Source organism: Stegodyphus dumicola, chromosome 11 (genome assembly GCF_044657685.1).
Source record: "Stegodyphus dumicola isolate Sdum_Otavi_A_Nest chromosome 11, ASM4465768v1".
Lineage (NCBI taxonomy): Eukaryota > Metazoa > Arthropoda > Arachnida > Araneae > Eresidae > Stegodyphus > Stegodyphus dumicola.
Window position 1 is genome coordinate 26090125 of NC_140778.1, and position 72089 is coordinate 26162213.

General features: G+C 32.9%; 2 protein-coding genes and 1 pseudogene across 2 annotated transcripts; 1 reads left to right on the top strand and 2 right to left on the bottom strand.

The window, feature by feature from the left end:
* Positions 1-37: 37 nt before the first annotated feature.
* On the top strand, positions 38-412 carry LOC118180290 (uncharacterized; annotated as a pseudogene).
* A 29355-nt stretch (positions 413-29767) lies between these two features.
* LOC118203931 (uncharacterized) lies at positions 29768-32123 on the bottom strand. Its single transcript, XM_035376244.2, has one exon. It carries the CDS (start codon positions 31257-31259, stop codon positions 30000-30002), a length of 1260 nt encoding a protein of 419 aa, XP_035232135.2. The 5' UTR covers positions 31260-32123; the 3' UTR covers positions 29768-29999.
* Positions 32124-49141: 17018 nt separating this feature from the next.
* LOC118205455 (uncharacterized) lies at positions 49142-54459 on the bottom strand. Its single transcript, XM_085826604.1, has one exon. The coding sequence runs from the start codon at positions 52976-52978 to the stop codon at positions 50903-50905; it is 2076 nt and encodes a 691-aa protein (XP_085682730.1). The 5' UTR covers positions 52979-54459; the 3' UTR covers positions 49142-50902.
* Positions 54460-72089: the final 17630 nt, after the last annotated feature.

A 72089-nucleotide genomic window follows, 5' to 3' on the forward strand; every position in this document is an offset into this window, starting at 1 on the left:
TACAAATACGGAACTCTAACGATTAACGCGAAGTCTGATGTACGTTGCAACTGCTACAAGACCTGATTTAGCTTATGCTATAAGTATTGTTTCTGAAAATCTTGAAAATCCCAGGGCCTCAGATTGGTGTGCTGTAAAGCGAATCTTTAAATATCTAAGAGGAACTGTAGATTTTGCCTTGTTATATCAAAAAAAGTGTCATCCCAATGAGCTTGAAGTGTACAGCGATGCTGATTATGCAGGTGATTTAAAGACAAGACGCCCAAGAACTAGAATGGTCTCTAAATTTTCATGTGAAGCCCTCTCGTGGATGAGTCAAAAGCAGAAGAGTGTGCTGTTATCTACTACAGAGGCCGAATATGTTGCTGCGAGTGAGAGTGCTAAAGAACTAATTGAAACATCTGCTCAGTGACATAACAAATCTCGAAACTCCCTCTCTTATGGTAGATAATGCTAGTGCTGTGAAACTCGCCAAGAATCCTGAATACCATAAACGGTCCAAGCACATAGATGTCCGTTATCACTTTGGGCGAGAAAAATTCATTGATGGTGAACTGTTCATCAAGCATGTTCCTGGTAAAATGCAATTAGCTGACATCATGAATAAACCATTGCTTAGAGTTAAGTTCAAAGAACTGTGTACCTTGTTAGGACTGTTTAATAGTCTTGTTAATGAATGTTAATTTAATCTTAAATAAGTTGTGGTTTGTGGAGGAAGTATTGTAGAAACTACTCAACTTTGTATCAGGCAAGAGACAACTCAAATCTTATGTTGACTGTAGCATGCAGTTACGTTACTTGCTCTTAATTGTACTTCATTAATTGCTTTTCATTTTAGCCCATAGAGAGTATTATAGATAACCTCATCAAACATTCCAAACAGGATAACCGGCTTCACAAAGTTCAGTTTTGATTTCGTCAATAATGGGAAAATAAATTCGAAATCTTTCAGTTTTTTTGTTATTAATTAATTAATCATTGAATGAAGTCCAATTAAAAAAAAAAAAAAAAAAAAGCAAGCTTTGAAAAGACAAAAACCAAACGATTTAACGCGAAGAATAAAAAATGGTGAATCTTCAGTGAAGCTTTTACTCAGAGATAGTTCAGTATCTGATGTAGGGGCGTAGCTAGTTACCAGCACCCGGCGAGAACCGAAGAATTTGCGCCCCTTTCTGTGTGCCAAGAATTAAAAACATTTTGTTAAAAAATTTTGTAGCATCAATTTGGCTCCCCTTGGATGCTGCGCCCGGAAACAGATGTTCCCTCTTGCCCCATCCTAGCTACGCCACTGATCTGGCGTTTAGTTTATAGAGAGTATTCTAATGTCTAGGGACCGATAGTTCATGATAAGACTTTAATATGATATCACGATATCAAAATCGGAATGAATATCGATTTTCATACTGCACGCTTTATGATCAAAACCGATATTACCTCAAATTATGATAGCTGATTAAAATGTTATCATGACCCAAATGAGCATCGTTCCGGACTGCAATACGCTGTATAAACTTGGCAACAAAAAAGTGAATCATATATGGGGAAAAGCTTCTTTGAAAACTTTGTTTTTAATTATTATTTGTGTTAGTTATTGGTACTTTTGTCTGTTAAAAAAACCGTGTTTTACTTTTCGTTTTTGGTAATCGGATTTTTTTCGTCAAAGCAGGTCTCTACTACTAAGATGGCACCAAAGAAGAAGAAAAGAAACATGCATATCCTGACCTTTACTTTTACAACATATTATTTTAGTAACCACTTTCATTGTAAATCCAATAGCTTTCTGTAAATGGAACTTTCCCGTCTCATATCGAAAGAATATAGTTCTGACTATCCAGTAACGTGTTTCCATTTGCTTGGAAGTGCGTATTATTAAGAAATGTGAAATGAATGGTTACAGTGCGAACGGAGTGTATGTTATGTACGATATTACGTGAAAAGGTTTTAAAAAAAGAAAAGCAGTATGCTTCCAAAATGGTAGTTATCAAGTAGTTAAGGATTTGTCCTACTTATGACGTGCATTTTGGAAGACAAAACGTTTCGTGTTTAGCACATTAATATACGGAGAAAACTCGAAAGAATATTTCTATTTCATTCGTAGAGTTTACTATTTTCAAAAGGTATAAAGATTATTATTTATTTTCTGTGAGAAAGATATCTCTCATAGCAAACCTCAGATATTTTAATGTCACTTCTTTAATTTAAAGATGACTATGTCAATGTTTAAAGTGATATCGTTGTAAACAATTTTTGTTATAATTACCCTAGAGAGGTAAGAGTACAGGACGAAACCTGAAAGATCATCTGTCTATAATGAGAATAGGAGCTCTCGTACTTATTATTAGCCACGTTTCTCACGCGCATCATCCTTTAATTACATAAAAATAGAATTTACATGGTAGAACTAATTTTAATTTGAAATAAGAAATTCACGTCCGAAAAGCTATTTAAACAAGATTAATTTCATGTACTCAGAAGATGCATTTTAGAGAGAACTGGTGTCAGTATGCCTGCGTTTGCATTCAGTCGAGACCATAATAACTCCTGGAATTTAACGAATCAAAGTATTATAATGTTAAATTCGGGGTAAATTCTTTCGTTTCTTTTATATTTCTTTAAATGAAGCATAAATATTTGCAAATTCGCTCGTTTTATTAAGGAACGAAGCTCTCATTCGAATACTTTACAGACTACACCTACTTGAATAACTAAATATCACCTTCTCCGAAACGAACATTTCAAAACGGTCTGCAGATCGAATTTATGGAAGCTCTCCGTATGTTTCATTTCGACCTAAAAACAACTTAATTATCACTTAATATCCGTTGTGCTCCTTCACAGTTTCCGCTTCTTCTTTCACAAACTCTCCGATGTTTAACAAACATGTTTATGAACTTTGGCTTCCGCTAGATGGCACCACATGGTTAGAACTTTGTAAGTTACCTTGCTCTTGTCTTTCGCTCGACGACATGTTCATGCTTAGCGGAACGGCATGTTCATGCTTAGCGGATTCTGAGCGCGTATCAGTCTAGAGTTTTAATGCCTGTAAAACTAACATTGGAGAGCTTAAAAATAAATGTTCTGCAGCCGCTAGTTAAACTTCCTCATGATGTCGTAAACTGTATTTCACTAAGGCACCTCCCACCATTAAGGAGACACGCCTTCTCTAAAATTTAATAGGAATTTACGTAAGCTTTTGAGATTCAGTTTTTTGGAAGCTTAAGTTTTTTCTGCTTGACCTTGACTTACTAATAAGTTATTAACGGAAAAGTGGACGTGATAAGAACCATGGAAGATTTTAAAATGCTACATAAAAATGTCATTAAGTTACTTTTGAACAAAAAAACAGACGAATCAGTTTAGTGCAGTTTTGAAAATTTAGTATGTTTGTGTCATTATCTGTTGAGAAACTGGCTGATCCAGTGTCTTGTTCGGTTGAGACATTTCCGCACTATTTTTGCATTTTTCATGATTTGCACATTGGGATCCCAATGCTGGATACATTTCATTCACATGCTTATTGTTTTAACTAGCGGCCTCTGAGCGCGTATCAGAGTATCTAGAGTTTTTACGCCTGTAAAATCAACATGGAAAACGCAAAAATAAATGTCTTGCAGCCGCTATTTAAATTTCCCCAGGATGTGGTAAACGGTGTTTCAGTAAAGTACCTCCCACGATTAAGAAGCCACGCCTTTTCTAGAATTAAAGAGCAATTTAAGATTCAGTGGACGCTTCGAAGATTTCCTTTTCAGCGCAACTCTGACAATAGATGGCGACTCCTATGCAGTCATTCTCTCAATACTTCAGAAGATTACTATATGCAAGATCTGCTTAATACGACGTTAAAACTTAAGAAATGAAGCACTTTTCAATGATCTTCCTCCTGATTACCCAGGAGTTTTTCTCCATATGCTCATCCCAAGTAAGGACCCGTGAAAGACCGTTCTGGGTGTCTTCGTCAATAATACGAATACGTAGACCATGCGAATATATTGACGAAGATGCCATAAAAGAACATAAGATTTGCATTATCGTTGATATCTGTGCTTTCATCTATTTGCAAGGAGAAAAAACTTGCTCTTTTTTACTTGAGCAACTAGTTTTTCTTCTAAATGTTTCGCGCAATCATCAATTCTCTGTTTAACCGTATTATTTGATAATGGTATCGCCGAAAAAAAACATTTTCCCCTTCTTCTACATAAATTATTTGTGACAATTTTCAAAGCGGGAAGTATTAATTTTTCTCCAGCACTATGAGGATACCCAGTTTCAGCTATTAATTTGGAAATTTCAAAAAAAAAAAGGTGTCAAAGTGAGTTTTTTATTTGATTGGTGAGGTAAGAGTGTATGTTTCACTTTTTTTTAGTAGCAATCAATTCATTTTTCTTATCAGTAAAAAAAAGTTAAATGGGTTATGAGAGTACTGAGAATGGAGTGTGTTTAAATGTCCCCCCCCCCCGGTGGTCGACGTAGAGAACTCTGCGAAGCTACTGGCTAGGATCTGTACCTAGGCAGTCTCGGCCACGGGGGTATAAAATTTATGAACTTGGTGGTTCTGAAGGCTCTGGGAAAGGTCACGTATTGGCCGGCCCCGGAGTCTGGCACGTCCTAGCGCGGCGTGGTTCTAGTAACCCGGGGGTCTCCCCCGGGGTCGCTGGGTAATGTCCCGCTGCGACGGGCTCGCCCAAGCGACTGGTAGGAGCATTAGACGACCGGTGCTGCCTGGGGCCTGACCCCAGGTGGTGCGCTGCTCTTCTGGAGGGTAATAGTGGAGGTTCAACCTCCACGACGTGCCCAAAGGGAGAGTGGACCTGTAGTGGGCTTAGTTCCCGGAACAGGGCAGCCAAAATCCTATAGTGTGTTTAAATGTCGTTTCAACTTTGACGGTTTGATACTTTCATTTGAAAGTTGCTCATTGCAAGTAACATATAGCGGCAAATTATTTTGACTGCCGCCGGCAATGAACCCGAAACGTAAAATTTGGTCAAAATAGTTGCGAGTTCAAGCAGCTTTACGCTTGTTATTTTGACACTGTATATCTGATTTAGGTGCTTCAGACACAGTTTCTTCACGATCATGATGTTCAGCTTTGATCGTTGCTTGGTTGATCATCATGATTTAAATCTGTGGTTTTCTTGATTAACCATTTATCCATTTTTAAAAAAGGTTGAAAGCTTTAATAAAAATAATTTGTTTATTAATGATTTAAAAGAAAAAGTATTTTTATTACTTACCAATATGAAGTTGCTATTAATAATAAGTAATAATAACTATTGTCCAATAAAATAGGTAACAAAAATTCAAACATAACCTTGTTTTGATACACGTGAGTTTACGGTGCATGTACCGGAGAAGGCACTGAATGATAAATCGAAATCAGCCAATCAGATCATCCGAATTTAAATGGTCTGGTAGGAAACGGTGGTAAAGGGTTGCCACCTGCAGTACTTGAAAAAGTTTCGAAAAATATTAAATTTAGAGCAAAATGTTATATTTTTTTGTGTTTTTACAATTTTTGCCACGACCCAGCTGAATTTTTTTGCGAACCGGTGTCGGGTCACGGCCCACACTTTGGGAAACGCTGTTATAGTGCACAGTCAAAAGTCTTTAATCCGGACGTCCATAATCCGAACCTCAAAGCTACAAACTTTCTGCGCATGCGTAAACGCATAATGCGTTTACACATGACCATAATACGTTTATGCATGTGTGTTTAATGTATAACGGACAGTATAAGCTAAGCTAAAATTATCTATTTCAGTTAATGTAGCAGATTGCGTTGTTCCTTAATCTTCTAATTGGATACGGCTTATTATTTTTTGCAGACTGTTAGAGAAATTTTATAAAAGTAAGCTAGAACTTTCGATTATGTCAAAAAGAATTTCCGATTCTGGAGCTGCCAAAGGATCTACAAAGCAAAAGCATGTTTCGATGTCAATCAAAGAAAAAGTGGAATTGATATAAAAAATGGATAAAGGCATATCCTTTGATTCTCTAATCATTCCGAAATATGTTTATCAATTTCACGCTGCTCTGCGAGGGGGCGGCGTAAGTCGCGGCACGCAATGAACTGGAAGTTGATCTGTCAGCACTATCCTTATCTTCAGGGCATATGTTTTTATTTTATTCGGCTTATAATTCATTACTAAATGTAGTATTTCATCTCGATGTACTCCGTCTTTGATATGATTTAAATCAAATTCCTCCTCATTATAAATATCACAAATACACATCAAATAGTTTTCTGGTTGCAATTTTATAATTTCGATTATGCGTAATGTATGCTTTACGCATGTGCGCGTTGAAAGATATGTTTAATAAAGTAAACAAATAAATATAAAGCGTTTTTTTTTTTTCCAATTTTGATACCCTTTAGATCATAATTGCTCTTTATTTCATAAATTACGGTTTCATATTTTTAATTTTATAATTTCTGCATGCCATCGTACCAGATTTAAACTGATGATCTATATCCGGAATCGGCGAGTCCGAATTAAAGGCTTTTGACTGTATGTGTATTTTTTTTTTTTTTTTTTTTTTTTTGACAAACCCAGTATTCCTGGCTTGTGCAACAACAGCTCAAAATTGTTTTTTAAAAAAAGCTATTGTGATTGTGAAAGCGCAAAAGCGAGGGCCACTAATATTTTTAATGAATTTGGAAAATTAGAAACATATCTTAGGCATTGTAAGGTTTTACTTTATTTTTCTAACAATTATTTTTGTTTCAAGACAGCCCTTTCCTGTACGCTTTAATTCTTCTACTGCATTTCCCTGCCAGAATAAGTTTTTAGCATTACCCTTTATGCAAATAAGTCCTGAGTAACTTTAGCTGAGTTCTTAGTTACTTCAGTGAGAGAGAGTGTTCTGCCTTTTGGCCATGTTAGCACCATTAGTTAAAGCTTGCTACTTCTACGGCGGTATTTATTACGTGCTTGTTTACTTACACTGGTGATTCATAGTTATGGGCCAATACGAGTTTTATTCTGTGCAACTTTGACTAATCAAATGTATTTAGCATTAGTTAGTTTTATATTCAGAAGTCTTATAAGATCTGTCTTGACTTATGCATCAGAGACTTTGGCATTGACTTTATGTGATGAGGAAGCTCTCGGAATTTGAGCGAAAGATCTTGTGTTGCATTCTTGGTGGGGTCCAAGTGAATGGATCGTGGCGAAGAAGATCTAATTCAGAACTCTATAAAATTTACAAACAACTTGTTATTGTAAAATTCGTCAAATTACAGAGACTTAAATGGGCTGGCCATCTTGCTAAAATGAATGAAGATCATTGCTGTAAGAACATCTTTCTGGCAAAGGCCATGGGAAATACACCTCGGGGCAGACCTCCGCTAAGATGGATTGATTGTGTCGAAAAAGATCTTAATTTAAAGGTTAAAAACTGGAAAAGAGTTGCCAAGAGTAGAGATGCCTAGAGAAGGCCAGTGCCAACCCAGAGCTGTCGAGTCATTGAAGAAGAAAAAGCTTTATATTTTCTATTTTGAGTTAAAGCAAGGAGGTTAGAATACATGGAGATGGCGTCTCTGCTATTGCAGTAGGAAGAAACTGAAGCCAGGGGAAGGAAATAAGCCACGCCAAGTGAGGGCAAGGAAACGAATACCTCACTAAGCGAAGTGAGGTAAAACGCCAGTTGGTTTCAAGTTCTCAGTGTGTTTTCTGAGTTTGTATGCGTAGATGTGAAAGGCCTAAAAGGCACTGAATTGTTACAGCGAAATAATGTCTACATTTCCGACTTCTTGTCTATGTAAAAAAATGTTTTAGAACGTGCATAAAAAAGTAGAATAATCGAAATGTGTGTTTTAATGGCCTTCAAGAAAGAGTTTGAGTATTTTCTTTGTGTAAAGTACACGAAGAAACATATATAGTTCTCAGATTTACCTTTTCATAATAATAATAAAAGTGATATTCGTAATTAACTTATATGTGATGGCAAAACGATAAGTAAACAAGGGGAGGGGGCGTGGGTAGCTCTCCATGGGAAAAAAAAAACAGTTTGTTTTAATGTCTGATCATAATTACATTACAGGTCTTACCTTTTATGAGTTTAACTACATTTTATTTTGTGCTCAAGTAAATATATAATAACTGAACTTGATTTTTAGTCATATTTGTTGTGTGAGTTTTAAAATAACAACGTAAAATTTACATATTTCTATCATAATTACAGGATACAATTACATAATGTAGAAATTATAGCAATTACATAATGTAGAAATAAAATGAAATGGCGAGAAAAGTAAAGAGGGCGTGAAGAATCTGCGACTACCGGAAACAAAATTGGGTGTGGTTAGAGTACGTCAATCTTTCTAAGCCACGACTACTAAGGGCATGCTTCCCCCCTTTTTTGGCTTCACTTGGACTGTGTGGAGGGCATCTCCAATGAGTTCTAACCTCCTTGAGTTAACCTGGCATTACACGCGCGAGAAAAACGAACGGCATTACACGCGCTGGGTGTGTCATACCCAGGGTGGTTTCTTCCTATTTTCTACTATAAAATTTACACAAAACATAAAACAGAAGAAAAAGATAAAAGTCGGAACAGTTTTAAACATATATTTAAAATATTACTTACAATTATTCTGTACATTTCCTGCAAATACATCCATGTGTTCCATACACACATGTTTTTGACATTTTTCACAAATATATTTTGTTTTTCTGTTGTTCTCTTGAGATCCACATTCAGCACATCTTTTAATTATTACTTTTGCCTTCTTAGCAGATAGTTGAGAGTCCTCATTCCTTACCAGTTTTTACTTTCAATCTTTGCGGGAGAATTGTTTGCTGGCTTCTCATCTTTTTATAGTCTTCGATTAGTTTAAATCCCAAACATTTCAGAAAAAAACGTCGTGTTCGATTCTGAATCGGTGGTTCCTTAGTGGATAGCAAAATAACGCGTGCATTTATAGCAGCTACATTCAACATTGCATAAAATATCGTCATAGGCCATCGATTTGTTTTTTTAGTTGTTGAATATGTTGCAGCCATTTCGTCGACGACATCGACAGCTCCTTTCGTTATATTATAGAAAGTTATTATTTCGGGTTTCTTTGATTCTCCAGTAGTGATGTCTATTGCAATATCCCGAAATGCATTGTTGACAGCAGAAGAACATTTTTACTCTTCTTTGGTACATACGAAACAATAGTCGTTTCTTTCTGAAATCCAAACATGGAAGAGTAAACGTCCTTTTTTTTTTTTTTTTTTTTTTTTTTTTTTTTTTTGTACTCAAGAATATTGGAGGAATTTCTTTCTTAGTTTTCTCAATGTTCCAACAATTGTTATATATATATTTTTTTTTTCAAAAGTTCTTGTGAAAGTGGATAAGAAGTGTACCAGTTATCCACTGTTAGATTTCTTCCTGAATTATACAGAGGCTCCATCAATCTTTTTACGACACTACTGGGAGAATTATCTACTTGAAATGGACCTTTCGGCTGTTTACCGGCATATATTTCCATTTTCCAAGTATAGAACACTCTCGAATCGACGAGCGCAAAAGCTTTTATTCCATACTTCGATGGTTTCTTTGGCATGTATTGGCGAAATGGACATCGCACTCTAAAAGATTCTAATTTCTCGTCTATGGTTATGTACTCTCTAACGTTGTACGATTTTTGGCAGTTTTCTACAAAATTTTCGAACAATTCACGTATCAGGGCCAATTTGTCTAATTCTTTTCTGCTCTGGCGAGTTTCTATATCATCAAATCGGATGCATCTCAATAAAAAATTAAAACGTGTTGATGACATGGTTGTACGGAATATTTCTATTCCAGTGCCGTCTGTTGCCCAAAGATCTCGTATGTACACATGTGATGATTTATGCAAACCAATGAGATAAAGCAATCCAATAAATGCTTTAATTTCAGCCTCATTAGTTTCTTTTGCCTCTCTTTCCCATGAAAAACGCTCTCGAATCGATTTTATAAAACTGTTAGTCCAATGCACTAAGTTCTTTATCATATCAGAAGATATAAGGAGGTTCCAAGCATCCACAAGAGAAGAGAAAGTTCATCTTCCTGTTTTTATAGCAGAATGTACTAGAAATAAAGAAGGTAAAAGAATATATGACCTAAAGAAACTCAGAGGTCTGGATGTCTTCATCGAGCCTTTTAAAGCTCGCCCTGGACCCGTGCAGTGCCATAAGTGCCAAAGGTACGGGCACACACGGGACAAATGTCACTATAAACCTCGCTGTTTAAAATGTGCAGAGCCTCATGAAACATTCACTTGTAAACAAACAAAAAATGACAACAAACTCCCTGTCCGTGCCCTCTGTGGGCAAAATCACGTTTCTTCCTTCAAAGGTTGCAGTAAACATCCTTATAATGTTCAGAAGCAAATCGAAGAATCTAAAGCTTTCAAAGAAGAAAAGAAAAAAGAACAATTTAAATTTAACAAAAAGGATTTTCCTTCACTCCCTGAGAACAAACCAAAAAATGCATGGAATACTTCCAAGGAAAATGAAAACACTAGTAAAACAGAAGACACAAACTCAAACCCACTTAGCATTTTTGACTGGATAAAAATCCAATTCACTCAAGTTAAAGAATTCTTTCAGAAATTTAAAACAGCAAAAACAATATTAGACAAACTAGAGGTCGGTATGGCGGCCTTCGAATATTTCTCAAATCTAAACTATGAATTTTAATCAAACTCATAGTCAAATAAATTTTATCTCAGCTACAAATAGCTTCTTAAAGATTTGTTACTATAATGCAAACGGCATCAGATACCAACAAGTGGAAAGTTCAAATTTTCTTACTAGACATAACATTGATGTTATGCTAGTAAATGAAACCCATCTCCGCTCTTGCGACAAATTTAAAATACAAGGCTACCGCATCTACAGAAAAGACAGAAGACATAATAGAGGGGGAGGAAACGCAATTCTCATTAAAAACCATATCAAAACAGCCAAATATGATTTAAATCCCGCTTGTACTATAGAAAATGCTGCAGTACTTATCTATAGTGGTTTTAGAGAACCTTTTCTTTTTATCTCCGTATACAATCCCCCCTCCAGCACTCTTGATCTCAATAATCTGAAACTACTTACTGAAAATAACTACCCCACCTTAATAGCAGGTGATTTAAATGCTAAACATTCCTCTTGGAACTGTAGAGTCACAAATAGAAATGGAGAAAATATAAGCAACTTCATCCACAATAGTAACATCAATCTCATTGCTCCAAATCACCCAACGCACTATACGCACAACGGACTAGGGGATATTTTAGATATAGTTTTGATGAAAAACCTTCCTAATATTCCTAATCTTGATGTTCTCCCAGAACTTTCGTCTGACCATCTCCCTATAGTCTTCAACTTCTATGGATTTTATCCCCCTCTCCCTAAAGCTCATACAAAAGTTAATTGGTATATGGTTACCGAACAGCTAAATTCTGTTAACAGCAGAGCCACACTTCGTTACGACTGCGATATTGAGCTGGAAATCACCAGATTAAACTCCAAAATTCAAAACGCTATCAATAATGCTACCTATACAGTCAAGAATAAAATCCCTATGACATCCCAGAAGAAATTAAATCCCTTATACAAGAAAGAAATAGACTTAGAAAAAGATGGCATATTACTCACAATCCTACTGAAAAACGTCATATTAATTATTTAAACAGAAAAATAAAAGAAGACATCGCCACCCATCGATCAAATTCGTGGGATAATTTCGTAGAAAACATGGATCTTTACCCAAACTCTGTTTGGAAAGTAGCTAAATCACTCAGAAATCTTTCACCCAATCAAATTCACCCCCTGTATCACATGGGCAAAATTCACCACTCCGAAGACTCCATAGCTGAAATTCATGCAAAAGAATTAGAAAACATTTTTAAACAACATGAAAATAAAAATTCTGATCACGAAAAAGATATTAATTACTCTGTCAATAGCATCCTCAACAGTCCCAGCATTAATTTTTTTATGCCTGCATCTCCAAACGAAGTTCAGCAAATTATTAAAAAATTAAAGAAGCGCAAAGCTAAAGGATATGACATGATTTCTAATGAAGCGTTGCAAGCTTTACCTAGAAGATGCATAGTCTTAATTACAAATATTTTTAATGCTTGTATTAGACTCAGCTACTTTCCATCGCAGTGGAAACATTCGATCATTGTTACGATCCTGAAACCAGGAAAAGATCCAAAGCTAGCAAATAATTACAGACCCATCAGTCTTCTGCCAGCGCTTGGAAAAGTTTTCGAACGAGTACTTAGTGCTCGGCTCACCAATCATCTAGAACACCTTAATCTAATAGACAAGCATCAATTTGGATTCCGCAAAGGCCACAATACCACACATCAAATATTAAATTTAGTTGAATTTATTGCCCAAGAATTTACAAAAAAGAACGGAGTAGCGGCATGCTTCCTCGATTTCGAAAAAGCTTTCGATCGAGTGTGGCATGCTGGCTTACTTCATAAGCTATCTAACTTCCTTTTACCAAACAGCTTTATTAAGCTTATGCATTCTTATTTTAAACATCGTACTTTTCAAGTGCGCTGTGGTGAAGCAATCTCTTCAAAAAAAGTGATTTACAGTGGAGTAGCTCAAGGCAGTGTTTTAGGACCGAAGCTTTTTACAATATTCATAAATGATATGCCTCTACCTTTTCATTCTAATATACTCAAATATGCCGACGACACAGTCATCCTCACCAGTTCACGAAGTCCAAATAATGCTTTAGAGAAACTTCAGCTCCAAGTCAACATTATTAACAAATTTTGTCAAGACTGGAAAATCAAACTAAATACTGATAAATGCTGCGTAGTTCTCTTTCGCAGATACAGAAAAAATATCCCAGTGAATATAAATATCCGACTCAATAACCAAGATATTCCTGTTGCCAACTTCTATAAATATTTAGGTGTCTATATTGACAAAACCCTAAATTTCAAAGATCATATTCAATATGTTACAAATAAGGCTAACGCTGCTTTCATTGCTCTCTACTCATTAATTGGAAGAAACTCTAAGTTAAGCCTCCGTACCAAGAAAAATATCTACATCTCACTTATTCGACCAATAATCCTCTATGCAGTTCCAGCCTGGGCTACTGCCCGAAAAATAGACAGACAAAAATTAAATGTACTCCAAAACAAAATCTTACGTAGCATAGTGAACGCACCCTGGTTCGTGCGAAATTCTCAAATTCACAAAGACCTGGATATCAATCCAATTCACGACCAAATCCTAATTTCTGCACACAACTTCTTTGAAGATATGAGAAATTCTCCCTATGAAGCTATTAAATCGCTTACAGACTATGACCCTACTATTGAGAACGTAGTGAAAAGACCTCGAACGATCCACAATTCTAAGTGGTGGTAGTGTATATAATGTTAAAAAAAAAAAAAAAAAAAAAAAAAAAAAAATTACTATTTCTTTGCAGTTACTATTCAAGAAAGATGAACTTTGCAAAATTAGGACTTTATTTTTCATCGATGAATTCTTCGTTTTACTACTTATTTAACCAAGATGTTTCCTTTTTTTTTTAATATTTCGTATCGTGTGTTTTAAAATCAAAGTTCGTGGTAACACCAAGTGCTTACTCTCACTCATTAGCCCTAGTGAGCTACATGACCTCATTTTCACCTTTTACAGTTTCCTATTCATTTAATGATTATATCGCAAGTTTAGAAGATTTTCAAGTGTTTCAAAAGACATAAGACTCTTAAATTCACAAATAGATGTTGCTTTTACTATGTTCGAACTTTATTTATTGCCAAAAACTACAAAACTTCATTTTTCGAACTCTGACTCCTCGACCAATCTAAATGCCGGACGCTGATCACGTGCTCCTGCTCTTCTTGACTCACGCAGAAGCTTAGAATTTCATTTCGCTTCTCGCCACCATTTACGTATATAATCACCCATGCTATGCCATGATATGCAACTTAGCAAAACTTATTTTATGAGTTCTCTCATTTATTGATCTCGCCTTCGGGCGCGGTGTATTTTAAATACACCTCTTAAATTTTTAACTTTATGGCCTATGGTAAAATGATAATATACTGGTAAGAGCTCCTAGTAGCTAAAGCCAGCAGTAAAGATATGATCCAAGATCCACAAGAGAAGTTACATTCTTTGAAACGGGTGTATTTCCTGGGAGTTTTGATATTATATTTTTCGCAGAAATTCTAACGTTAGCTTTGAATTTCTCTTTATTCCACTTCGTTATGTTATCTCTTCCGATAAAATAATTATCTTCACTTGAATTTGAAACATCGTTTTCAGAATCAGATTTAATTTCTGTTGAAGAATCATGATCACTACAATATTCTTCGTCATCTGGCTCTTCATTACCTGAAAAATCACTATCTTCCTCTATATTTTCTTCATCAGAAGAAACAGTATCCAGTAAATTTTTCAAATACCGTATTTCTTCGTCATAAGTGCGGTAACGCGCCATAACTAAAGAACGATTTAGGTACGTCTGCCTGTACTGAGAACAGTTACAGAAATGCTCGCTCTGGGTGTGAGATACCCAAGCCCCGCGATTTAAGGAGATCTATTTTTAGAATTCTTTCGCCGATTCTCCCCTTCCAAGGTTATGACCTTTGAGGCAGCTACATGAAGACTCGTCCATTTTTGAAAAAAAGATGGGAAGAAAAAGTGCCAAATAGGAGTCACTGGGTGTGAGACACCCAGCGCGATCAAACCCGGGTTAAAGCCCAAGTAAAGGCTTCTTGTATGCGTAAGAAGGACCATCTCTAAATCTATTTTGAGTTAGATAAAAGGGTATTTCAACCCTTCTCTGGAATTGTTACTTACACACAAAAACTCTGCGAATAGTCGCTGCATAGTTCTTTAGTATTCTGGGATTCAAATGAGCTCTATTTTAGCAACGATATTATAGCACGATAGTAAATTTATGCCTAAAAAGCCAAAATATAGGTTTTACAATTACTGACGGTATTAATAACAGTATAGTCTTATAATAGTTTGCAGCACTTTATCACAGATGTTGCATTTGCATTAAGCTATGTGAAAATTTTGGTGGAGCAGAAACATTTACTTGGATAAATAACAAGGAATTAAAATGGTCAAAAATTAAAGCTTCCTGTGAAAAAAATTAATGAAACTGTTGGAAATAATGGAATAAATAATAGATCAACTTTGCAACAGTGATTGCAAGAGCGGAATTAAGAAAAACATGAGTTTTGAAAAAAAAAAAAAAAATGGATGCGACTTTTCAGTCTGTTTAATTAAAGAAGACAAAATACTTCATTGTCCAGTCTTACTCAAAATTACACAATACATTTTCAGCATGCCAGCACTAGTCAAAAAAAGTCTTCTTAATAATGTGTATCATATGGTCTGAAGAAAGGGGTTATATATTTGAATCAACCATAAATGCTTTATTAAGCAGCAAAATTACAATGGAATTACATTGCAATGAATTTCCCCATGCTATTAAATTTAATAAAGAAATTTTAAAAGGAAGTTCACATTAATAATTTTCCAATAATAAGGCAAGTTCAGTTCAGTTATTAAAAATCGCTTTTAACTCATTTTTTGTTAACAACCTCCTTATTTAGCTTCTTCAGCTATAGGAAATTTTTCTAATTTACTTTATTTTCTCGAACATTTCTTGGCTTGAGGAAAAAAATATTTTAGGAAGCCTACTTATAGCATAATATAGTAAGAGCCCAAGAATTAAATAAATGAGAGACTTATAACACTATTATAGAGTTTGTTATATTATTAGCACATTATCGCCACATAGTGTGATTTAGCACCAAAAATGGATGTGATGTCTCAACACAAGCATACGAATTTAATGTGGGTATTACATAAACACATTTTATTCTTGATAAGCTAGTTTAATTTTTTAAGGGGGGATATGAGTTCTGTTTTTACACCACATTTTGAGAAAATGATTAATATTTGGAGCCTCCTTTCATGAGACGGCATGCAGTTGGGTAGTGTCTAAGTTTTAAGGATCCAATTATCAACAGAAGACACAACGTGAGACTTTGAAAGTAGATGAACAATTGTAATGCAACGTGAAAACGATAAGCAATTTAAGTTTTTATACCTTATATGCATAATTTGCATCTATTTATATAAATTATCATCTATACTATTAAAATTCTGCCAGAATGGCTGGTGCAAGCTTCCTAATATGTCTGTGAACGAAATCTTATATAATTTAACCTTCCAGCACGCACACTACGTGCAAAGTTTATAACAAATTCCGTTTTTAATGCACATTTTTTGCATATGACTGCTGAGACGTCTAAAGGTGATTTCTACTCCCTCCTTTGAACCCTTCCCTACATCATGAAATGTGCCAACAGGAAGTCATATGCCTTTCCCCCCCCTTAACTGGGCTTTTGTGCTACATGGCAGCTTCTTCGTAAAACTTACGACACGCACATGGTCATGGGTGAAAATTCGAAAAATATTTTTTCTCAAGTATTTTATAATTTTTTGTTACTAATTGGTGTGTATTATTTTAATTTGTGTAAATTCTACTCTATAGTTTTTATATTGGTTTTTATAGCAAAAACAATTTGCGCAACCAGCTGATTTTGCTCGCACTCTTGCAGAAATATCTGATGAAGAAAATAAGAAAATATTTGGATGTGATAAAAATAGCAATTAAAGGGAAGAAAATATCAAAATAAATAATATCAGCAGTGACTCTTAACAATATTTCGGATGATGATGATGATAATAATAATGATATAGAAAAAAGGAATGATGATGATATGTTCTATGTTGGTAAGAATAAATATTCTAAGTGGTGAAAACAGAAGTATTCAAACTGCTCAAAGACAAAAAAGATGACTATTGTGAAAGTGTTACCTGGCTTAAAACACCATGCCAAGGATATAGAGGATGAAACAGGATCATTTTTGAAAATAATTAATATAAATATGTTTGATGAAATTTTGGAATGTACAATATAAGTTTTCTAAAAGGCAAATACTCGACAGAGACTGCACTGTTACCTAAAGGCAGCTAGCACAGCACCATACTAAAGGATCTTCCTGAAGAATTTATTATTCTTATGAAAGAGCATCTTCATTGGCGTGCCAAAATCCAAAGACTACCTTCCATTTCAACATTTCTAAGTTGCAATTATGCTACTCCTAATGATGAAGTGCCAGAGCAATACTCATCGAAATGACAACATGCAGTTTGTGCTGTCAGAGGAAAAAAAAAAAAAAATCGTCTGCATCTATGAAATGCAAGACTTGCCTTACATACAAGTGCAAACATCATTCTATTACCGAAATTACTTGCATGGAATGCAATGTGAACTTCCAGCACTGAAGAATCTTTAAAATTCTGTTTTTCTATTTTTACTCTACTGTATTCTATTTTTATTATTACTATTCTTTATTTTATTTTATTTCTATTTTTTATAAATAAATAAAAATATTAAAATTAAAATTAGTTTTTGTAACTACTAAGAAGTAAATTTCCTTTCAGAAGTAAGTAATGCTAATCTTAGGTTCTTTTCCTACCAAGGTGAGTGTAATTTCCTTTTTTATTTGTCTATACTTGCTTTTAATGAGTATTAAAACTAGCTTGGATTTTAAAATATAGTTATTAAATACAAAATTTTAAGTTTTCTATAATGAAATACATCATTGCCTTTCCACCTGACTAATATAAGCATTTAAAAATAATTTACTGTCATTTCAATGGTACATCATATGTATTTTGCGATAATAAGCTTAATATTTTATATCTTAACAAATTCATTATCAATATTCACTCATTTCTATCACCTTTTTCATGCCAAAAATGGTAAAATAACAGACGTCGTAAAAAATGCGATGTGGGCATGCTGGAAGATTAAAATTTAGGCATTTGATATTTGAGTTGGTAACAAATAAGGCAAGCATTTTTATAAATTGGCAATTTCTTCCATTGGCTTTTCGACCCAAAATTCTAATTTCTATCTGAAATTTTGGAGTATTTGGAATTCGAGATTTCCCGAGTTTTCTGGATAGTTGAGCTTTTACTGTACATATATTGTTTAATACATCATGTAATTTTTTTTAAATAAATAAAATCTGTATTTTAAGTTACTCAAGTATGTGCATGTGTCTATATTTACATATGTTAATTTATATATATATATATATAGAGAGAGAGAGAGAGAGAGAGAGAGTAAATACTGATTAAGCATAAATTAACAGTAAAGAGGCAAAAAACATTTCTTTAGCAAACAGAGAAAAAAATTCATACAAATTATAATTTTTAAAAATACTATAGTTAAATGTAATGTCTCTGTAAATTGAAATTGTATTAAGTTAAAAACAACTGCGTAATTAGTATATACATATATGTCATATTTCAGCAACTGAGCACACACATAAAGCTTGGCAAAGAAATGATGACATAAAAGATGTTAGCTGTTTTGGTTCTACATCTTTATTCAATTCAAATGGCAAATCTTTATTCTTTTAGCTTCTTCAAGATTACATATGCAATAGAAATTTAGACTAAATACACAGTAAATTTAATAATTTTACTAGTAATCCAGTAATTTTACTCCGTCATGCTATTCAAACAAAGAAAGATGGGAAGAGTGGCAGCAAAGGGTCTTACAGCAGCAGGTGGAGAAAAGCAATCTCACGAAAAATGGCATGAACTCTTCATTTATAGTAGCGATTACGTAACATGCCAGAATGTTCTCGAAAGTACTGGTCTAGGGGGAAGATCCTGAAATAAGAAATAGTGGAAAGTTAATTAGAGGTTGCCTGCTTGAAAAAGGTAACTAAAACTGGTATTAACCGATCATAGCTTAGAATGCACTCTGCACATACAAGATATAAATGCTGAGTCACGAGTACTACGCTTCCCTTTTTTCCTGACTTCTGCCATGCAAACAGCTCTCTGCCGCCTATGCTTCCCTACCTGAAATGACGTCGTAGCTTTTTATCTGTGTATATAAAAGTTATTTGTATTCAATTATGATCAAAGAGTAAGCTTTCTGCCAAAGAAATAATTATTGATGTGCTTAGAAATAAAGAGAGTGATTCGCCAAAATTAGTTTTGTCAATGTCTTATTCCTGTCTTCTACCCAGCCATGCCTACAGCCAGAAGTTAATAGTACTGTATTAATGATGGCACACATGGTGATATTGCATATATACACATAGTTAATACTGTTTGCCAACATCTTCAAACTATCAGTATTTATGGTAAATAAATACTGATAGTTTGATGTAATTAGAAAAGATCACCAAATTGTATCAAAAAAGTAACTTTGGGTTTACTGCCGCAGAAAATCCATTTGCGACACTGAACTTTTTCTTCATCAAGCTTGCCAACGGGAATGATTTAATGGTATATGTTTACATCTGCAGATGATACATGATATTAAAGATATACAAACAAAAGTCTTTAATCAGGACTCGTCGGGACTTCGGCAATTCTGGATTATAGATCATCAGTTTAAATCTGGTAAGATGGCATGCAGAAATTACAAAATTAAAAATATGAAACTGTAATTTATGAAATAAAGAGCATTTATGATCTAAAGGGTATCAAAATTTACAAAAAAAAGCTTAATATTTATTTGTTTACTTTATTAAACATTTCTTTCAATAAGCATACATTACGCATAGTTGAAATTAGAAAATTGCAACCAGAAAACTATTTGATGTGTATTCGTGATACTTATAATGAATTTGATTTAAATCATATTAAAGACAGAGTACATCGAGATGAAATACTACATTTAGTAAGGAATTATAAGCCGAATAAAATAAAAACATCTGCCCTGAAGATAAGGATAGTGCTGACAGATCAACTTCCAGTTCATTGCACGCTGCGACATTTCCCCCTCCCTGCAGAGCAGCGTGAAATTGATAAACAGATTTCGGAATGGTTAGATAAACAAAGGATATGCCTTTATCCATTTTTTACAGCAATTCCACTTTTTGTTTGATGGACATCGGAACATGCTTTTGCTTTGTAGATTCGGTTGATCTTTGAATTATGGTAACTTGGCGATTTTTTGGCGAAAATTTGGCGACCAACTCTGCTACAGCAACCCTCTATTTTTTTTTTTTTTTTCCTGCCGCCATTTTGTCTTCATGAAGTAAAGACATGTTTCTTTTCTTTTTATTTACTCAACACTTTTTCCAACAATCTACTAGCCAAATTACACTTATACTAGAAATTTTATTTAACAAAACTGCTTAATCATGACAAATATTCACTGCAAAATTGGGAAAAAGTGCACAATCGCAAACTCCTTGCACGATTTTCACAATAACACATACACATAAACCATGTACACATCGACTTATTTTTACTTAAAAAAACATCCCAGAATTGCACAAAAATGGCATAGCGCACACTCTTCACTATATCCATGTACACTGCTTTTTTTCTCATAAATTAGAAAAATTTCACGAAAATGCATGACAATTTTCTGAATCTTTAAACCTGGTAAAAAGAACATATATGAAATTACCTTATCGCAAAAAAGTATATACCCTTTCCAAATATGAACAGTTCCACATATAAAATAAATAAAATATTCAAAAACGTTTTCCTCTAAATTATCTATTATATTATAAACATCACCAATGAATTCATACCGCAAACATTACAAATACCTAGTGTCAAATATTTAAATTATTTCCATGCACGTTTACTTCAACTGAAACGTGTACCAAATTCCTACAAACATAAAATTCACAAAAGAACTATCATTTAATTCAAATATCACTAAACCATGTACACGTCGACTTATTTTTACTTAAAAAAACATCCCAGAATTGCACAAAAATGGCATAGCGCACACTCTTCACTATATCCATGTACACTGCTTTTTTCTCATAAATTAGAAAAATTTCACGAAAATGCATGACAATTTTCTGAATCTTTAAACCCGGTAAAAAGAACATATATGAAATTACCTTATCACGAAAAAGTATATACCCTTTCCAAATATGAACATTTTCATGTATAAAATAAATAAAATATCCAAAAAATTTTACCTCTAAATTATCTATTACAGTCAAAAGTCGTTAATCCGGACTCGTCGGGACTTCGGCGATTCCAGATTATCGATTTTTCCGGATTATAGATCATCAGTTTAAATCTCGTAAGATGGCATGCAGAAATTCTAAAATTAAAAATATGAAACCATAATTTATGAAATAAAGAATAATTATGATCTAAAGGGTATCAAAATTTGCAAAAAGAAAAAGCTTAATATTTACTTGTTTACTTTATTAAACATTTCTTTCAATGTAAGTTGAGTTTTGCTTCGTTTCATGTGATAATACTTTCTCTTTAATTCTATTAAACAGACATAATTTCTTGTTCAGTTACAAAGTTCTGCTGTTCAAGTCCTATAATTGCTGTGTCGAGAACACCGACTAATTTGTCAAACGAAATTTTTTCGTTATCAATAACCTCTGTTACTTTCTTCGCTATCGGAAGCGAATTATAATGAGGAGGAACTTGTTTTAAATCATATCAAAGACGGAGCATATCGAGATGAAATACTACATTTGGTAAGGAATTATAAGCCAAATAAAATAAAAACATCTGCGTTGAAGATAAGGATAGTGCTGACAGATGAACTTCCAATTCATTACGCGCCCGCCACAGCGTTCCCCCCGCCGAGCAGCGTGAAATTGATAAACAGATTTCGGATTTCAAAACATACTTTCGCTTTAGATCCTTTACATATTAACCAATATATATCGAAATTCTATTTGATATAATCGAAAGTTTAAGCTTACTTTTATAAAATTGCTCTTACAGTCTGCAAAAAATAATAAGCCGGATCCAATTCGAAAATTAAGGAACAACGCAATCATCAACATTAACTGAAATAGACAATTAGATAATTTTAGCTTATACGTCCATTATACATAAAACGTGCACGTGAAAACGTATTCTGCACTTGCGCACACTCATATGCGCAGTCGTAAAAGGTCTTACGCGCATGCGTAAACGCCTATGCGCATGTGTCAACGCGGTGCATGCGCAGAAAGTTTTTAGTTTTGAGGTCCGGATTATAGATCATTCCGAATTATGGGTGTCCGAATTAACGACTTTTGACTGTATATTATAAACGTCACCAACGAATTCATACCGCGAACATTACAAATACTTAGTGTCAAATATTTAAATTATTTCCATGCACGTTTACTTCAACTAAAACGTGTACCAAATTCCTACAAACATAAAATTCACAAAATAACTATCATTTAATTAAAATATCACTAAACCATGTATATGTCGACTTATTTTTACTGAAAAAAACATCCCAGAATTGCACAAAAATGGCATTGCGCACACAATTCACTATATCCATGTACACTGCTTTTTTCTCATAAATTAGAAATATTTCACGAAAATGCATGAAAATACTCAATGTATACTACTCAAACATATTCCAAAATACTACAAACATATAACGCACAAAATCACGATCATTAAATTAAAATATAATTAAATTAAAAAACACTACTTAAAATATAAATAAGTACATACATTAAATTAATAAAAATGAGATTACAATCCTAATTACTTTAAACTAAATCATTGCTAATAACAATTTTCAAATAATACCATTTTAATTTATTTACTCCTTACATTTAGAACAATGCATAAAAATAATATCCTCAAATGATTAAAAATACTAACTTACCTAATCTTCTTCAGAATCTTCATTACGTCGCTGCAGTACTACTGCTAATTTCTAAATCCTAAATCCAGTAGTCAACTCGAAGTCTATTCACCAAGTAATAAGAAATTAATAAAATTTCACCTATACTCAAACTACTTTCAGCAAACCACGTACCCTTCCTTACACTCCTTTTCACAAAATGTCCATTTTCACCATATATCTTGCACCGCCATTTAAACTTGTAATATCCTTCCTTTCACACAATCTCAGCTTATTATTATTATCAGATAAACGCATTAAAAATTTAGAATTCACTTTACATAGCGCCATGCAATCCGAAAATTAATCAACACTATTTTACACAACACACAATGAAGCTTTTCCAAATTAACCGATTAAATTATCCAAATTAAACCTTTTCCGATTAAAGAACTGTAATTCGTCCATTAATGTCACGTTTCACACAACTCAGAATATAGCTAAATACGAAATTTCCAGATTTCCCCCCTTTTCTGATTAAACAACTGTAATTCGTCCATTAATGTCACATGACATATCTCATGATCTCTCATTTCCCTCACACAAAATAATGCGTAATCGGAACTGAGTGCTTCTCACATTATTACCAGATAGTAACCTTTATTGCCTCCAAAATGTCGCCAAACTACCAATTACCATATTCCAAAGATCAGCTGTAGATTCTTTGGTAGCTCCAGAATCGGAAATTCTATTTGACATAATCGAAAGTTCAAGCTTACTTTTATAAAATTGCTCTAACAGTCTGCAAAAAATAATAAGCCGGATCTAATTCGAAGATTAAGGAACAACGCAATCTGCAACATTAACTGAATTAGATAACTTTAGCTTAGCTTATACTGTCCGTTATACATTAAATGCTCATGCGTAAATATTATGTGCATGCGTAAAGGTATTATGCGAATGCGTTAACGCATTATGCATTGACGCATGCGCAGAAAGTTTGTAGTTTTGAGGTCTGGATTATAGATCATTCTGGATTATGGACGTCCGGATTAAAGACTTTTGACTGTATATGTCAAATTTTAGCTTGTTAAATATGCTATTTAGAACACAACATGATATCAAGCATATGTAGATCAAATTTAGCTACAAATTAGCTAATTAAACATACTATTAAGTATATGTAAGTAAAATTAGCTGGTTAAACATGATACTCATATTATTTAAAATCAAGAAAAGCATGGTATTAAGCATATGTAAGTAAACATTAGCAAGCTAAACATGTTGAGTAAAATTAAATTCAAGCTAGTACAAAAAACATATGAAACATGTGTAAATAAAAACTAGCATAAAAATTAATTTTAATATCATTGTTTTAATAGATTTCTAGTTAATTCTATAACTATGAAAGTGATGGAAAACCTATATTTATATGCAGGAATACCTTGTTTCTTTTTCATTAGATTTGTATGAGCCTGAAAAAGGCATTTTTTGTCCCCAATCACTACACCATTGAGGAAATTTCCATAGACATACTACAGTCAAAAGTCGTTAATCCGGACTCTTCGGGACTTCGGCGATTCCGGATTATCGATTTTTCTGGATTATAGATCATCAGTTTAAATCTGGTAAGATGTCATACAGAAATTATAAAATTAAAAATATGAAACCGTAATTTATGAAATAAAGAACAATTATGATCTAAAGGGTATCAAAATTTACAAAAAAAAGCTTAATATTTATTTGTTTACTTTATTAAACATTTCTTTCAATGTAAGTTGTTTAAGTTGCTTCGTTTTATGTGATAATACTTAATTCTATAAACAGACATAATTTCTTCTTCACTTACAAAGTTCCGCTGTTCAAGTCCTATAATTGCTGTGTCGAGAATACCGACTAATTTGTCAATCGAAATTTTTTCGTTTTCAATAACCTCTGTGTTACTTTCTTCACTATCGGAAGCGAATTATAATGACAAAGAATTTGATTTAAATCATATCAAAGACGGAGAACATCGAGATGAAATACTACATTTAGTAAGGAATTATAAGCCAAATAAAATAAAAACATCTGCCCTGAAAATAAGGATAGTGCTGATAGATCAACTTCCAATTCATTGCGTGCCGCAACGTCCCCCCCCTCTTGCCGCAGAGCAGCGTGAAATTGATAAACAGATTTCGGAATGGTTAGAAAAACGAAGGATATGCTTTTATCCATTTTTTGCAGCAATTCCACTTTTTGTTTAATGGACTTCAAAACATACTTTCGCTTTGTAGATCCTTTACATATTAGTAAATATATATCGGAAATTCTATTTGACATAAACGAAAGTTAAAGCTTACTTTTTTAAAATTGCTGTAACAGTCTGCAAAAAATAATAAGCCGGATCCAATTTGAAGATTAAGGAACAACGCAATCTGCAACATTAACTGAATTAGATAATTTTAGTTTAGCTTAGACCGTCCGTTATACATTAAACGCGCATGCGTAAACATATGTGCACACGCATATTTGCAGCCATAAAGGTCTTACGCGCATGCGTCAACGCGACGCATGCACAGAAAGTTTGTAGCTTTGAGGTCCGGATTATGGGTGTCCGAATTAACGACTTTTGACTGTACTATATAATGAAACAATATTTAACTGAATTTTAAATTTCTGTTAATGTATCTTAAGGCATAATGGATCACTTCACACTAAAATTGATATTTGAGTAGTTGATCAGATAGATTTCCCTTATGAAGAGCACTTTTTTGTAATTTTGCTTTCAAGGAGCACCGTCAGATTCTATAGACTGAGTATTCTATAGATATACACGTCGCTGGATTAACAAAATTTGTGGAATGATTAACTGTCTGGTGCATATAACACCCTGTACCATAAATATGCCTACTATTCATCAGTCATAATAGTCAGTCCCTCTACCATATGCTTTTTAATGTGCGGTATCAGTCTCAGCTGATATGTTGTTTGCCAGACATATTTCCAGAATTTCGTTTGTCATTGAAACATTCCAGTTAGATCCAAATACTCTTCCTATGTTGCACTTTCTTTTTCTTGTTTTAGTCTCATGATTTTTTACAATGAAGCCAACAATGCCTATTTCCATGACTGGATTCCATGTATCAGTTGTCTGTAATACAAATGTCAGTCATTGAAAGTTCGGTTTTAGTGAGCCAAGTGTTTTTCTACTGAGACACTAGTTTCTCTTTTCCTTAGGCACGAGTCTGATGGCAACAAAACATGCACAATCCATTCCCTATTGTATTGTGTCATAATTTCATGTTATTTATGCCCCTCAGAAAATTTTTTTGATGAAGGCAATGTTCCTTCTGAGGTGCACCATTCCAGACAGTTATCCCTCTCTCTGACAACTCCCTTAACTGAATGAAAATGATTCTATCTATTCATTGCCAAAACATTCAGAAAAGACAGTGTGGAAATTAGACAAAATAGCAATTAATAAATGAAGAATAAATTATAGTATATGCAAAGACAAACAATAAATGCGATGCTACAAAGAGCAATGCTGCAAACAGTAATGTAAGGAACTAAAAACATGCTTCCTCTGAACAAGCGAATTCATAGGAGCTGGCTTCAAACTGTTATTGCCATTTTTAGCAGTGTGCTTCAGTAATTTTAACTGATGAGGAATACATTTCTATGACTAATCACATAGCTGTGAATGCATTGTGTATTATACCGAGAAAGTACAAAGTATAACACAAAACACACATACAAGTTACAGCATGCACATGGTTATAAAACATTGCTCCTTATCATAGTGGCCCCCAATCTTATTCGGTGACCTTAGGATTACGCTAGGATCCCAGCTATGATTTTCGCGAATTCAAGAATCACAAACGTAAAAATAAACGACATAGTACATAATAAAAATAATACATATTCTTTCCTCAGAGTATCTGGTATATAAATATAGGCCTAACCAACCCCGCAGTTTCGCGTGGTTTATGGTTTTCACAAAAATAAAGGTGTTTCAGTGAAATTTGGTTTTGCAACTTACAATTGATATGATTACCTAAAGAACTATTTGCACATGGTTGCTAGAGTTTGGAGTTAGTGACTTTTACTGATATGATTGCGGTAATATGCAAGTACCAAATATTTTTAATAATCAATATGACAAGGCCTATGTTTCTGAAATTGCTTTTAGCAGTTCATCAAAAACATCATTTTTTCCTATGTACCCACGCAAATTTTGTTAGATATGGTTCGAAGTGATCCCCAGCCGTGTCCCATCATTTTTACTATGACACTTTGCTAAAAACCTGTCATTCGGTCTACAAAATTGAACTTATGGTTCACATTGAAGTGACTGTAACCAGCTTCTACAAATTGCTCAGATTTATATCCCTTCCAGCAGTATGAACATATTGTTGATCCAGCTCACACATTTTTTGCCATCTTCCTCTCCAAAAGTGTATTTATTCAAGATTTAAATTACAAAGCACTTGTCACCTTTGCCCAATAATCCATTATTGTGGTTCTTACTTCGAATGAATAAATTTTCATCGATTTCAACTATTTTATTGGGATCGCCTACTCGCCCACTGAATCTCCGCATCAGATGTAGAGTAAATCATCACACTTACCACACGTAATTGTTCAAACCATTTGCAGAATTTTCATACAATATTAAGCTGTTTCTCACACAATTTTATGGATGTCAGCTCCTCCGGACAAAAATATATAAATCTAATAGCACTGATGAACGATATTCTACAACTATTGAATACTCTTCCAATATGGAGGCCTTTCCACTTTTTAACATTGAACCTCCAATTGATTTTGTCATCAACATAAAATTTCATACCGTGGCCATTTTCACATATACATTTGCCAGGCTAAGACCTTTTTCTTGAAAAAAATGATACGGCATCCATCTCTAGATTCGATAAATTAAAAACATTTAATTGCATATTCATAAAAAAGCAAGGAATGTTTTTAAAAACCAATGCAAATTCGAAAACCTTAAAGAAAAATAATGTTAATATAGGAACACGTGGTGAGATATCTGGGTTGCTTAGCAATTCAATCTGGCAGCCACTATAATATGTACCACTTAAGTATTTAATACTGCTTTGTAATTTTAGTTGCACAGCTACTTCAAGGTGGTAATATGCAAGTGATATGGACAGTACATTTTAGCAAGTGACTGATGTAAAACCTAGGATAGTGAACAATTCGGTTCTAATGGAGAAAAGTCTACCCTTTGATTTGCACTGTTTTTCTGGTACACCAAAACGACTCTGTTTTCCCAATGCTATGGCAGCTATCTACAAATCACGTATTTTGAATTATTGAAATTTTAATTGCCCTCAGGTTTTTGTTAACTGCTTGGTCCTAATTAATCACTATCCTATCACTTTCATAAAGATATATGACTGGTTAAATAAAAATAATTTTTTTATAGTTTAGAATGAAAGAGTAGGAAAGCTATAATTGATTGGTGTATGAACGAAGATTTAATTAGTTCTCAGTTGTTTGTCAAGTTTGTACCAAAGATATGTGTCTGATCAAACTTAAGAATGAATTGGATGGCTATGAGAGGGGTTGTTACCACAACAATGCTCGAAATTGGCACTCAACCAAGACTATTGAGAGGAAGAGAAATCATCCGCAAGCGTCAGATGACAATTTTCATTCCTATTTTCTGTAATTTATGTGATATATTCAGCATCGGTATCACAAAAAGAAGGATCAATTCTGGGACTACATGATTTGCATTATGTATGTGCAACAGTTATCTGGCACTGACAGCGAGATGTAACGGATCAGGTGATTATTTTTGTTGATACTGTTTAAACCACTTATTATGGCGGTGGCAATAACTGTACCAAGATTGTCAACCTTTCCTGAAACAGGGCCAGGGAGAGCTTTTTGATCATGATGTCACCCGACAGATCCGGCATGTGCATCACTGATGGTCTGACCAATTAAAGAAAGCTGGTGATGACAAAGATCAGAGCCAGAGGCTGCTGCTTTTAACATATTTCAACATTTTATTTTGATGCTGTTCTAATGCAAGTTGTGCGATTTCTGTTCTCTGCAGTTTTATGATAAAATTTCCATTACCTGAGATGGCTTCGAGTTTAAATCAAGTGAGTACTTGTACAATGACATACTTTACTACTGATCAGCGGAGTGTAAGGAAATGTGCCTGGTTTAGCCAGAGCCATTTCAGCATATGGGACATTTTAAGGATTACGAGGTATTGGTTTGGATCCTTCCAAACAAAATCGCATGGCTATTTATTAGATGAGGATGTGTTTTGTACTTTTTTAAAGGATATTACCACCATCTACACACCAACAAGAAAAGATTAGGGTAAGTCAAAAATTTGTAGATTTTATTCAGTTTATATTTCTTATGTGATTGCATAGTCCAATGTCTTTCGGAGAATTATATCTATAATAGACAATGCACGAAATGCACTAAACTTCGTGATATTTGAAATTGTGGCAAACAGTGGGGTAAACATTTTCAGCCTTGGTTTGGATGGCAGCCATTTTGGAAACTGCTTTACGAGACCGTAAAAATCGCCAAAAATATCAAGGGGCACCCGACTGTAAACTTTTACCAAAAGGTAGAATTAAGGAAAATCACCATGAAAACCATTTGCATGGAGGCAATAGGAACTAAATACACCTTATTTGGTGAAGAAATTTTTGTTTTGGCTCATAGACAATACAACCTGCATGTCAGTAGTAGCTGTTGAACATTAGTCAGTAGTAGCCATTTGAAACTCTTCTTACTGTACACAAAACCTATATAAGGAAGTGAAAAATGCCAAAATGCAATGCTAAAGAGGATGTCATAAATAACACAATATGAAAAATTCAATTTTAGCAGGACGAAAAAATGAAAAACTTTTGACGGCATCTAATGTGGAATCGGCTTATCAGTGTAAAAAATTAGTTTATTAAGCATTACAATGAGATGGTAAACTACATACCTCACATAACACAGCTTCTTTGGTGCAAGTCTATAGGGTACACGTAAGTAAATATTTATTAAACTAACATTTCTTCAAAAGATAAAAGGCTTTTCTATGCATGGTTAACATAAAACACTTATTTGAACAGAATTTATAAGATATACATGCTCATAAAAACAATACAGATTTTATTACATGTATAAAACATAAGATTTCACTCCTGTATGCATAAGCATATGCCATTTTTTGTTTTTCATCTAAATGACTTCTTACATACCTTACCCACATGACTCATAAATTATTACATACTTTTATACTTGTTTCAGTGATCCTTTATTCTATATGATCTCTTACACACCTCACATATGAGGTTTAGGTGGTGTGTCAATAAGCACATGCTCGTTTAAAACAGCCATTTCGTTAAATGACTTGTTGCATACCCTACACAAAAGTGAGGCTTCTCTCTTGTATGGACGTGCACATGCCTGTTTAACTGACCTTTTTGTCTAAATGACTTGTTACATACATCACACATGTAAGGTTTCTCTCCTGTGTGAATAAGCATATGATTCTTTAAATAACTCTTTTCTCTAAATGACTTGTTGCATAGTTCACATGCATGGTGTTTCTCCCCTGTATGAATACGCATATGACTCATTAAAATACGATTTTCTCTAAATGACTTATTGCATACCTCACATATATGAGATTTCTCTCCTGTATGAATTTGCATATGCTTGTGCAAGTGATCCTTTCTTCTAAATAACTTCTTACATAACTCACACAAATGAGGTTTCACTCCTCTGTGAATAAGCATATGACTGTTTAAGTCACCTTTTAATCTGAATGAAATGTTACATATCTCGCACAAGTAAGGTTTCTCTCCTGTATGAACAAGTAGGTGCAACTTTAGATAACTCTTTAGTGTGAATGTCTTGTTACATACCTCACAGACATGAGGTTTCTCGCCTGTATGAATATGCATATGCTTCTTTAAATTACTCTTTTCTCTAAATGATTTGTTGCATACCTCACACACAAGAGATTTCTCTCCTGTGTGAATAAGGACATGCTTATTTAAATGACATTTCTGTCTAAATGATTTGCTACATATCTCACATACGTAATGATTCACTCCGGTATGAATATGCATATGTTTGACTAAATCACCTTTTAGTCTGAATGACTTGCTACATACCTCGCACACATGAGGTTTCTCACCTGTGTGAATACGCATATGCTCCTTTAAAACACCCGTTACTCTAAATGATTTGTTACATATCTCACACACGTGAGGTTTCTCTTCAATGTGAATAAGCATATGATTGTTTAAGTGACTTTTTCTTCTAAATCGCATGTTACATACCTCACACATATGAGGCTTTTCTCCTGTGTGAATAAACATATGCTTTTTTAAATTACCTATATGCGTAAATGATCTGTTACATACCTCACACACATGAGGTTTCTCTCCCGTGTGAATAAGCATATGCTTATTTAAATCACCTTTTAGCCTGAATGAATTGTTACACACCTCACACACATGAGGTTTCTTTCCAGTGTGAATATGCATATGCGTGTTTAAATAACATTTTTGTGTAAATGACTTGTTACAGACATTACATATATGTGGTTTCTCTACTGTGGGATTAGGCATTTGCATGTTTCAATTCTGTTTCAGTCTTAAATAATTTGTCAGCAATTGCACACAGGGGTTTCTATATTGTGTGATCTTTAGTACACTTTTGAAATACTCCTTTTTTTAAATAACTTGTTACATACTTTCTAGGTACACACTTAGTCCCTCATACAGCTAAGTACAGTATGACCTTGATGTCACAACTCCGTGTATACCTTACACTTAAGGTCATGCTCTTTAATACATGAAAAAATGGTTTGGTAAACTAAATTTTTACCAAAGTATTTCTTGGATGCTTCACAGTGGTTCTCTGTGTCTTCGCAAATATACAGCTGATTATTTTCATTAAAATATTAATGAATACTATAGGTGAGCCTAATCTCTTCCGTGATATAAAACACTGCCATGATTTCATAAACCATTTCATAAAAGGTACTGTTACATATCGAACAAATATGATTTTGTTTGTCCGAGTATATATACATCTTTATTCATGAATTTTACGCAACTATATCATATATGCTACATTACGATAACATGAAATTCTGAGTTTATGAAGCCCTTTCAAACTCCTTTAAGAATGTCAAATGGCTGAACAGATTTCACGCTCATCTTTGCTACACAGAATGAAAGGTCCGTATTAATCTGGAATACAAACTACTGTTTCCTTGCTTCGAAATATTACTTTCGTTAGAACCGTTCAAAACTACCGCAGTGTGGTAACAGTGCAGGAAATGCTGTGATTAGTACTGCGTTGCCAAATAGAAATCGCACTTCTAGGCAAAGTTTCAGTAAAGATACTGGTCGTTCTTTCAGTTCAGTTCAGTTATCTGATTTAAACAGCATTTAGTCGCTCCCACAGCATTTAGCACAAGGCACCTCCTTGATTTAGCAGCCCACTGCTTTAACTGTCTGTCGTGGTATTGCCCTAAGAAATGAAAAATGAGAATAAGGCGGTAACCGCCGCGCCTCTATAGGCGGAGCTAAAATAGTACATGAATACCACAATGAAATTTAGAATTTAGAAGTGCATACAAGAAGTGCATAGAATTTAGAAGGCAACAAAATATGAAAATATATTAAGTTATGTAGTAAACTAGTGATGAACAATCATAATTAAATCACTAATACTTTGAATTTCATAATTTAAATCAAATGGCACTTGCCAGGCTGAATTGCAATGAGTTCTACCCAGTGGGTGTGGCTTGACACGCCGTAAGTCTATATAGAATGCTACCTATTTATATGAGAATAAACATTTGTCTTCATTTAGATCGCGATATTAGTTTAATTATTCCAATCTAGATAACCTGTTTCAAAACTTGATAATTATTAATATTTCCAATATTTCTCATTGTACGCGTAAGCTGGTGACCACCCACGTGACAGGCTCCTGCCAATCATCTCCCTTACTCCACCTACATTTCCCAAAATTTGACAAGTTTCGCCTAGTTGGCGCGGCGTAAATCGCCTTAATTAAAAACTTAAGTACCAACGCCTTAGGGCAATTTACCAACAGAGACGGTTAAAGTAGCGGTTGGCTACTAATTGCCGCCTAGCCATTGACTCGATTTCGATTTCGATATGAGAATAATAGATGGAGAGATATAGTTCGTGAATTTAAATTTGCCAAGTACGTTGGCCTTTTAGATATAATACGGCCAAGTGGGTAAAACAAGAAGTATAATGAAGCATGAAAGTAAAAGGGTGCATAAATTGAGAATAGCATTTGAAGAATAGAAGTATTTACGCAGGAAAAGCAGTCGATGTTTATCAGAAGGAAAAGGCAAGATCAACCTAGCCAAGGATGAAGGACACAAGGTTTTAAAAATGACGTTTGAATATTACTCAGTACAAAACACCTGTATATTAAAGAGTGATAACAACTGAAAAATAAAGGAAAATTATTGTTGTAGCCAGCCAGCGTATGTATGTAGAAGTGTTTATTTTGAACAAAGGTAATATTTGTACCACATTGCTAAATGTAAGGAAATGGCACTAGCTAACCCTAACCGAATCCTATTCAGTTATCGAAAGAGGCTGACAACTTTTTATCACGGAATTTTTGCTGAAATCTATGTGGTCAAGGCAAAAGCAAACGATTGTGCTTGCCAACTTACTTGTATTGAATGCAATGCATATACTCATGAATATACTTGTACATGCATAGATGCAAGTATAAAATGGAATATGTGTAAGCATTTCCAATCTGTCAGTACAGAAAAAATGAAAAATTTGATGAGTATTGAGCATAATGATTAAGTAAGTGATTTATCTATTGATCATGATGTGGCAAGCTCATTAAGCAGGATATAATCTCATCAGAATTTTAAAAAAAATACATCTAGCACTTCCAAAATTCTGATGGAAAATGTTAGAATTCTATTCTATTCATCATCTGTTTAGGCGGGATATTGCTGTTGTAACGCAATGTTTCCGGCTCTTGACACTTAAGCCCAAAGAGCGAATGACGGTGAAAAGTCGGTGGGTGGGCGGAGTCAGGAGGTGGAAAGAGGGAGGTGACAGCAGGACATCACAAGTGGAGGAGGAGCTTCAGAGCTGGAGATGAAGCACATCAGCAAGTCAGATCCATAAGGTGGCGCCATCCACCGGTGCCATTAGATACTAAATGTTAGAATTACGGTAGTCTGAACGTATTCGGCCTGTCGGCCTTTACTCGAAAAATTAGTATCCCTACTGGGCAGTCTTAGTGAAAATCTTAAACAGTACAATTTGTAAGTCTGTCCTTGGCGAAGGAAATTGCCTTTGAAGCGTCTGGCATAACGGACTTATCTACAAGCTAGCTTCCCTTAATCTCCCCAGGGAAACGATTTTGATTCTTCACTCCTTTCTAAGTGATCGATCCTTCTGTGTCAGGCAGGGCGATGTTTATTCTGAAAACATATTAATTAAAGCTGGCGTCCCCCAGGGAAGCATCCTTGGGCCTATCCTCTATCTTATGTATGTTAAGGACTTCCCTATGATTGAAAATACAAACTGCATCACCGCCTGCTACGTGGACGCCGCCGCCATTCTTTCTAGTTCACTTAATCCCCGACATGCCATCATCAGAATATAAAACCACACACACGAGATAGAGGAATGGTGTCGCAAATGGAGGACGTCCATTAATGCCACAAAATCTAAATTATTACTGATAGGACGGCATAGAAGAAAAAACACATGCAGAGCTGACCCTCTTTAATGAAACGGTGCCCAAAATCAGAGAGGCTACATACTTGGGAGGTCGTTTTAACGACTCGCTTACATGGGGTCCTCACATTTCCATGACCATCGGGAAAGCCATAGGTGTCTCTAGGAAGCTCCGAAACTTTCTTGATGCCTCTTAACCACTGGATCTTGCTCGCAAGAAGCACATTTACACATCAATATTAAGACTCATCCTTACATATGCCTCCCTTGCATGGTGCTCTGTTCCCCCTTCCGTATTAAATAAATTGCAGGTTTTCCAAAACAACTACTTACGAAAAATCACAGGAAATACTCCTAACTTCCGAAGCACTGTATGCTATGTCTTCCCTAACGAAGGTTATTTGAGGTGCCTGTAATAGCGGGATATAATTCCTGCTGAAACAGGCATATCAAAAGTATCAAAGTATCAAAGGTGAAGCAATAGATGACGGCGAGACTTAGTGAGATTAAATACAACACCTAGTGCATTCTGTTTGATTGAACATATAGAGTAGTCAGGTGAAAAATGACTTCCAATATCATTAAAAATTGTCCGAGTAATAAAGTTTTTGTATTTTTCGTAAGATAAATGTTCATAGCTCATGGAAAAATGCCAAAATTTTAAAAAAGATGAAGTAGAATTAATGAAAAAAAATTGTGGGCGGGACTTAGCCTTGATCAATGCTATGATGTCTAATAGTCATCTGACGAAAACACATTCTGAGTAACTTGAGCAAAGATTATTTACAATATGATACGATTTCAATAACACTTGAACTTCTGGGATAAATATTAGCAATTTGCGCTAAAAAGATTTAGCAAAAATTATTTACAACATGTTACGAGTTCTAATTAAACTTGATCTTCTGCGATAGATAACAGGATAAATAACGAAATTTCTTAAGTAAATATATACAAATGCGTACATAGATGTTTGACTACTTCCAATTATTATTATAGAAAATTGTCCTAGGACGTTTGAAGGGCTGGTTAATGCGGTGATCGTAATTTCTTAGATATCTAATGACATTGTGCTGATGATTATCACATTGGAGAATTTCTTCGTTGATGGTGTTATTCTTGAAACTTTTTCTTATGATGGTGTTCCTGATGAACCATTGAGAGTCTGACATAATTCATAAGTGAATATTTTGTTGGCTTTGTAATTTGGATCTGTGGGTATTGACGGTAGCAGCCAAAGCTGGAACTGCATATAGAACTATTGGAAGAATGGAATGCAAATAAATGATTCTTTTGGTAGCATATTGGAGTTGCGATTTTCTCCCTAATAGAGGATAAAGCGCCATAAATGCTTTTTGAGCTTACTCTTTCACATAGTCTGTATGTTGACGGAAGGTTAATTTCTTATCAAGGAAAACTCCTAGATATTTAACATGAGGTTCTCTTCTAATGATGTCGTTACCGATTTTAATAGCCTTGAAATTTCCTCTGAGAGTTTTTTTGCTGAAAGAACGACTGTTGATTTTTCAGTATTGATTTTTATTTTCCATTTTGTAAACCAGCTTATTAATTTGTCGGTGTATTCTTGCAATTTAATTAAGGTCATGAGGCGATTCATAGATTTGCATAGAACGGCTGTGTTTCATAACATGCAGTGCTATGTTAGAATAAACTTTTTATGTATGACATGTTTGATAAAAAGTGATGGTGAGTATCACGCAATAAAAAGACTATTTGCTACAATGTAACTGAGACTAGATGCAGTGCACGCTCAGAATTTATTTTTTATACAAAAAGGAGAAAAAAAAATAATGTGTAAACTCGGAGAGGAAGAATTTCGTATTACTCTGTTAGGGTTACTAAATCTTGATTAGTCGAACAGTAAACTCAGATACAAGACCAGCAGCACAGTCTAGAAGACTGAACTTCTAGATTTTTTAGTAATATATTATTTCTGCCCACATGTAATATTTGTCTGAATAATCCAGTAACTTCCTTTATAGATTTATGGCTATATAGTACTTGCAATAATTTGCAATTCAAATTTTTTACAATGACTAGTAATAAATGTTGCAAAAGAAAGTCTAGTAATAAAGTGTCTAACCGATACATTTCATCATTGTATTATTTTATTTAAAATTACCAATTCATAATGGTATTGGATCATTAAATACAATATACAGTACAAAGTCTGTAATTCGGACGTCCATTATCCGGAATTATCTATAATCTGGACCTCAAAGCCACAAACTTTTTTTTGCATGCTTTATGCATGTGCGTTTAATGCTATGCATGTGCATTTAATGTTTACGCATGTGCGTTTAGCACAAAAAATGAAGTAACTTAAACAAATTACATTGAAAGAAATGTTTAATAAAGTAAACATATAAATATTAAGCTTTTTTTGTAAATTTTGATACCCTTTACATCATAATTGCTCTTTATTTCATAAATTACAGTTTCATATTTTTAATTGTATAATTTCTGCATGCCATCTTACCTGATTTAAATTGATGATCTATAATCCGGAAAAACCCTTAATCCGGAATCACCGAAGTCCTAACAAGTCCGGATTACGGACTTTGTACTGTAATAATTTTGGGTACTCTTCTGTTATCAGGTATGGATCCAGGTATGTATGTATGCACATGTCTATACGCATATATATAAGTATGTATACACATATATATAAGTATGTATACGCATATATATAAGTATGTATATGCATATATATGTATGTATACGCATATATATATACATACATATAACATACACATACACACATTTCTGAATCCGATCTCTATAACAGAAGAGTACCTAATTTTCTAAATTGATTATACTAATTATTTTTGTCGATTAATAATTATCTCGCAGGAAAGCTGCAAGCAATTAATAAAGCATTGAATTTAGAACGTACGAATGGCTAACAATAATGAAATCCTAAAAATTTCTCAATTTTATGTAGTAATTAGAGATGCAACAAATATTAAATTGCCCAGATACCAATATTCAGCTTGAAATGAAGTTGGATATTTATCTATCCAGTTGCTGCATATGAATATTATTTTAGTCAAATTATATACAGTCAAAAGTCGTTAATCCGGACTCGTCGGGACTTCGGCGATTCCGGATTAGAGATCATCAGTTTAAATCTTGTAAGATGGCACGCAGAAATTCTAAAATTAAAAATATGAAATCGTAATTCATGAAATAAAGAACAATTATGATCTAAAGGGTATCAAAATTTAGAAGAAAAAAAAAAGCTTAATATTTATTTGCTTACTTTATTAAACATTTCTTTCAATGTAAGTTGTTTAAGTTGCTTTGTTTTATGTGATAATACTTTCTCTTTAATTCTATAAACAGACATAATTTCTTGTTCAGTTACAAAGTTCCGCTGTTCAAGTCCTGTAATTGCTGTGCCGAGAATACCGACTAACTTGTCAATCGAAATTTTTTTGTTCTCACTAACCTCTCTGTCACTTTCTTCATGTCTTTATCCATTTTTTGCAGCAATTCCACCTTTTGTTTGATAGACATCGAAACATACTTTCGTTTTGTAGATCCTTTGGGAGCTCCAACATCGGAAATTCTATTTGACATAATCGAAAGTTCAAGTTTACTTTTATAAAATTGCTCATACAGTCTGCAAAAAATAATAAACCGGATCCAATTCGAAGATTAAGAAACAACGCAATCATCAACATTAACTGAAATATTAGATAATTAGATAATTTTAGCTTATACCGTCCGTTGTACATAAAACGTGCACGCGAAAAATATTCTGCACTTGCGCACACGCATATGAGCAGTCGTACAGGTCTTATGCGCACGCGTAAACGCCTATGCGCATGTGTCAACGTGGTGCATGCGCAGAAAGTTTTTAGCTTTGAGGTCCGGATTATAGATCATTCCGGATTATGGGTGTCCGAATTAGCGACTTTTGACTGTATAAACAAATATTCAAAACCAGACTCTCTATATAAATAGCAGTAAAAAATTAATACAAAATGTGCTAGAATTTTCATCCAGGTGAAAATACTAAATTTGGTACTACAGTCAAAAGTCGTTAATCCGGACTCGTCGGGACTTCGGCGATTCTGGATTATCGATTTTTTCGGATTATAGATCATCAGTTTAAATCTCGTAAGATGGCATGCAGAAATTCTAAAATTAAAAATATGAAATTTTAATTTCTGAAATAAAGAACAATTGTAATCTAAAGGGTATCAAAATTTACAAAAAAAAAAAAAAAAAAAAGCTTAATATTTATTTGTTTATTTTATTAAACATTTCTTTCAATGTAAGTTGTTTTAAGTTGCTTCGTTTTATGTGATAATACTTTCTCTTTAATTCTATAAACAGACACAATTTCTTGTTGTACAAAGTTCCGCTGTTCAAGTCCCGTTAATTGTTGCGCCGAGAATACAGACTAACTTGTCAATTGAAATTTTTTCGTTTTTACTAACCTCTGTGTCACATTCTTCATGTCTTTATCCATTTTTTGCAGCAATTCCACTTTTTGTTTGATGGACATCGAAACATACTTTTGTTTTTTACGATCCTTTGGGAGCTCCAGAATCGCAAATTCTATTTGACATAATCGAAAGTTCAAGTTTACTTTTATAAAATTGCTCTTACAGTCTGCAAAAAATAATAAGCCGGATCCAATTCGAAGATTAAGGAACAACGCTATCATCAACATTAACTGAAATAGATAAATAGATAATTTTAGATTATACCGTCCCTTATACATAAAACACGTACGTGAAAACGTATTCTGCGCTTGCGCACACGCATATGCACAGTGGTAAAAGGTCTTACGTGCACCTGTAAACGCCTATGCGCATGCGTCAACGTGGCGCATGCGCAGAAAATTTGTAGCTTTGAGGTCCGGATTATAGATCATTCCGGATTATGGGTGTCCGAATTAACGACTTTTGACTCTATTCAGTTTCGAGGGCCGTAAAAAATATCCAAACTATTGTTGATGCCAAAGCTGCCAAAAATAATTGCGGCAAGAAAGGAAGTATAACTACCTAAGATTGATGTTTTAATTTAGATGAAAGGTTAACTTCATATAATACTTTTTTATTATTATAATTTATATGAAAAAGGCTAAACATGAATGAATAGAAGCATAAGAGTAAATAAGTATTTCAGATCAATATTATAATTTATATAAAATTGCTAAACATAACTGAATGGATGCCTGCATCGCTATTTCGCTACCGACTTATCGCTAAAGCATAATTTCATCTCGTTTGTTGTTCAAACATAATTTTTTATAATTAATGATGCTTTTTCTTTGAAAATATTCTCAGTAAAGTGCAGAATCGCTCACTTATTTGTTTGCCGCTTTTTACAAGGGTAAAAACAAATGGATTTTTGTCAATTTTTTTTTACTTTCTAAGTGAAAATAGGTCAATGTGCACATGGATACTGAGTATGTGTAATTCTTAAAAACGCGTCAAGCAGTGGGTGATTCTGCACTTTACCCAAAATTCTATTGCCGACTTTTCATCACGGGCAATTCCCAAATTGTTAAATCCATAGGATACCAAAAAAGGATTTTAAATCAAAAAGGATTTAAAAATTAAACTAGTATTTCAATTGTGTCTTAAGAAATATAGAACTATATAAACTTACGCAATCTGAAATCAACGCGTACGCTAGATTTGGCGAGCTGTTAAATGGGCGCGTTTGCTAGATTTAGCGCTTTTGCGCATACATTTTCGCCGCAATTTTTTTTACGGTCCTCGAAACCGAATAGTACCCTAAATTTTAATTATGTATATCTAATCTAATATTTTAATTATGTATATCTTAATTGCACCGGCCTTAAGATGCAACCCCTATTTTAATACACATTTTTGAAAGATGAAACTTGATTACTGATCATTATAATGAATTCACAGTATTTTAAATATAAAGTAATACTTTCATAATAATATAAAGAACACCTTTCAATCTCTCATCAAAACCCAGACACTCACTTCCAGAGCTAAATGAATAGTCACTTGAAACCTCAGCATCTGGAGTCCTCATACAACCAAATTGTCCTCTGTACCATCCAGTGCATTACTAATGCCACACTTCTTTAATGATTTAACCACTGTCTTTGTTTTCACAGCATCTCATGAAACTTTGACCCATTCACAAACAACGTATAAAACACACCCCGTTTTTCAGATCTAGTTTCAAAGAAAAAAAGTGCGTCTTATACGCTGGCAAATACGGTATATATTAATATGTTATGAAAATGCGATCAATTTTAAACACATGACAAATCTGAACCCAGTAAAACGTATCAGAAAATTTTGGATTATTACAGATAATATAACTTAATTGCCTATACTTTTGTTACCAGTCTGGTACTTTTCCATTATGCACGTGCCATGCAAAATGTGTGTGCATGTACTTTTCCATAGTGCACATGCCACACATTTTTCTGAACATGTATAAAGAGGTAAATGGTTTGGTTTCTAGATGGCATTATCATTGGGTCTTGGAGTGTGTTCGATTTCTTTTTCACAGTGTCACAAAATGTGGCCAGTGCAGAAAATACCCTAACTTTTAGTCAAACAACTTCTCCCTTTGATCCTGAAATTCTTCTCTTGGATGAGGGGAATTCACTATTGTTGGCACCTTCTGGCTCAAATGTAATTTATTTCACATGCTTGTTATTAAGTATTATCAAAATGCTTTAAAATAATGTGGACCACCTTACTTAAGATTACAGTCACCAATCCACAGAAGATGTTAATATAAGGATAAAGATAATATACTACCTGATTTTACATTTATTACTTTAAGTAGATTACAAAAATATATAAGCTTAGCATATATGAAAAAAAATAATAATAATAATAAACACCACATATCAATCAAAAAAGAATCATAGGCAGAATTCCACAGTGGTAGCAAGCATGCTAGTTCAAAAGTCGGCCAGAAACATGCAATATGAGTGAGGTCACTTTGATGCTTCATCACCTGTGCAGTCACAAATTCAAAAACACACTCAGTTACAATTATCCAATAAACTGTAGTAATTTATTTCTGTATTAGTTGCTTACATTTGGAATGAATTCCTAATTATAATAACATAATATGCAGTGACGTGGTGTGGTATTGAAAATTTTCATACATTTATATATGAAATTATGTCATACATTTATGTGTGTATTATTGAAAAAGACTGTACATGAAGAAAATATTAAAATCCTCTCTAATACAAATATGCACGAATGCTGGTGGTGGTTATCAGAGTTGAAATTCGGTACTAGTATTTATATATATTCTTGGAAATACTGGTCACTTTCAGATATGGTCGTCTTGGCGAGGAGTCATCACAGGGTTTGTTTATTTTGACACAAAGACTAATGGTTAATATTATAATGGTCAATAATGAATGCTAATAAAGGTTAATATGATCTGATAAATGTATGAAAATTGGATAAAGAGTGGAAGTGAGGGGGAAAATCTCCTCAAACTCTTTATTATCAATTATTTTTCAAGAGCTTGTATTTTAAATAGCACTTACAAAACTTACTCTATAGCTTCCTTTCTTACATATCTATTAATTAACAATTCCTTAATTTTAATAACCCAATGTTGTTCCTAGCAGGTGCACAGGGCGTAAAAGTCCGCACCTAGCAAAAATCGGGGGCGGCCGGACTTTCGTTATACCACGCATAAATATTATAAATCCAATAAATTCATTGTAAGTACATTTTAATACAGTTTGTCATATGTAAGTAATTAGTGATTATGAAATAAAAATTTTATTAATCATTGAGCATTTTTTTTTTTAATTTGGGGATGACAATTTTAGTACATGAGCAGCCAATGGCCAGAGAACGGCCCTCTAATAACCTTTACAAATAAGTATAGTCAAAAGTCGTTAATCCGGACTCGTCGGAACTTCGGCGATTCCGGATTAGAGATCATCAGTTTAAATCTTGTAAGATGGCACGCAGAAATTCTAAAATTAAAAATATGAAATTGTAATTCATGAAATAAAGAACAATTATGATCTAAAGGGTATCAAAATTTAGAAAAAAAAAAAAAAAGCTTAATATTTATTTGCTTACTTTATTAAACATTTCTTTCAGTGTAAGTTGTTTAAGTTGCTTTGTTTTATGTGATAATACTTTCTCTTTAATTCTATAAACAGACATAATTTCTTGTTCAGTTACAAAGTTCCGCTGTTCAAGTCCTGTAATTGCTGTGCCGAGAATACCGACTAACTTGTCAATCGAAATTTTTTTGTTCTCACTAACCTCTCTGTCACTTTCTTCATGTCTTTATCCATTTTTTGCAGCAATTCCACCTTTTGTTTGATGGACATCGAAACATACTTTCGTTTTGTAGATCGTTTCGGAGCTCCAACATCGGAAATTCTATTTGACATAATCGAAAGTTCAAGTTTACTTTTATAAAATTGCTCATACAGTCTGCAAAAAATAATAAACCGGATCCAATTCGAAGATTAAGAAACAAAGCAATCATCAACATTAACTGAAATAGATAATTAGATAATTTTAGCTTATACCGTCCGTTGTACATAAAACGTGCACGCGAAAACATATTCTGCACTTGCGCACACGCATATGAGCAGTCGTACAGGTCTTACGTGCACGCGTAAACGCCTATGCGCATGTGTCAACGCGGCACATGCGCAGAAAGTTTTTAGCTTTGAGGTCCGGATTATAGATCATTCCGGATTATGGGTGTCCGAATTAACGACTTTTGACTGTAAAAACCTTTTAAATACTTGCACTGAAAAAAATTTATAATTCCTTTTAATTACATAGCTTGATAATTTCAATTCTTTTACCTGTTTCACTTTTAAAACTACATATAATTTATAAGAGTACATTTATTACCATTAAAACTAATAAAATACTAAGATTTAATAAATAAAAAATGTAGACGAAAATACATGTCATCTTACTTCTGTCTTTTAGTTTCTATGAAAGAAAATTTCCTGCTGGAATCTTGTTTTGCAAACATCTATTCCTGAACAGGATGTTTCTTATTATAAAGACTATTAAAACAGTGATAATATTTCAAACCTGCATAGTTTCTACTTGTATTTAATATTAGAACACAAAGCGCATAACCTTCACACAGTGATATCAAAGTATTCTTAATATTTAAAAGATAACTATTAAAGAAGTTCTTTTTCAATATGGGGCCCACCAGCGGCCGAGCGGTAAAGTCGCTGAACACTGGCAGTTCGATCCGAGGTTCGAATCCTGCGAACGGGCTGGCTGCATGGGCGTTTTCGTGGATTTTCCCATGTGTAATGTGTATACGAGTCAGTTACCCTTAGAAAGTCCTCCATGAAGGCATCCCTCCCCTTAGGCAGATAGCCCTCGAGGCTTTGCCATAATTACACACACACTTTTTCAATATGGAAATGCAAAATAATGAGCCCTTTTCTTGACAAAGTTATATATTCAATGAAAAAAATTAATAAAATTCAGATCTGTCTTTCAATATCTTTCTACATGATAAAATTCCAAGATATTGATGTTTTTAAGAAAATTGTGAAAATATAAAATCAAAAATTCACTTTTATAATTAATATCTTCATTGCATAATTTCTAAGTACTTCCAAAACTATGATTGAAAATCTATTATTATCACATAAATTAAATCAACAGATATTCTCATTTAAATAGAAACTTAATTGCAAATATCTGATTACATAAAAGTTTTTTTAGTAATAAATTATATTCTGCTCAGACTAACTTTTTTTAATTTTATATATATGTTCATGTATTGTACAAAAAAAAAAAAAAAAAAAAAAAAAAAATTCACGTTAAATTTGGCATATTAATTTTTATTAAGACTTGTGGAACTACTCTGATATGCGCCCTCAAGTCGCCAAAAATGTTTGGCGAGAAACTCCACGCTGCCATATTGCTATCTAAATTTTTTGTCCGTATTTCGAATTTTAAGCCTAAATTGTCTCCATAAACACGGTTTTTGAAAATGCAAAAACCACATTTTGAACACAGAATTTAAGATAAAAATCCGAAACAAAAACAAAAAATTTAGATAGCAAAACCGTAAAGTTTTTAACCAAAATTATTTGACAAGAGTCCATGTACACAGCGATATGTTTTACCTTAAAAAAAATCTACGAACTGCTCAATTTAGGTAACAAACGAATCTACAAACTACGCACACCTCACTTTAATAAATTAACATAACAATAAATTTCAAAGAATACCATGTACACAGCACCCTGTTTCAACTTAAAAAAACATCTACGAATTGCACAATTTAGGCAACAAACGAATCTACGAACTACGCACACCTCACTTTAATAAATTAACATAACAACAATAAATTTCAAAGAATACCATGTATACAGCGTTCTGTTTCAACTTTAAAAAACATCTACGAATTGCACAATTTAGACGGTACGCACTAATCAACAAAATAACTAAAATAAATTTCAAACAATTCAAAAAAACAACAATAATTCTACAAAATAAGAACAAGAATAAAATAAAATGCACTTACCATGAATTAATGCTTTTTTGACAGCAGAAATACCAATCTCATACCGCCATGTAATGACTATGGTATTTATATGACAGCCAGTCACACTATCCAGAAAATTCACACTAGGGTTCACAAATAAATAAAATAACAAATAATCACAAATCCCTACTTCTATCATGCACAGCCACTAAAAATAATCTCCCAGACCCTCTTTCCACACCTCCAAATACCCACTGCCCCTCAACAGGATGGCCACGATGATATTTTCCTTTGCCGAACTTCAATTCAACAACTTCCACCATTTTATCTTTCCCCCCTAGCTTCTCAGACACAAAGCATGACGCGAACCAACGAACTCCAGCGAAAGATTTTTCAACGTCAACAGGGTTGAAATGTTAATTTGCCATACAACACGCAATCACACCAAAAACCAGCGCAGAACACATATTGCCACATTTGGTGAAATTAGGGCGTATATCAGAGTTGTACCAGACTGGCTTTTGTGCTTCTTAGAACTCAACTTTCTTGCATGTAACCCATAACAAGAACCAAGAAACATATTATTTATTACTCAATGCTTTTCAAGTGATATGCAGCTGATCAGCAGCCAAACGAATAAGCAGCTGAAGTCTGGTAGTTTGGTTAGCCAAGAAAATGAGCTAGTTGCATGATCGTTTTCATGGTATTCCCAATATGTAACATGGATTCAAACCAGTTCCTCTCAGAAAGACCTCCTTGAAGGCATCCTTCCTCTTAGGCAGATATCTCTCCCATGCTTTGCCATAATTTAAGGAAACCAAATCCAACTGATGTATGCTGCTAAAAATTTGATTTAAAGGTCCACATTTAATAATTGATAATTTAATAATATTTAATAATTGATAATTTAATAACATTATCAAAATGCGAATATGGTTGAAGTTAGATCATTTTAAACGCATATATGATTATTACATTATTTGCATATATTTATTATATAAATATTTAAAATGTATATTTTATTATTAATATATTTATGGTAAACATTTCTTTTTTGATTCTAATTTCACTTTTAAACTTTCACATAATTTTATCAAAGAAGTCTTTTGAAATTTAGTCACAGTTTCGCTCAGTTAAATCTGACAGTGTAGTCACAGATGCAACACAAAAAACTATGTCAAATATCAGTCACTAAAGATGTATGGATTAGGTATTCTCATGCCATCTATTTTGTTTATTTCATACTTATAACTGCATAAGAAGACTTACCTGAAACAAATGTTGTGTCACAAGCAGTGACATTGAGATGTTTATTTACACGTAACTGAGAAGCACAGCACAAATTAATGTTGTAATTGTTAAAGAAAGTATCCTAGTTTTAAAAAAGCTTTGTTGCATGTAATGTGAAATTAATTACTTTATCATTTTAAGAATAAGAAGGGTTTATGTGTTCAATATGCAAAGCCTGTGAGGGCTAGCTGAAAAAAGCATGCTTTTGTGAATATTTTCTAGGGTAAATACACTCATATTTACATCACTTCAGGAAAACCATGAAAATGCTCATAAAAAACATGCGAAAAATCACATAAAAAATTCTGCACAGCCAGCTCGTTCATCAGGATTTGAGCCGAGATTGAACTACTAGTATTCAACCGTCTTAACCACTCATAGGACAAATCTTAAGAAAATGCTTATAATGTCGTGTAATGAAAAGTTAATGGCAAGAATCTGCTCCTTTCCACCCTTTTTTTAAGTGTTTGGTCATGGTATTATTCATTATGTATACTTTCTATAATTCATATTGAATACTAATACAGTCAAAAGTCATTAATTCGGACACCCATAATCAGGAATTATCTATAATCCGGACCTCAAAGCTAAAAACTTTCTGCGCATGCGCAGCGTTGACACATGCGCATAAGACCTTTTACGTCTGCGCATATGCGTGTGCGCAAGTGCAGAATACGTTTTCGCATGCGCGTTTTATGTATAACGGGCGGTATAAGCTAAAATTATCTAATTATCTATTTCAGTTAATGTTGATAATTGCGTTGTTCCTTAATTTTCGAATTGGATCCGGATTATTATTTTTTGCAGCCTGTAAGAACAATACTATAAAAGTAAACTTGAACTTTCGATTATGTCAAATAGAATTTCCGATTCTGGAGCTCCCAAAGGATCATACAAAACGAAAGTATGATTCGATGTCCATCAAACAAAAAGTGGAATTGCTGCAAAAAATTGATAAAGACATGAAGAATGTGACAGAGAGGTTAGTGAATACGAAAAAATTTCGATTGACAAGTTAGTCGGTATTCTCGGCTCAGCAATTAACGGGACTTGAACAGCGGAACTTTGTAACTGAACAAGAAATTATATCTGTTTATAGAATTAAAGAGAAAGTATTATCACGTAAAACGAAGCAACTTAAACAACTTACATTGAAAGAAATGTTTAATAAAGTAAACAAATAAATATTAAGCTTTTTTTTTTTTTGGTAAATTTTGATACTCTTTAGATCATAATTGTTCTTTATTTCATAAATTACGGTTTCATATTTTTAATTTTAGAATTTCTGCATGCCATCTTACGATTTAAACTGATGATCTATAATCCGGAAAAATCGATAATCCGGAATCGCCCGACAAGTCCGTATTAACGACTTTTGACTGTGTCTCTATTACAAGTGCGGGTTTTTTTTTTTTTTTTTTTGTTATTTTTAAGTGTTTTTCTCGTTGATAATCTAAAAATTGTATCTGATAATTAGTATAATAGGTATAAATACAAAAGACGCATATAATAAATTTCCCAAAAGCCACAACTGCATATTTATATCATTCTAAAAGTGGCGAAATAAGTTTCAAATAGCAAGAAATGCGAGATTTCAAACAATCATTCAGTGATAGTCTCATTTCAGTAAGAACCATCTCCTGTAATAAATGAATGCATGACTTTTAATTCATCCATTTTGCATAAACAATTTTTCAATTTACTTGCAAACAGCTTAAAACATTTTATGTTGAACCAACTGCCTGTCTTTTTTTAATACATTTAGCAATACCAATAATCTTCAAGAGTACTGAAATTTTCTTCAGTAGTATTGTTAATAAAACTAGAACTTATTATTTTTCATTTGTACTTAGATTCATTACACAAGTATTGGTTTGCTAGTTTTGATGACTTTGGGGATCCATAAAAATATTCTGTCACTTTAGAATCAATAATATTTTTTATTTCAATTTAATCATCTAATTGTGTGTCACACCTGCCATCTTCTCAATTATTATTAGCAATGCATTAAAAATATACTATCTTGTTAAAATTTAAGCCTTAAATATTTTTTTTTCATTAGTTTAGATCACAATAACCAATAAGAAAAACGGTACATAATTAAATATTTAAAATGCATATTTTGACGGCCCACGAAATCAAAACATTTTTAGTGTTGGAAACCTCACGGTTCTGCGCTACATTTACAGCCGTGTTAGGAATTATCATTCACCTCCTCATACCATATTTTCTTCCATGAACCAGCATGCCATCGAAAACTTCTTTAATTATATGAAACTACTTCTATCTATTCATCGTTAAAAATTCATAAAAAATAGTAATAAATAAGTGAAGAATAATTTAATCAGCAAATCTGAACAACGAGGATCAACAAAATCAACGTAAGAGAGGAATGGTTGTAACTGTCGAACAAGTGAATAGGTTGAATCTGTTGGGTTACCAAGTTTGAACTATTATCGCCAATATTGGCGATGTTTACATTTACCAGGTTCTTTGCGAAAGTGCTTCCCATTTATTATATAAGTGTTTTTTACTTTCTGGGGAACAGGTTTCCTAAGACATCCTATTTTAAAAAAGCTTTCTTATATACTTTATGCATATGGGATTTTTGACAGAGCTTAATATAATGTACTTAAAAGTTACAGCATGCTTATGGTGATGAAATACTTAACTGTGCTTCAGAATTTCAATAGCATTTTAGTGAAAATATAAATGAAAATAAATACCTAATATTTTTTAATGAAAACATTCCAAATTTTCCAACAATTCAAATGAAATTCAGCTCATGAGAAATCCGAGATCCACAGAGTTGCTCGATTCAAAGATAATTCCTAAACTTTTCGGAGTATGAATATGCTACTTTAATCATTTCATAGCTAGTTAACTATCAAGCATAGAGATATGCGGCTTTAAAAATCAGTAATAATTTAAAATGACTTGTGAATATCTTACAAACATGAGACTTTTTCTTGTTGAAATGAATAAATGATTTATTACGATAAAATGACAGATTAAACTCATCTTGTACAGAGACATTTCTTGGCTGCGTGAACAAGCCTTATTATGCAGAGCAGTGCAGGCCCTTTTTCATCTAACATTTCCACAAAAGACAAAAGCATTCTATTCTCTATGGATATGTAAATTCAAACACTTTTTCATCCAAGTGATTAGTTACACACGTAACTCATGGTGTTTCCCTCCTCTGTGAAAAAACATATGCTTGTTTAAGGAAATGTTCTCTCTAAATGAGTTGCTTCACATCAGATTTCTTACATCTGTAAATAAGCATACAGTAATTTTAAGTTCATCTTTCAGGTAAAAGAGATGTTACCTCCCATGCACGCTAGCATATGGCCATACACCTGACACTTTTCAGCGAATGACCTGTTATATATCTCTCACACGTGGAGTTTTTTTCTTGTGTGGATAAGCAGATGGTTTTTCAAATGATCTTTACGCTTAAAAGATTTGCTACATACTTCACACATATGAAGTTTTTTTCCTGTGTGAATATACAGATGGTCTTTCAAATGATCTTTACGACTAAAGGATTTGTTACATACTTTACACATGTGAGATTTTTCTCCTGTATGAATAAGTATATGCTTCTTTAATTTATCCATTAGTCTAAATGACTTACTACATATCTCACACACATAAGGTTTCTCTCCTGTGTGAATAAGCATATGTTTGCTTAAATTACCCTTTACTCTAAATGATTTACTACATATCTCACAAACATAAGGTTTCTCTCCTGCGTGAATAAGCATGTGCTTGTTTAAAAAAACCTTTGCTGTAAATGATTTACTACATACCTCACACACATGAAATGCCTCTCCTGTGTGAATAAGTATATGAGTTTTCAAACTATATTTACGTCTAAAGGATTTGTTACATACCTCACACATATGAGGTTTCTCCCCTGTGTGAATAGGCATATGTATTTTTAAACCAGACTTATACTTACATTTTAAGCTGCATACTTCACATATGTGAGGTTTTCCCACTGTATGAGTACGCATATGCTTGTTTAAAGCATCCTTTAGTCTAAATGACCCGTTACACACCTTGCACACATGAGATTTCTCTGAGTGAATAAACATATGGCTCGTTAATTGAGACTTTAATGCAAATGATTTCCTACATACGTTACACACATGAGGTTCCTTTTTTATGTGAATTAGCATATGGTTGCTTAAATCACTCTTTTGTCTACATGTCTTGCTACACAGCTCACACACATAAGGTTTCTCTTCTGTGTGAATAAGCATATGCCTCTTTAAAACAATCTTTTGACGAAATGACCTGTTACACACTTCACACATATGGGGTTTCTATGCATGTGGTTTTTCAAATACTGTTTAAGACTAAATGATTTGTTACATACCTTGCACACATGAGATTTCTCGCCTGTGTGAATATGCATATGGTTTTTTAAACAATTCTTCCACTTAAATTTTTCTCTACATACTTCACATATGTAAGGTTGTTCTCCTGTGTGAGTAAGCATATGATTTTTTAAAACGTTCTTGTGTCTAAATGATACATTACACACCTCGCACACATGAGATTTCTCTCCTGAGTGAATAATCATATGGCTCGTTAATTGATTCTTTAGTGCAAGCAACTTATTACATATCTGACACATATGAGGCTTCTCTCCTGAGTGATTAAACATATGGTTCGTTAGTTGATACTTTCGTGCAAACGACTTATTACATACCTCACACATGAGATTTCTCTCCCTTGTGAATAAGCATATGCCTTTTTAAAACATTCATGCACTTAAATTTTGCGCTACATAATTCACATATGTAAGGTTTCTCCAGTGTGTGAGTAAGCATATGCTTGTTTAAAGCCCCCTTTTGATTAAATGATGCGTTACACACCTCGCACACAAGAGATTTCTCTCCTGAGTGTATAAGCATATGCTGGTTTAAAGGACCCTTTTGTCTAAATGATGCATTACACACCTCGCACACATGAGATTTCTCTCCTGAGTGAACAAGCATATGACTTGTTAACTGACTCTTTAGGGCAAATGACTTGCTACATACCTCACACCTATGAGGTTTCTCTCCTGTATGAGTAAGCATATGTCTTTTTAAACGATTCATCCACTGAAATTTTGCGCTACATACTTCACATACGTGAGGTTTCTTCCCTGTGTGAGTAAGCATATGGTTTCTTAAACCATCCATCGTCTTAAATTTTGCACTACATACTTCACATATATGAGTTTTCTCCCCTGTGTGAGTAACCATATGTTTTTTTAATTCATATCTCCCCTTAAATTTTGCACTACATACTTCACATATGTGAGGTTTCTCCCCTGTGTGAGTAAGCATATGTGTTTTTAAATTATTGATTCGTTTAAAGTTTGCGTTACATACTTCACATGTGAGAGGTTTCTCCTCTGTGTGAGTAAGCATGTGATTTTTTACAGCAATCTTGCGTGTAAATGATACATTACACACCTCGCACACAAAAGATTTCTCTGAGTGAAAAAACATATGGCTCGTTAAACTATGCTTTAGTGCAAATGACTTGTTACATACCTCACACATATGAGGTTTCTCTCCTGTGTGAATAAGCATATGTCTTTTTAAATAACTCATCCACTTAAATTTCGCACTACATACTTCACATATGTGTGGTTTCTTCCCTGTGTGAGTAAGCACATGCTTGTTTAAAGAATCCTTTTGACTAAATGATGCATTACACACCTCGCGCACATGAGATTTCTCTCCTGAGTGAATAATCATATGGCTCGTTAATTGATTCTTTAGTGCAAACAACTTATTACATACCTTACACATATGAGGTTTCTCTCCTGAGTGATTAAACATATGGCTCGTTAATTGATACTTTCGTGCAAACGACTTATTACATACCTCACACACATGAGGTTTCTCTCCCGTGTGAATAAGCATATGTCTTTTCAAAACATTCATGCACTTAAATTTTGCATCACATAATCCACATATGTAAGGTTTCTCCAGTGTGTGAGTAAGCATATGCTTGTTTAAACCCCTCTTTTGACTAAATGATGCGTTACACACCTCGCACACATGAAATTTCTCTCCTGAGTGTATAAGCATATGCTGGTTTAAAGGACCCTTTTGTCTAAATGACGCATTACACACCTCACACACATGAGATTTCTCTCCTGAGTGAACAAACATATGACGTGTTAACTGATACTTTACGGCAAATGACTTGCTACATACCTCACACCTATGAGGTTTCGCTCCTGTGTGAGTAAGCATATGTCTTTTTAAACTATTCATCCACCGAAATTTTGTACTACATACTTCACATATATGAGTTTTCTCCCCTGTGTGAGTAACCATATGTCTTTTTAATTCATTTCTCCCCTTAAATTTTGCACTACATACTTCACATATGTGAGGTTTCTCCCCTGTGTGAGTAAGCATATGTCTTTTTAAACCATTGATTCGCTTAAAGTTTGCGTTACATACTTCACATGTGAAAGGTTTCTCCCCTGTGTGAGTAAGCATATGATTTTTTACAGCTATCTTGTGTCTAAATGATACATTACACACCTCGCACACAAAAGATTTCTCTGAGTGAATAAACATATGCCTCGTTAAATGATGCTTTACTGCAAATGACTTGTTACATACCTCACACATATGAGGTTTTTCTCCTGTGTGAATAAGCATATGTCTTTTTAAATGATTCATCCACTTAAATTTCACACTACATACTTCACATATGTGTGGTTTCTTCCCCGTGTGAGTAAGCATATGCTTGTTTAATATCAAGTTTAATATCATGCTTGTTTAATATCAATAATTAGTCAAAAGTATCCTTTTGACTAAATGATGCATTACACACCTCGCACACATGAGATTTCTCTCCTGTGCGAGTAAGCATATGCTTGTTTAAAGGACCCTTTTGACTAAATTATGTATTACACACCTTACACACATGATATTTCTTTCCTGAGTGAATAAACATATGGCTCGTTGATACTTGAGTGCAAATGACTTGCTACATACCTCACACATACAAGGTTTCACTCCTGTGTGAATAATCAGATTTCTCTCCCACGTGAATAAGCATATGCTAATTTAACGAAAACATTAGTGTAAATGACTTATTACACATATGAGGTTTATCAGCAGTGTGGGTGAGCATGTTTTTAATTACCTTTTTGACCAGATGATTTGTTACATAACTTTCACACACCTAAGATTTTTCTGCTGCACGAACAAATGCACTGTCATATAAATCACGCTTTAGGCTAAATGGTATGTTACATACTTCTCCGCACACGAAATTTCTCTTCTGTGTGAACAAGTTCGTATGATTCACTTTTTTGTCTAAATAATTCACTGTCTAGGTCATATATGTCAGATTTTTCTGTTAGATGTACAGGTATTACTTCTTTTAAAATGTTTCTTTTTCTACATGACATTTTATATATGTTCAAGACATGAAATTTCTTTCCTATATAGAGAAGTATAAGCTGACATCTCTGATATCATATAACTCATTCCATAATTTACAATGCTGTTCGTGTTTGGCACAAATGTAAAATGGTTTGGCTTACAAAAAATTTAAGCCTTTAAGAGTTATGGATGTAAATTTCGCACAGATAGATGGCTTTCAATTTGTTCCATTTAAAAATTTCCGCCAACTCTGGATTGATTCTATTTCTGCTCGGATGTCTATAGGAACAAAGTGAATAAAAGTAGAAAGTAACAGTCTCACTTTGGAACTACCATTAAGAAGCTATCACTTATTCATGTTATCTTGGAAAACGTTAGGATATCAGGGCCAAACCTGCAAAGCTTGGAGAGTTCAAAGGAGATGTTGCATGCTTTATACAACTTTCATTATCTTGTCCAAATGTGTTTATAAAAATCGTATACAACAAAAATGTACATCTCATGATTTTCAGGAAAACTTGATGAAAATAAGTTTGTTATGTTCTGCAAAAATAAGATTTCTTGCCATATAGAGATAAAGCTTTATGAATTTATGCAATCACGCCATATATGGTATTTCACCAACTATATGAAGTTTTGATTTTTCTGGAATTAATCAGCACAGAAGTTGCTTATTTAAAACTGCGACACAGATTCCACATTTTAACCATACACAATCCGCAAAATATTTCTTTGCAGCGAAAAAAAAACACCATATTAGTTTGTAACAAAATTGGTAGACTCAGTATTTAAAAAATAACACGATTCATAATAATGCAATTTTAAAACTAGCAGATTGTTGCCAGATGATTGGAAGTGTCTACAAGTACGAGGTCGGACGGTTAGCTCAAACATGGTAAAAATGCTAAACGTACGACTAGTTGCGCAGACATCTGCGCATCAACATGCCTTCAATGTGCCATGTGAATCTAGCGCCATTTTGTTTTCGAACGTGGTCGGATGGATGGTTGCTAAACGATTAGCGGTCATCTTCTTTTATTCAGTACAAACCCACAGTAATAGCCTTATTAGCACTCTCAGACACTCCCCGCATCCCAGTGAAAAACATCGGTACCCTTGTGACATCCTACCGACATAAGAATTACAACCTTAATTGACTCATTCACGCTTAACCGAATCTGTGGTCTACCACCCGCTACTACATCTTGTAACGACACTTAACTTACCCCCCCCCCTTTTAGCCGCCGCTTGCGCGGACCTGACTCTCTTTTTCGCCTCCTACCACACTACTCCTCTTCTCCTTCTTCCAGATTCTTATCAGAAGTCGAGTAAAAAGATGTTTCTACATCTTGACACTCGAGAATCAAATACGATCTGTGTGTGTTTTGCATATGGTTCTAACGTTCTTTGTCTGCTACTGTTTTTTGAAAAATTTATGAAAATGTTGGGAACGAAAATAGCTAAAGTTACGTTAATTAAATTAATATATACCTTTGTCTTATGTTATGGATCTTTTGCTGTTGTGTCTCAGGATGCAAGCAATATTACTTTGCACTTCATGCTAAATACCTTGATACGAAGCATCTTAACACTGTCCTTCCTTTTTCTTCCAGTATCGCATTTATTCAGCATTACCTAAAACACATCTGTGAGACACTATTTATTGTACATGAACACGGCTTCCTCTCCTTTTGACTACACTCATGGACACAACCGTATTTTTTGGATATTTCTACTTCTTTTCCTCTTATATCTGTAGGCCCTTCTTTTTTTCTTTTCTTTTTAGCCTCTACAATTTTCTGAGCCATTTATTTTAAATTTTATTTTGCCCCATCTTTTCTTCCTGGCCTTTTGAACTCGTACAAAATTCCATTTTACTCTCCTCTGAAATATGAAATTGCCCCATTTCTATATACCTTTCCTGCGCACCACGGAGTACAAAGGCCCGTTTACACTAGCGGAACTTTGGTCCCAAGAAGCGTAAGCTAACGTCCTAAAAAGTACTAAGGAAGTACACCTTCGCACCTAAGCAGGATTTTTTGCACATCGGTGCAGAAAGACTTAGCGGGTGCAAAACAAGACTATTTTGTCTGTCTGTCCTAGCAATAACATTTCGGTCGCCGCTTTTTCGGATGGCCCAAACTGTCTTTTTACTATCGATAGGCAGCTTTTTGCCACCGATAATGAAATGGGCGTTGTTTATCGATTACGAAGGTTTTAATGTTTGGATTCGTGTATAAACTTTGTCAGAAGGAAAATTGATATCGCGAAACCTTGCAATTTAAAGGAATACTTTGCAGACACGAAGTAGAAACTGTTAAAAAAATTTGCTTATTATTATAGAAAATCATAACCATTCGATGATAAGAGTATGTTACGAAGTATGTTATATATCATACGAGTTATGAAAGTAAATGTAAAGATAATGTATGTATGTATGTGAAGTAAATAAAATCCTCTAGAACGCAAACACTTTATTTGGTTATCTAGTTGAAAGTTTGGCCATTTTGTTCTTAAGTATTTATCAACATAAATTTTTATTAATTTTATTGCCTAAGATCTGGTTGATGTTTCCAGATCTGGTCCAAGTTAAAAAAAGAAAAAAATGTTTATAGACGTTCATATTCATTAATTTTGTTGCATAACGTGTAATAGAACTCTGTTTGATTTTTATTTGGTTTCATTGACAGCTATTGCATGCTTTTTTTTTTTTAAATAGCTGATGCTTTACAAAACCTTCCATACTATATTAAACATTAAACAGGGTATACTATGATAGATTTGAAAATTTTTATTGTTTCTTCAGAAACTCAACAATTGCCTCAATGACTACTGTATTTTTCATCCTGTCTTATTGTATAAATGCAGTCTGTTGATTTGAAATATAATAATTTAACAGTCAGTGTGTAAAGAAAATCCATTCTTTAGTTTTATAACGAGCAACGTTTTTCAAAATAATCTTATAATTAAAACAGGTTTTCTGAAGTGTATTTATTTCTTTAGTGATGTATAAGTCAATGCTACTTAGCTTGTATAATATTACATTACTGTCTATTTTGACTGGTACCAGTAGGCTAGCAAATAAGATAGCTGAACATTGGATGTTTGATCCAGGTACAAATACTGGTGAATGGGATAGCTGATTTTCCTTATGTATTATGTGAATACAAGTCAATTTCTCATAGAAATACCTTCTCAAAGGCATCCTTTACCTAAGGTACATAGCTCTTACTGTAGTTACCTTGTTTTGTGTAACGTAGCATAGCCGTTAAAACCTTAATAATTTTAATACAAAATAACAAAAAAATTTTTTTGCTACCATATTACCATAACAAATTTCACAGGATGCACCAAACTGTGTCAACCATGTGTATGTGCATATAACAATTCTTCAGTTTTTAATAAGCAGCATTACCATTTTTTTATGTTTTTTTTTTTTTTTTTTTTTTTTTTTGTGTGTGTGTGTGTGTGTGTGTGTGTATTTATCCAAGTTACAATGATTTTTATAACTCATTTTTATTTTTATAACAAATCATTTATAAACAAATCATACTTTTTTAAATGTGAAATTAATTTTAAAATATGCACTTGTGGAATTTGTCTGCAATGGATGAAATAGTGGTGTGAATAAAATTCTGAAAAATAAAGCTGTATCAAATTATAAAGTTACAGAAGAATGGAATTTGCTATGTTAGTTGAATTTAAATTACTCGGAATCTTTCTCCCTTCACTGTTGCTATACCACCAAAAGAAAGCCAATTATGAACAGCGTCCTGCAAACAAAAACTTGCTTGTAACAAGGTTTATTGATTGATTGGTACAGACTTTAATGGCATATTTGTTACCAAATGAATCTAAAGCAAACCAGTATGAAGGGTAGTTTTACAGGTTAACTTGTTTTCAAATTAGCAACTCTGTAAAAGGGATCATCCAGCTGTACTGACACTACATGTTCTTTCTCATAGCTTGTTATTTGGTTGTAACAGGCAGTTAAGATAAAAACACTTGTAACACTGCTTAATTTTTATGTATGGTAGCCCAGTTACATGACTATAACATTTTTCCACTACTTTTTTTACACTGTAATCTTGGTTTAGAAAGTTATTTACCAAGATTCTGGGATGTTGTATAGGAATATCATATGGAACAACTACAGCCAAATGTATTGTTTCAGAAGAGAGTATATACTCTTACTGAATCTTTTCCTGCACTTATTGTTTGATTTGATATTTCCTGTATAGTGGAATGACCATCATGACAACATAGTGTCCTGTAGCTCTTTCTATATAATTCCATTCAGATATTCACACTTTTATTTTTGTAAGTTAATGCAGAAGACAATACATATTTACATCTATTTCTGATACTTCCAATTTTAAGGAATAATCATGGAGTCTATACTGTTACATAGAAGATGCTAAAAAAATACTTAACAGGGAGTTTAACATTATTCATGCAACAAAGGAGCTGAAGTTTATTGCATTTTTAACAATATGTTAAAACTCATACAAGCATTTATTTCTTTTATTATAGATGTAAATCAATGACCAGTTCCTAAAGTATTGAAAGATAAAAGTCAAGGAAAAAGTTCTCAGTTCATAGTGCCAAAGTATTTTGTTAATATTGATAAAATTCAATTAAAAAAAGATTACTCATGTTATTATGTAGAATTGATGCTAAAATTCTATATTAGAAACAAGTATCGATTAATTGTGTTAGGTAGAATTAATAAACAGTCGGGCGGAAATTTATTAAATGCATAAAACATAACAAAAGCCAGGGCTGTATTTATTCCTCCATTTAAAAAATTGTGGCTTTTCTATCCAACTGTCTTCAAATCTGTAAATTCAGAAAAAACTCTAAAATTATAATTTTTTAGAGAGAAGCATTTCCATCCTCAAAAAAAATAAATGTTAAAAAAGAATTGAAATACAAAATTTTTGCATTTTATGCAGAAAGTGAAAAGAAAATCATTATTTCATTATAATGTTAATCATAAAAACAGATCTGCTTAATATTTTTTGTAACAAAAACTTAAAGAAATATTTTTATTCTATTGCATGTCCAGTGATATTAAAAATAGTTTTAAATTTTGATTTTAACTTGAAGATGCCCCAGAGGAGTTGCACAATATCTAAAATTTCTCTGAAACTTAGTTTGAAGGTTTTCAAACTACTTGAAAACTTCAAATTATGTGAAAAAAGAAATGTAGATGTAAAAGGTTTTAATGACCAAAATATTTTCATTCCATCAGCTTATTTGTTTATTTTAAAGAAGACATTGTAGAGACATTAGGATTTTTTTGGAAGCTGAGAGACGTGAAAAACGAGCTATGTCCTCTCCGCGACTAGAACCATGGACCTCTCAAATATGTGCCGAGGCATGCTACGAAGGCAGGAGAAATACCTTATAAAACAATCTGATAATGAGATAACAAGTAGAAGATAAGAATTTTTTTCTTCTGGAAAATTAAAAAAAAAAAAAAAATTCATATTGCATATATACAAGCCTATACCATAAATTATAAGTATATAAAATTCTTGGATTATCTAATGGGGGGGAAGTAATAAATGTAAATATTAATATATAAGAAGTAATAAATGTAAATATTTCAATAAATGAATAGATAAAAAATGGCCTTAAACAACCTCATGTTTAAATTACTTGGAGAAATTAATACCAACAAAAACATTATTATTGAAACAAATGTAGATAATAAACACAAATTGCCTAATGAATCTTTGAAATGCCTTTGAATATCTGAATCACAGAATTTTCAAATAGAAAGGTTTCATTGAATAATGACCGGGTAAAAGATAAGTTATTATGATGGAATTAGCCTTTGGGTATCGGAAATGGACATGTAGTTGAAGAATGAAAGCTTGCTTTAAATTACAGAGATTTCTAATACATTAATTTAATATATTTTTAAAAATATTTTAATAATATAATACTTTTCTAATACATTTATTTTATTATCCAAAATTATTTTCTAATTAATAGAAAGGTACGGCGTAAGTTTCAGTGATTAATTATCAGAAAGGCTTCTTCTGAATGGTTTAATAATAATAATACAAGGAAATAAGCTTATTTTACCCATGCCTTATGGCATAAGAAAAGGAACTTTTGAAATATATTAAAAACTAAAAAGATTTACATATACCATAGAAATGATTTTTAACTCTAAACAAAATTACTGGTTATCATTTCGGAAACAAAATTCAATACTTGCCCATAGTAAGACCAACTTGTGAAAGATTTTTTGCCAAACTGCAAATCATTGTGTAAGGAAGAAAATTTCCAAAAGCCATTTTGAAATTTTTAATAATATGACTAATAATCATAAGATACTACTTTTTGATCCATAACATGGGATGTTTGAACTAACTAAGAAAAAACTTTAAATTGCATCAGTATTATAATGAGCTAATAAATTTTAAATCACAAAATACAGTGAACCATATGTAAGACAGCCAGACACAGCTGCTATAAAAATATTTCTACGGAAGTGGTTGTCTTAGGGAGGGGATAATTGATGCCAATGTTGTTAAATTACCACTTTTGTCGTTCTGGTACAGTTTTCTGTCTACACATTTTGAATCTGAAATAATGCATTCAGCACGGCATGCACACTGGGTGTAAGAAAAGAGAAGCAACAGAAAGAAACTGGAGAGTATAGTTAAATGATAAAAACCAAATCCTTAATACCACTATTGACAGAAAGAGACTAAAATGCAAATAAGAAGCAAATTTCCTTAAAAGCTAACAATGAAGAAGGATTAAAATTAGAATCAATGGTTAAAACCATGGGATTTTTATTGATATAAAACATCAAATGCCAAATGAAGTGGTGTCTCCCCCCCCCCAGTATAATTTTTCGATGTGGAGAAATGGAAAACATGATTTTTTTTTAACTAGCAATCGTAGGCAATGCAGAATTTATTAATTTTTCTTTGAACATAATTTTGTGTTGTTCAGTACAGAATTTAGGTCACGCATCTCTGCTGTTTGGGGGAAACTTAAAAAAGAACTCTGTGAACATAAGTTAAAAAAAAAAAAAAAATACGGGTCACTAAAATAAATAAATATTCAGATTCTTTTCTTGTGTTCTAACATATGTAATTATTACTTCAGTAGATTCTAATATTTATTTTATAATCATGCATTATTACTACTTAGGCAACAATACAGACATATATAAATTTTCACTATTTTTTACTGTCATTACATGCACAATTGCTGTTTTTTATTAACAAGAGAATTGAACAAAGCATATCAATACTTTTGTATCAGCAATATGAGTAAGTTTCTGTTTATTAAGACTTTTGAAGTTCTCAAGATGAATTAATTCGAATAATGGAAATAATTGACTGTAGCATAGAGATTTATTCATATTGCGTCCACTCTCGTATACAGCAAGAAAAAAAAAATTAAATATGAAGAGCAGTCCTTATCAATTCCGCAAGATTTTCCATATACAATCTTACCACAATTCCACATAAAACGTAAACAAAGTATCGAAGCTTCGTAATCGATTACAAAGCGCAAAGTTATCAGCTATTCGTCATCGATGGGAAAGGACAGTCTGGGCCATCCGAAAAAGCGGCGACCTATAAGAAAGCGAAAGCGCTTCAACTTAATGACGATCTTCGACGATTAAGATTGTCGCTTATGTTTTTCGGCCTTAGTGTAGAATTGGGTGACCGTTTTTTCATGTATGGGAGAAACCTCATACCTAAGAAGTATATAACACGTAAGGAGTGTTGTAAAAGAGAAAATGCATAACAACACTGGAGAGAAGCATTGTATTTGAAGAACATGACAAGTCATTACAACATAATATTTGTTTCAACAAACGTATGCTTATCCATACCACAAAGAAACCTTGTATGTGATGCATGAAAATATTTACACAAAATAATTTAAACAAGTATAAACTTACTTACCTGTGGAAGAAACATATGTGGGGGAGAGGAAAAAAAATAACATTCAGACAAAAAAGGTATGTTAAACAAACATATGCTTACTCACGTGGTAGAGAAACCTTATATATGTGAGTTATGCAACAAGTCATTTAGAAGAAAGGGTCATTTAAATGAGCATATGGTTATTCACACAGGAGAGAAACTTCACATGTGTGAGGTATGTAAAAAGTCATTTAGACGAAGGGGAGATTTCAACAAGCATATACTTATCCATACAGGGGAGAAGCCTCATATCTGCGAGGTATGCAGCAAATCATTTCGACAACACAATGCTTTATACAAGCATATGCATATTCACTCAGGAGAGAAACCTCATTTGTGTGAAGTATGTAATGTGTCCTTTAGACAAAAGAGTGATTTAAGCAAGCATATACTTATTCACACAGGAGAGAAACCTTATGTGTGTGAGGTATGTAGCAAGCCATTTAGAAAAAAGGATCATTTAAATGAGCATATGCTTATTCACACAGACGAGAAACCTCATGTTTGTCAGATATGTACCAGAACATTTAGACGGAAGCATGATTTAAATGAGCATATGCTGATCCATACAGCAGAAAAACCTCATGCATGTGAGGTATGTAACATGTCATTTAGACAGAAGAGTGCTTTAAATAGGCATTTGCTCATTCACTCAGGAGTGAAATGTCATGTGTGTGAAGTATGTCACAAGACATTTAGACAAAAGCGTGATTTGAATGAGCATCTGCTGATTCACACAGGGGAGAAACCTCGTACATGTGAAGTGTGTAACAAGTCATTTAGACAAAAGAGTACTTTAAACACGCATATGCGTATTCACACAAGGTAGATATTCTCTTAATTTTACATGTAGAAAATCACTTGGATCAAAAAGAATTTGAGAAAAAAAGCTTATCTATACAGAATAGATCCTCTTCTCTTCAGTAAGAATTTGTTATGTGCCAAACAGAACTCGTCATATAAGGTGTTTGTAACATTTAATTTTGTCTAAATTCTTAATAAATCATTTATTTTCCTTGAGAAAACCTCTTTTTGCAAGATAAAATGTAAATCATATTAAATCTATTGCTAATTTAAACCAGCATTTGCTTATTCTGGGTATTTAGAAGAAAAAGAAATGTGCAAAGCAGCATATTCCTAGACTGATAAAAAGATTGAGCTGATTCTTGTATTGAATGATCAGAAAAGTCTCTGCATCTAGCATTCTCCGATTCCCAAATTTGACTCTTTCATATGAATTGCACTTTTAACATCATTTTGTAAAAACTACAAAGTATGAAATATATTCTCTAATGACATTACGAGCACTACAGGATGATATTTCTGTTATACTTTAAGAACTGAATCTCTCATGTAACTCCAGAAACCAGATATAGCAAAGTTCATGTTATGAGCACTGCAGCCTGATGTCTAGAAGTTCAGTAAAGGATTGTACTACCAATTCTATACTTATAGCATGTGGCTTGTTTTGCCTTGGTGCAAAACTGAAGCTTCATGAGTAATAAATTCCCCCCTCCCTACTCATTACTTCTTGGAAATGTTATAAATTTCTTTTTACTTGATAGTTGCTATTCATTTTCTACCTTTGGGTTTTTAGCGTTAAACTCCTGCCGGTTTATTATTTACCTCCTGTCAGAATGTGCTATGTAGATCAGAAACTGTTATAGTTCTGAAATTTGAAACAGTGCAAAAACTTCATAGTATTTTTTGTTAAACTGGGTTCTTTCTGAGTTCAATACAGGATGCAGTCACAGCTGTGACATGGAATCATTCCTCTCCTCCCATTGCAGAATGCATTAGATATGTACTTTCAAATATTGACTCATTGGTCATTGCTATCCAACTTCAAATTCAAACACATGACTTTCACAAAAAATAATTAGTGTTACCACATCTAATGTTAAAAAAAGATAAATACAGGCCATTTCAAATTCAATCAATTCTTACATTTATTCTAACTGTAGAGGAATCCCACATATGGAAAAATGAATCACTTGGAAAACATCTTTCCCATGAGAAACCCACCTACACTAAATGTTTGTTAAAAAATTTTTATATGTATATAGAAAGAAGAAACATGATTTTTACTTTCCATGGTCACACATGTATTCTATAAGCATTTCTGCACCGAGGAAATATCTAAATTTAACTTACAGCCCTTGCTTTGTTTTCATCATTTGTGCAAATTAACATTATGAGAAAGAGACATAAAAACATTTTGAGTCATAAAAGGATTTTATGTAAATATTATATTTCCTTTTACTACGTAGCATTAGAGATAAATGAAAGTTAAGATAGATTTGTCACATTAGTATGATTTTTGGAAATTAGCCCTTTGCAATAACCCCCCTAAAAGGTAATTTGGTAACTCCATTGACCTTGCAGATGTCGTAGTAGAAATTACTTGGAGGGCACAGAGTTAGTTAAGAAAACGTATTATTTTCGAGACATTTCAATATATATTTGTTTATATTTTCGAATTATACTGAAGAGAAGTTCGTAAAAGAGGCCTTTCACAGAAATAGCACCTTTGCAACATCATATTCGAATTTTATTTCATAGGATTCATTGAAGCAGTATTCAATGAATCCTATGAAAAAAAACATGGATATTTGAAATGGAGGCAAAATACTAGTATGTATAATAGAGTAAATTTTTCTATTTAAAAAAGTTTACAGATGAAGCTAGTCACAAAATGATAGGTAAATATTAATTAAGTAATTTCTTGCTCCTGTTAGTTGTGTGCACTGATTGGTACTTGCATACTAAGAAAAAAATACAGGAAAAAGGAACTACAAAATAAATGTGTTTACAAGTAGCATCTTGAAGCCACTTATAAATATTACTGTGTGTGACAGAAGTATGCACAGATATTGATACGAGCATTTAATTATGTAGTTTTGTCTGCCAGATAAGAATAATTGCAAGAATATACATGCTACATAGCTGCCAACTTCCCAGTTTTCCTCAGAAATTGTTTTTAATTTTTCAACTTTGCTAAAGAAAAGGTTTCCTAGTAGTAAATGAAATTTAATGAATTAACGAAACTTGAATTGTTCAAATTCTATTTCCCACTCATAGATATTCAACATAATTTTTCTTATTAAATTTATTTGATACAAAGTGTCTTAATTCATTACAAACATTTGTAGAATTTTGTTCAGTGAATGTTTATTTAAATCAATGTATAACATATTACTAAGTTTATGTGCACAAAAATAAATACATGAAATCATTAGTTAATATGCTTTATAATAAGTACATTATTTTGAATTAAAAAATACATTTATTATTCATTTTTTAGTTAGTATTCTATTTAGTAATTAATTTCCCGGCTGAGGATTTTCTTGGTGTAAAAAGTGAGAAAATTACTACAGGAAATTAGTCAAAGAACATAAAATTAAAAATATATAATTCTTTTCATTTTATAAGAATCATTATGTTCATTGGTTTACGTGTTATCAGAACCACCTTAGTAGAAATTACTAAATTTTGGGTATACACCAAACTCTGGTAACTACACATATAACAATTATTCAGGCAACTGTGTGCATGACAAATATTTAGTTTTCCTTGTTGCCATTTTCAAATGTGTTCCTTTTGTTATATTCTAGTTCTGACATCTTTTATAGAAAAATTATAATTATTTTTTGAGGCACTCACTTATTTCTTTTTTCAATTTAAAAATTTCTGCTTATAGGATTTTTCTGTAATGGAAGAAAAAGAGGTGAAATTTCTGAAAGAGTGCAATATTTTTACGTTTATATATACAATACTTTGAATTCTTTCTCAGAGCATCCATTGCAAAATTTCGAGCACAACAACAATAAAAGCCCATCTGTAACTATGTTTACTGATTGTTTTTTGGAATGAATATGTAATTAAAACATAGAAGTTAAACCATACATAATTTGTTAAAATAAAAGTAATTGTTCTTTTTCTTACATAAAATTTGCCAAACTGTGCCAAGGTAGTTGCAATAATATGTAAGTTATAGTAACCTGAATTCTTTATTATAAAGTGAATTTAAGTCATCTTGGAGTTTCTTGAATTGCCGTTACCATATAGTGTGAAAAATTATCTTGAAACTCTTGTTTTTTTTGCAAGAGAATCCACCCCTTTTTTTTTTTTTTTTTTTCCTTAAATATTTCAAGGTTGCCAGCTATGATGATATGCTGTTTGTATGGTACTCCTTTCTTTAAAGTAGGTTGTCTCAAAGCAAAATTTCTTACCCTTTTTCTTTCTAGTTCCTGAATACACATTTTTCTCCTTCATTTATTGTTGGCAGTTTGTGTGAATGAAAAATGATGAAATATTATTTTAGTAAATTATTAAATTATTTTAGAAAAAGTATAATTTTGAAGTAACAGGTGTTTACTAAATATCAAATAGTTGCTTGAGATTTAAGGGTAACATATTCAAATAGCTGAATAAAAATTAAAGAGTCCAAGGTGCACTGGAAAGTAATGTAATTTTTTTTACTTTAAGTTCAAGCATATAAATTTTTAATCAGTGATGTAATCACCCTTGTTGTGATCTAGTGTGTAAATTTTCAATCCTGGATTGATAAAAATCAATTATTTTTTAAGCAAAATATTTAGAGATGGCATTTTGGATGTCATCCAAATATTAAAATTTTTTCTCACTTAGAAAATGTCGTAACAATCGGTATGAATGGAAATTCTATGGTAAAATGTGAGGCAAGCATGGTGGGTGAGGCAACACCTCCCACTCCGATTCCTTAATTTTTTCCGGGGTTTGTCTTGTGCAGTGCAGTCTTGCATTATCGTATTGCAGAATAATGCATATTTCCAGTTGATGATAACTGAACACTTTTCAATTGAAGTTTAGTTTAATTGATCTATTTGTTCACAATAAAGTCTGCATTCACAGTTTGTCCAAGTTTCAGTGTTTCAAAGTGAATGATCCTCCAAATACTTCACCAAACACACAAAATCATCTTTTTGGTATGTAAACCTGGCTTAGCAGTACTTAGTGGCAACTGATTTGGAGACAGGCACTAAATTTTGTGTTTTGGATTGTCACAGAGGACACATTTTCTCATCTCCAGTAATCAAGCGATCAAAAAGAAATTCTGTACTTTGGTGTTGAAGCAATAACTTGCATGCTGTGGATCAGTTAAATTTGATTTCTGCAGACAGACCATACGAGACCGAAACACCTGTTCTATTTACTTTACCAATCTACTGTAAATGTTCTTGAATGGTCAATCAAGATTGGTGAAGGATGTTGGACATTTTCTGGATTGTCAGAACCAGATTTACTTCCATTTCTTCCCTTAGCATATCATTGTCTAAAGTTGTTTCTCTTCCTAAACAATACTAGTCAGGAAGATCAAAATTACTGGATCTAAACTTAGAAAACCACTTCAGGCATTTACAAACATTTAATGTATTTGGATAAGCATCACAAATGTTTTTGACAGCAACTGTTAAGTTACTACCCTTGTGAAACTTAAAAGCATACAATGCCAGATATGTATCTCTTCTGATATTCAACTGACCATTTCACCCAAAATTTAAAGAAAAAAATGTTAAGATTTAATTATTTACAAGTCACTTTAAAATATTTTTGGCATCACTTTGGAGTACATAATGAGCTGATAAATGGTAAACAAATACTGACATGTGCAGAAATGGCATTACTTTCTGGTGTATTTACACTTATATATTATAATTTAGAAGTCTTGTTAATCATGATATTATGAGTGATTTATGTACCATTTAAATATTTTTACTACTCCTAATTGTTACATTCATAAACTGATACAAAATTGTACTAAACACAGAAGTGTACTAGAAATAACCCCTATCTATATGCAAGTTGTTATTATCTCCATATTACATGGAACAATGATTGCCAGAGCCTGCTCCAAAGAGAGGTTGGATTTCTTATTTTCCATCCCAATTTTGAGAGATCGTACCTTGGCCGGGGGGGGGGCCTGGGGTCTCCCAACCCTCTTCCCTTCCAGCACACCCATGGAGGTAGGAAAGGGAGGAGGGGCCAACCCGCGCTAAAAGTGAAGCACTGCTTTGAAGCTTGGGTCACCAGATGGGGTGTTCTTTGTTTACATTCAGAAGCTCGCTTGACAAGATTCTGATAGCATTTCGACACACGACAGTTCCACAGAAATCGAAAAAGGGACATTTTCGCATGAAAGAAACATTCATAGTGTGATGGATAATAGCAATTTGTATAGTTTAGTGACATTTACGCAAAAATCACATCTGGGTTATTTTTCGATAACTAACAACAGCGATTTTGATTATGAATTTGTTTCATAGAATTCTAAGCTGTTGCACTACAAAAATATACTTTTTAAGAAAAATGTTATGCTTAAAGAATGAAAAATACCTTACGGTACATTTAAAATTGTATACGTCTTTCGATACCCTTGATAGAGTATTCGCTACTTTTATTTTATTTTCCAAAGGTCAAAATGTTTTAAATGAAACAAATTTTTTTCACATCCATATATTATTGTAACATGTACCTTTTAAAATTTTTTAGAGGAGAGGCTTTACTGCTGCTCATTTTAAACCCATCGTTTTAATTTTATATATCTGAAAAATAATCACTTTGGGCTTACACGTTTTATAAATATAAAATTATGTATGTTAAAATATTTGTAATTAGGCACATAGGTCAGATTAAGTTTTTATTAAATAGAGTAACGCATGCAAGGGCTATCTGCCTAAAGAGAGAGATGCCCTCGTGGAGGAATTTTGAAGAAAAACTGACCTTTGAGTGGGTATTAAAAATAATACTTATAATTTTCATTCAAATTATATTCATATATATTTTTTATGTAAAACTTTCGGGTGTATGCTAAATTAGTGTAAATTACTTTACACGAAAAATATAGTGAATACACAGAAATTAAAAATTTGCACATGCCGGAAATGAAAAATAGGAAATATGTATGGGTATTTATGCATGTGCTTGCAAAGAGCATGTATCTGCCTTTGACAAAATACTTAAATATTCATTAAATTATTTATAAATGTATTTGAAATGAAGAATTTATAAACAACTGTGAAAGTGCTGTGAAGAAATCTAATTATTAAATGTATCTAATTTATAATGATTATAAATGTTATCTAAATATATAACAACCTTAATATTGAATTGTTAACATAAATTGAAATCCTGTTGACAAATACGTTATAAAACTATTTAAGCAAGAATTGTTCGTATTGGAAAGCAATCTGTTAAAAGGTATTGTAAAGCAAATGCTATGAGATGCGTACTTAAGAAGGTAATAAAGAGTTTTGGAATATGTATTGTTGAAATGAAAAGTAAAAAAAAAAAGTCTGATAAGTATAATTAAAAGAATTATTCCCCTTACATTTTATAATAACTCAGTTACAAGTTTTAAATAATACTAAAAAAAAAAAAAAAAAAAAAAACTTATTTTATTCTCTTTCAGAAATGTTCAGAGAAAGTCAAGTACTATTTAATACCTATTTAATTATTAGGAATTAGTAAAATACTTATTTAAAGTATTTCGCTAATTCCTAATAATTCTCTAATTTATACTGAACCAAATAGAGCATTAATTATAAATTGACTTACATTTTTCGATTTAAAAGATGCCTCAGAAGCCAAAAAATCATGTCATATTTTAGAAAGTATTTTAGAAAGAAGCTCTATAAATAGAAAAGAAATAATGCATAATTTTAATATTAATAATACAATAAACTTTGATCTTAATTATTGTACCTTAACCGAATAAAATCGAATTATCTTAATTTTTTTTTCTAATGTAATTAACGAAAACTTGTGAAAATATTTCATTCAAATTAAACCATTCTGAGAAAACTGTCCTGTGAAAAGTATAGCATTTAATTCCGTTCAGAATGAAATGTTGTTTAAAAATATGTTGTTTTCACATACTTAGGGCTCTGAAGTGTTATAGAAAAAGAAAATATATACATTTATATGTATATTTACGACGTAATTACAAAATATTTACATCCGAACGCATCAAATCCCATAGAATGACCCAATGTTTTGGTCACCACGTAGGGATCGCCAGTGCTTCAAAGCAGGGTACGGGAGAAACTTGTTTAGGGCGACTCCATCTTACTTCCTACCTCCATGAGCACACCACACAAGAGGACTTTTGGCTAGCTGCATATTTACAATTCCTCCATAACTAAAGTGACCACATTTTCATTGAGACAAAGTGGGACAAATGGAATGAAATGAGAATTATAATTTAGTTATGAAAGCAGATTAAGAATTCAAAAAAATATATTTTATTATACACATTCATGTACTTGTCTATAAAATATCTGTAAAAAACAATAATTTGAATATTGTGTTTTTTAATCAATTTAATATTTTATTTAAAAAAGTTATTATTTTCTTTCATGGTTATATTTTTTATCCGAGTGAATACTTTGCAATAGATTCAGATCATTTATTAAAATGTCGTGAAATTTCTCACATGAATTAATCAAATTATATTTTAGGCTTAATACAGATTTTAAAGTTTTAATGTTCAACTGCATTTTTTTCAATTGTCCATATTTTATTGATACTAGAAAAAACACGTTCTGTTTTCCTGGAAGGGAGAGCGTGTTCTACAATTTTGAAAATATTTTTATAAGGAATATTATTCTGTTTAAAACGAAGGAATAACTCTGTCCATTTTTTTGTCTATTTCCACATTTGCAGACAACCAACATTTAATTTTTTCATCAGTAACGCATCTTTTTACCAATGACATCTCATCAAAAAGATCATTTTCACAAATATTATTTTTCGGAAAATAGTTACTAATATTATAAAAAGATTTTTCCACATATGCCCATAAAATTTCCTTTTTTATTGTCACTCAATGAAAGTTTTTAATATACTTGAATTGAACTGTCCGTTCTTTAAGATATTCCAAGCAGTTATTATATAAATTTCTGACTTCTTTCAAAAAATCAGGTTGTTTAATAGGGCACCTTGTTCTTCCAACCCAGTGATGTCCTCTCGAATAACTAAAGAAATGTAATTGTCATTCAGTTCTTTCTCGCAATTTTGTTTTTAATTATTGGTTTCATTTCACACTTCCGTAATTGAAATTGTGTTCCCTTCAATAATTTTCACAACATTGTGAAATAATGTAGCTTGGTTGTGGATGAACTGAAGACAAATTTGTGATGTGCCATTTTCAAAAAACAGCTGCAATATTCTTGGACATTTATCTTGTGGTAAAAAGGATGATTTAAATGGTTCGTATATTTTTGAAATATTTTCTACACCTGGTAAAAGAGCTAGCCATTGTGTTTTGCTGTAACCAATAATTCTTTTATAGTATTTGATTTTTGCGTTTTTACAAAAATCCTTCAAACTTTCGACACGCAAAAATTTATTCGTATTTTCATATAGTATATACATATATAAAAGTACGAATAAATTTTTTGAAATAATATTTTCAACATTGACTGGAAGTAAGTCAGATGCTGTTTGAATAGTATTGTGTAGAATGTGCTCTGCACAACTTACTCGAATAATTTTTTGGTTCAGACGTTCGTTAAGTTTCGTAAAAATGTAATTGATGCCTCTTCTGGCTTTTCCACCAAAATTTGCATTAGTGTCAACAATAAAATTATTGCTTCACAATAGGCAATAATTTTATTGTTCAAATAATTCTTTTTTAAAATTGTACCTACTTATTGAATAAAAAATTATTTCTGAAGTTTAACCCGGCAGCCGCCCAGACATGTGGTTAGGGGAACCTGACTGTGACACCGAAGGGTCTGGGTTTGAATCCCGGAGAAGGCATAGTTGTAACTGTCGGTCTTTTCATAGGAGACAATAGTAGCCCACTTATTAGGTGCTTCCACAATAAAGAGACCACCACGTCTGGCATTAGTATAAATTAATGGACGCTGTTACAAAGCTGTAACTGTTCACAATCTGCCATTGGGGAAAAAAAGTTTCACCCAGCAATGAAACAAAATATAATATTCTAATTTTAATTCCTATTTCTGGATCAAAAAGTCTAACAATTGTGGGAAATAATTTTAAAGCTTTGTGATTGGAAACATCATAATATATGGACATAAAATGTGCATTTATCTAATTCATTCTGCAATTGTGAAAACAAATATGGTGAAAAAAAACATTACAAATAATTGCTTAATTGCTTCAGTTTTTGTCCTTGCATGTGCAAATACTTTGTCGTACAATGTTTTGATCATTTGCAACATACAATCAATTGATCTGAAACTTTGATTGCGGTTTATGGTATGGAAAGCAAATAGCCCTTCAGCTAATCCTACTTTAACAATACATATTCCTTGATGAGACGTAATGACAATGATCGAGCACCACTGAGTAAATCTAACTTGTTACATTGCCTAATTTAGTTTACTTTGCATGCATTTTATGTGTTTTTTATTTCTTTATATTCACTATAATAATTAATAAATAGTAGGTAATATATTTTTGCAGCACATTTAAAATAAGAAATGCAGATATTTTCTCAAAAGCGAGACATTTTTAAA

Coding starts and splice junctions, on each gene's coding strand:
- LOC118205455 (XM_085826604.1), bottom strand. CDS start 52,978: ATGATATTAAACTTGATATTAAACAAGCATATGCTTACTCACACGGGG.
- LOC118203931 (XM_035376244.2), bottom strand. CDS start 31,259: ATGCAAATGCCTAATCCCACAGTAGAGAAACCACATATATGTAATGTC.